This window comes from Malania oleifera, chromosome 8 (genome assembly GCF_029873635.1).
Source record: "Malania oleifera isolate guangnan ecotype guangnan chromosome 8, ASM2987363v1, whole genome shotgun sequence".
Taxonomy (NCBI): domain Eukaryota; kingdom Viridiplantae; phylum Streptophyta; class Magnoliopsida; order Santalales; family Ximeniaceae; genus Malania; species Malania oleifera.
In genome coordinates, this window is record NC_080424.1 from 104,717,245 (window position 1) to 104,789,333 (window position 72,089).

Below are 72,089 nucleotides of genomic sequence, written 5' to 3' on the forward strand. Positions count from 1 at the left end.
TCCTATCAAGGTTAGAGGCAAAAGCATGATATCCTATAGACAAGCTTTTATAAGACATGTATTTAGACCAGGGATATTGAGTACATGACCTGATTTGTTTTCTAACCGTAATAGGTAAATTGATGTCATCAAGTACAAGATTATCACAAGAAAGCTCATGACTATCTATTACCAAATCAAGATTGGGCGTGGACTTATGGTTGTTCGGAGTCATCACCAATTCCAACGCTCTTGGTGCCTCAGGTATGAGATTTTCTCTGTTCTTTGTGTTTGACTTTATTGATTGAACAAGTATGTTTGTGTTGTTTTGCTTTCCTATATCTCCTCCTGAGGTTAAGTGCTCTTTTGTGTTTAACAGGTCAGGAAGTGATGCAATGGGAGGCTCAGTAGATGGGTCAGGGAATGAAGCAATGAGAGACTCAATAGATGACACAAAGTCAGTAGTAAAGAAGTCAAAGAACCGATCTTCACTCCATTTCTCCCCTTGAAGAGAGGTCTTTGGGAAATAAGGAGTGGTTTCAAAGAATGTGACATCAAGGCTAACAAACATCCTTTTTGAGATAGGGTCATAGCATTTGTAGCCTTTCTGGGTTGGGGAGTAACCAATGAAGACACATTTAATAGCATAAGGATCCAATTTATCCCGATGGTGAGCATGAACATGAACAAATGTAGTACAACCAAATATTTTCAGCGGAAGACTGGAGGGGAGTCGAGAGGTAGGAAAATGTTCCTGGAATTTCTAGAGAGGAGTGGCAAAGGAAAGTACTTGACTCGACATTCGATTGATGAGATGTGTAGCTGTTAAGATGGCATCTCCCCAAAAATGGTTTTTCATGTTTGTTGTGAACATCAAAGCTCGAGCTACTTCAAGTATATGTCTGTTTTTTCGTTCAACAACCCCATTTTGTTGAGGGGTATCCACACAAGAACTCTGATGAACAATCCCATTTTCTTGAAGATAAGTTCCCAAAATGTCATTAAAATATTCTGTACCATTATTAGTACGTAAAATTTGAATGTGAGTCTGGAATTGTGTTTGAATCATGGAATGAAAACTAACAAAAATGGAACAGACTTCAGTTTTATCTTTCAACAAGTAAACCCAACAAAGACGAGTATGGTCATCAATAAAAGTAACATACCATTTCGTATGGGTGCGATTGAGGGATCTTGAGGGTCCTCACAGATCTCTGTGAATCATAGTAAATGGATGGGATGGTTTGTATATAGATGTTGGGAAACAAGCACGTCAGTGTTTTGCAAGCTCACACACTTCACATTGAAACTCAGAAGACATTTTATTTGAATAAATAGACGGAAACAAACGTTTTAAATATTGAAAATTTGGGTGACCCATCCTAGAATGCCATAACAAAAGTTCACTATCTCTAAAAATAGATGCAGAATCACAAATTGCAGTATTACATTGTTCGCTCAAGCTTGCCTCCTCAAAGTAGTAGAGTCCCTCATATGCCTTAGTAGTGTCAATCGTCTTCCCCGATGATAGGTCCTGAAAAACACAATGAGATGAAACAAATTTAGTAGAGCAATTTGAGTCTTTTGTTAACTGGCTGATGGATAACAAGTTGCAAGATAACTTGGGAACATATAGGACAGATTTTAAAGTTACAGAGTCAGATATGCGAATACTTCCTTTACCGGTAACTGGTGAGAGAGAACCATATGCAATTTTGACTCTTAGATTTCTTGCATATGGTGAATAGGATGAAAAAAATTGATAAGAACCAGTCATATGATTAGATGCACCCAAGTCAATTATCCATGGTGATTTGTAACAGGATATAATATTTAAGGCTAATAAATAATTACCTCGGTGAGCCAGAGAACCAGTAGAAGACTAACCCGATGTTTGAATTGAGGTAATCATTTATATAGCTGATCCAACTGCTTAGGGCTGAATGCACTACTTGGAGTGGGATTATTGGTTTTTTCACCTTGTGATTTTTTAGTTGAACAGTCAATGGTAGCCTGATACCCTTGATTTTTTTGATATTGTGTCGACTTCCAATCTACAAGCTTTCCATGAATCTCCTAGCAGGTATCTTTTGAATGATTGGCTTTCGACAGTGCTTGCACCTTAATTTACCTTTTTCTGATCTTTACCCGGATCCCTCAGGGCTTTTTTAAGTTAGGGCGGAGACGTCAGGCCCATTCGGATTTAGGGCTAGTATTTCAGACCCAAAACCATCCACCTGTGGCCTCAGCATCACGCGTCGTCGGCTCTCCTCCCTCCTTACTTTGGCGAACACCTCTAGGATTGATGGCAGAGGTCGTCGGCCAAGAATTCTTCCCCTTACGTCATCCAGATCTCGGTTGAGGCAGGCCAAGAACTCGAAGACTCGTTCATTTTCGAGTCGTTTTTTGTATCGTGCACTGTCGCCAGAGCACTCCCATTCTTCTTCGATGCTCAGATCGAGCTCCTGCCAAATATGAGTCATCTCCATGAAATACTCAGTAACGCCTCTCTCACCTTGCCTCATCTGCCACAATTGGGTCTTGATCTTGAAGATCTGCGAGTAACTCTCGACGTTGGAATATGTCTCATGAACGGCATCCTAGACGTCCTTCGCCATTGGCAAGAACAAGTAAATTTTCCCAATTAACGGCTGCATTGAGTTGACGAGCCAAGCGGTGACCATGGAGTTTTCGGACCTCCATTTTTGGCTACAACATCGGTAGAGTCTGGTTTCCTCCGTTCGCCGGTAAGACAACCTAGCCTCCCTTTTCCTTAAATTACCAATTTTATGGATTGAGCTCACTCATGGAAATTTTTTCCTTTTAATTTCTCCACCGAGAGTGGAAAGGCTGTGGTGTCTAGCCCATTCGAACCCCCAACGGATGTGGTCTCTGAGTCGCCGTCGATATTTTTAAAAGAGGGTCGGACCCTCTGCTATTGACGGTGCCACTGGCCATAGTTAGCTAAGGTTGAGAAACCCTAGCTCTGATACCATGTGAGCGAAATTCAATTCAATATTTCTTGTTATTATGTACATCCCAATCTTACTTTATATAATACAATCAACTAGTCTAAATAAGGAAATAATCCCCCTACAGAATAAAATATAATCTTCTACATTTACCTACTTTCCTAATTTACTTATTATTCACAAAGATACTTGGTATTTTAACAGAATCCTTTTTCGCAAATTCACATAATCGATGATGTTTTCCTCAACTAACTTAGTGTTGTTAAATCCTTCTTCGTTATCTTATTCCAAGTTAAGTTTAGGTTGATCCCTACGCCTTCTAGTACCATTAACAATAACCAACTCACTCCTCATTGTGCCCTAGTTGGCCTATGTTTCAAATGCCCAAACTATCTAAGTCGCCCCTTCCTTATCTTCTATCAGTGCTACACCTAATTTAGTGTGAATATATTCATTCCTTAATTTATCCTTTAATGTGTAATGCTATGCACTCATCCATGTTAGCATTTGCATTTTGGAGTCTTTTGACTTTTTGGATATGTTGTTTCTTAGTTGCCTAACATTTTGATCTATATAGCGTGGCTGGTCTTATAGCCGTCTTATATAACTTTCCTTTTTATTTTAATGGTATTCTATGATCACACAATATACTCAAAGCATTCCTCCATTTTACCCATGAGAAGTAAGGTGTACTCCCGAGAGGAGGGGTGAATTGGGTTTTAAAATTTTTGTTTAAAATTTTTTTTAATTAAGTATAACCCTTTTTATTTTAGTTTGATTTCAGTCACACAATCCCTTTTCAATTTAACTTGATTATGTTCACAGATTATAACCAATCGATACAATTTTTACCAACCACCTTGCCAACCAACAATCCAACATAAAGATGATATTATGAATTCAACTTACTTCAACAGATAATAATTTATATCAAATTTTCTTTGCGGAATATATTAAAGACAATATAAGTTTCAGAAAGATTATCTTAAATGCCATGCAATTTTTCTTCAATGAAATAATTTATTTCACAAGGTATCTTTCAATAATGATATCTAGCAATTTAAATTTAATCTGAACTTTCAATTCAACTTAAATAATCAATATAGTTCCTTAAATAAAAAAATAATCAATATTCCAGCAATTCCCAAATATCCAACAAGTTATCAACAATTTAAATAAACATATATGCAATTTTTATACTTGCAAGAATGTAAGGAGATTTAGGGAAGAAGAGAGGAACACTAGATTTTTTACAAGGTTCGGCCAGCGGCTTACGTCCTTGCCCCAAGCAACACGTTGTGAGGATTCCTTTCCAACTTCTTTATCAGGCGAAGTTACAACTTCTCTCCGTTCGAGGTGGAAATCCCTCTCTAATGAGAACACCCTCTCGCTAGGCAATGATCCAACAATCCTGAATCGTCAATTCAAAACAAGAACAAAGAAACAACTTTTGTTCATACAACAAATAATCTCAGTTAGAGTTGATTAGTACAATTGAAATCAATATACTTCAATCAATAAACAATATAGAAAGATGAAGCTCAATAGAATATCACCAAGGTTTTGATTTGGATTTGAAAATCTCAGTAGAATAGATCAGAAAACCGTGGGTTGTATTAGCAAAAGAACATCAATACTTTAGAAAATATTTTAGCAGGAGAACTCTGAATTTGTGATTCGTATGTGCTTGATTGTTGTATGTAATTTGTGAAAATAACAAATATTTATAGAGTAAATAAGCATATTACCGTTTTCCACAAGTTACTTGTCATATTTCCGAGGTATTTTCCAAGTTTGGGAGTCAAGAAATCAGTTTTGGAAACTTTGCAAATGCTATTTAAAAGTTAAAACATGTACCTCAGTCGACTGTGACACAAGGGTCAGTCGCCTGTGACTTTAAATTTCAACGTATTTTGAAACACAGTGTTAGAGTCAGTCAATTGGACATTAAGGGGTCAATCGCCTGTCTCGGTTTTGTTTGTTTAAAAATCATCAGTACAAATTGTCAGTCGCCTGATGCAACTTCCTCAGTCACCTGTCCTGCTTTCACCATATATGCTCTTCAAAATTTGATGTCAAAACTTTAACTTTGATCTTGGAAAACGTAAGTGAAACTTTATGAAAACATTTTCCATAATTTAAAATAAGGTCTCTAAGTCAATGAAATTTCTTAAGAGCCTCATACGTCCATATTGAAATGGTGAAGTACTTACATGAGACTTATATGAAATTAAACTATCTAAACTCCAAGTCTTCATGCTTTGACTTCCATTCTTTGTATCTATCTTGAGCTCTTTCTTCAACATATTTCAACTTTATCATTCCTCATGGCTTTTAGTTCAAGCTTTATTGAATTTCTTCCATAACTCGATCTTGATCACTTGAAAGCATTTGAACCCTGAACTATACTTAAAAAAATATGTTAAGTATCCTTGATTTGTTATTATCAAGCCCTGAGATTAAGCCTTGTTAGGCCAACAACCTAGTTTGCTTTAACTCTATGTACTGCATCCTCTTCAATTTCTCCTTCCATTTGCATAGTAGATGCTAGATATCAAAATCTATTAGATTTGTTGAAGGATTATCAAGTTTAATCATATCATCAACATTTCTCCTTACATGGCTGAAATTGCATTTCATATATTATCTTCTTTCTATTTATCCTAAATACCTCTAGACTCTAAAGTAGTTCTCCAAAATTCTAACTTTGATTCTACCACACTTACTTTCATCAATCAAAATAATATTGTCTGCAAACAGCATATACCAGGGATATCTTTTTGGATATTCATAGCGAGTTCATCAATTGTTAAAGCAAACAAATAAGGGCTCTAAGTAAAAGGTAAGTACATTCACGAAATTGGACAAAGTGCTAACAACCATGTAGAAAATCATGTAAATAAAGTGCATTTGTCATTTCAAGATATTGGACAAAAGATGGTACAACTGCAGCTGGAACCAACAGCATTTTCCTGCTTATAGACCTCATATAACTTTTCTTTATGGATTGCAAGCAGCGAACTAGTACAACACTAATGTTGTTAAAGTTTGGGTTAGGAACATTTTGGGTGATGTTCCTCTTGTTTTTTTGCCATTTTCTCTTTACGATAGTACACTGAACTTGTAGGACTACATAAAGTGGTATTCTTTTCTCAGTTCACATGACATACCATTTAAAAGAGTACAGAATGAGTCGATAATCTGCAACTTTACCCAAGCCCTACACTTTATTATCATAGTTATCTGCAACTTTTAGTGCTAAGTGCTGACAACAAATGGACTACGAACTCTATACTTTCCACTAGTCCATAAAATTGACCCAAATGCTTGTCCATCAAATAGGGAAGATTCTAAGTATGAGAAAGTCACTTGGTAACTCAGTTTCTTTGTTTTCTTTGAAAATTGTAGTTTATTGGGTACCACCTCGACTTTCAATCCAGTAGGTGCTTCCACGCTTACTGTGTAAATTGTTCCATCATCAGCCCCAACATTTGTAACGGTTCGACTCACTGTCTTCCTTTGTTTTGCGCCAAATTTGGAGATTGCTATTGATGGGTAGTTGATGCTAGAGATTAAATCAGTAGTTGTGTTATTGGGACATGCAAATCCGTTGGGTAGGTTTGGCGAGATCAGTTTAATTGTGGATAAATCATAACCATAATAGCACAGAAACAACAAGTAATCAATGGTATATGTCTCGTAAACTAAGCCTGGTTGTAATGACCTCAATGGGTTTACCTCCCCAGCACCATAATCATAAGGAGTGGCTTCTGAACCCGAATCAGTCATAATTTGCGCCCTTAAATTGTTTGTTTGTGTTGCTGCAAATTTAGAATGTAAAAAGGAGATATTTAATCCTACATGAGGTAGTTCATATCAATTGATTTGATGCTTGACATTAAAACCCAACCTGTAGTCATGATGGCTGATCTGATTGCCGAGGGACTCCATGTGGGGTTCTCAGATTTGATTCTTGCAGCAATCCCTGAAACATGTGGACAAGACATAGATGTTCCTGAGATTATGTTAAATAGCGGAGGCCTTTGTCCTTTCGGAGCTAGTGACATATCGCTCCCAGTCCATGCTGCTAGAATGTTCACCCCTGGTGCTGCAATGTCAGGCTACGAAAGGACACATGCAGAGTCATATTAGACTGGTTATTGAAATAATTATTGAGAGAGAGAGAGAGAGAGAGAGAGAGAGAGAGAGAGAGAGTGAGTGCCTTGAGAAGGTTTGTTATGGTGGCTGGAGGGCCTCTGGATGAGAAGTAGGCGACGATAGGGGCCGGCTTATTTTTTGTGACAGTTTCAGTGGGTAGAATTGTAGCGGTTGGATTCCTTCGAAAAATTTGAAGCTTATCAACAATGAGATATTGCCTAGAATTTCTTGTGTTGTGTGTTTTTTGCGCACAATGTGTAGTGTCATGAATTACCTGGTTGAATTGATATAGGAGAGGATCTGAGCTGCATCATTTGAGCTGATTATAGCCGTTGGAAAAGAAATGGAATTAAAAGCTACGTCTCTTATCTGATCATCCACCAAGACCAGTCCAATCCCTCCTAAGCTCATGACTTGTTGCACCTTATCTTCCACAGGGTAAAAGTATTCAGCAGCACTTTCACAGAGAACAATATTCCCCTTTATCTTATCCCCGTCTAGTGAATTTTCCTCGCATTTTCTAAATCAGTAGATATTTATTTCTTAGAAAAGATAGATAAATGCCATCATCAAAACAAATTAGATGTATTTGAGAAGTGGAATTTCGATATACATGTATACCTTGCCTCATCTTTGCTGCCAGGTTTCCTTGCAGCTGATTTGGCATGCACCAATGGGTATATTGGGGATTTTTCGGTAGTTGCAAAATGTATGCCCTCTCCCTGTGGTTATGCAGTCAAACGTCATATAGGATTAGGGGATTTTTGGAGTTTTTAAAATGGGATTGTATACCTCCACTTAAAAAAAGGTTCTTTTGGGTTGGTTCTACAAAAGATAAGAGGCCTTTCTTTAATTCCTTTTCTTTTTTGGGGGGCGGGTGGGATGGGGGGAAGCCCCCATGGGAATATAACAATGACGTTAATGAAATCAGAAGAGAACAAGCACCTTAATGACCTTGTTTCTCCTAGCACAACATTAGACTGAAAACTCCGGTCAATTGTGGTTGCAGCAACAGTTAGAATCCATGGAGCTCCGTTTGTTACTGTTTTTGGTCCAGGCCCATCATTCCCTGCTGAGCAAACCACAAGAATCCCTTTCTCAACCGCATGGAATGCTCCAATGGCAATTGGATCATCTGATAAATTAGGCTCCCAAGGCGCTGATGAACCAAGTGACAGTGATAACACATCAACACCATCTGAAATTGCATCATCGAATGCTGCTAGGATATTGGACCCACGACACAATCCACTGGGTGAACATACCCTATAAATAGCTATCCTGGATTTGGATGACCCCCCCGTGGCAGTCCCTATTGCTAGGCCATAATATGATGCATTAGGAATCATTGCCCCGGCAGCAGTCGAGGCAACATGTGTGCCGTGCCCATGGAAATCTCTAGGTGTTTGATACTTCTTTTGTTTGTTGTCTGGATCACTATAATATCTCGCCCCGATTAGCTTTCTGGATCACAAATCAAAATTAAAGTTTCAAAATTAACAAAAAAAGAGAATGGTACTTGAAGTGAGACTGAGAATAAGAATAAGATGGAGTCAATTTACTTATTACAGTCGGAAGAACTAAAGCGAGCCCCTTTCATGCAAACCCCTTTCCATCGCGATGGAATTGGACTCATATCCTTATCGCTGAAACTCTCGGACTCTGGCCAAATACCTATATTCCATAAGCATGTGTGACTGAATGAATGAAATTTGCATCCAATAAAATTTTTATGTTTTTGGCAATTGACTCCATACAAATAATAAAATCTAGGATCACCTGTATCCAAGATGCCAATAATAGTATCTGATCCATGGAATTGCAAACCAGAGTTGGAATTGTAGTTAGCACTAGTTTCTAAATTATTTTGATTGAGGAAATCCCAAGATCGGGTTGTGTGGAGTGGCAGGAGTGGGTCAGGAAACACTGATAGAACTCCTGGTTGTTGAGCAATTGAGTGTGCCTCATCTTTTGTTAGACGAGCTGCAATGCCGGAAAAACCATTTTTATAATTGTGTACCACCGCATTTTGTTTCCTGTTAAATCATAAAATCCATTTCAAATTAATGATTGGCCAATTACTATGCTACTTTTGGTTGAAAACATTAGATCAGCGCCCTAAAATCGATAATATACTCGAGATATTTAAGGCTCCAGTAATGTGGCATTCATTCAAATGATATTGTGCGCGCGCGTGCACGCGCACACACACACACACACACGCACCTTACTGACAGATAATTGAGAAGATGAAGATGGTCAGCTCTAGAGGAACCATTTGCTGTAGTAGCAGCACCCATGTACACAATGTAAATCCCATTCTTACTCTCCTCTATATCACCTTTTCTACTTTCCCCCAGAAATGAAGGAAAGAAAAGTGATGAGAGAAATAGGAAGAAAAACGTCAATGTGAAGCCTTTCATGTCTCATTTACTGTATCCACTCTTCTCTGTGTCTCCAATTTGGGGCTTAAACTCTCTCCAGTTAAGGGTTTATAGGGCGATGGTAAACTTGTTTGGTGGGCTGCTGCCTAAACACCACTCAAGCACCTCAGCCTCCACCCAATGGATGGAAGTGAAGATCTTGTCAACCCATTAAGGGATTTATATAACTATTTCACGTTATTTGGGTGGATTAGGCAACACTTTTTATATGGTTTTGAGCTAGCCCTTAATGTCATTTAGATGTTCCCATTCATACATGCTCTCTAGAAGGGAAAGGAAGGCATGTTTCAGTGTATATGCATGTTTCGTACCCACTGCAGTCGCTGGGCTCTGGCGTCTAAATCGAATGCAATGAAATTAGTGCATTCGGAATTAAACTTATTGTTTGATTTTATATGTTTCTAAATTAAATTTTCATTCCATTACATTCCTATTTCATTTCATTACGTGAATGGAACATGATGTGAGATCTTTGATTTGCATGGCAGGGAGCCATTTGTAGAGAAACTTATTTTGGCATTGACGGTGAAAGTTGCTTATTATTTTATTTGTGTTGAGCCCCCAAATGGCTGGCTGATTAGATTCATATATGATATGAATGATTTGTGGTTCAATGAGCGTCCCAATTGATGATTATAAAAACAGTCGCACACAGAGATCAACTAGCCTGCCACTTATTGTATAGTGAGAATGGCGAGTGACGCAGATTCCACAACACCAGAACCAGGGAGCTGAATTTATCATCTTCAAGTTTATTCATTAAAATTTTAATTTAATTCGAGATTGACTCGAGTTTAAATGGAGTGTTCAGTATATTTGATCAAGCTTATTCCTTGAGATATTATTTAAGTTCGAGCCAAATTTGAATTTGGCTATTGAGTTTTAATTAGCTTTAACTAAAAAAAATTGATTTTCAAAAATTTATTAGACAAATGTATCTAAGCCTTTCTTTCTTTTTTTTTTTGGTTGTAATTACCTAGCAAATTAAAATCATCTGGAAAAAAAAATATTGTGTGTGTGGATAGATAGGAGAGAAAAGCTTAAAAAATGTATTTTTTTTTTTGGATTACGCACTGGGTTTCCAAGTGTCCGTTTTACGGTCCACGTGACTAATCTCGCGCTCCTTGAAGCCGACCCCACAACTCCAAAGGGAGGTAAATTTCAGGAATTCAGGGGCGGAAATAAACCCAGGAGGGTTTGAACACCTGATTTCGTGAAAGACACTCCCACAGCCTGCACTACCACCTGAACCACATCCTGGAGTTAAAGAAAAAAAGTATTTTTCTTACTTTGCGTTTGTGAGCATGAATTTTGGATCTTAAATTTAGATTTGGGTGGATTAATTTGGACAAATTTTTGTATAATTTTGTAATGTATCTTTTCTAAAATCAATACAAATTCAAGTCGAGGGTTTTTCAAACACGTGATTGATTTTCTTACATTTGTTTTTTGGTTTTTTTTTTTTATTTTTTTTCTTTTGTGAGAAGTTTTTGATCATGAGAAAGAAGGTTGATACACATATTGTTTTAGGTAAATTTGAATATTTATTTTTTAATGTTCACCTTAATTCAACTATAGATATTCTGAAATTTAAGGAAATTTCTTGATGTTGAAACTCGTATATAAATGCGATGCGATCTATATTCGTGGAAAATTTGTCATGTTTAATTGAAGGTGAAATCATATATTTTGTTAAGCTCAAAGTTGGGGAGTTATTAAATATATTGTATCAAAATTAATAAGATATGGATCTAAGGCAACTCATTTGTATCTCCTATAAATTTTTTGTTCCACTTGAGGCAAATGGTAAAATCCTAGGATGGTACATCTTCAATCCAGAGAACCATTCTAGACTGGTCGGAAGACTGCAAGGCGTTCCCGAGTTGCTTGTAAATTTAAAGTAGCAATACGTAGTTTGAGACTCATTATAAAAGAAAGGTGGTTCAAAATTGGTTGGGCATCAATGAACAATAGAAATATGTTTTGATCATCCTAAACTTAGCCAAGACAGATAGCCTCTTTCTTTTCCTTCTCCATACATTATTATAGAACCTTTTGAGTGAGGATCAAGCGATGATAAAGGTTGTGCGAGGTTTTAGAACCTTTGGTCATTAAGGATTGGTGGTCTTTAACAAAATGTTATCATGGTGTTTAGGCTGAGAATTTGTTATTAACTTGATCTACTGATGAAATCGTTAGTCACTAAGGTTTTGTATGGAACCGAGAAAATTTAAGGAAAAGGAAAGGAAAATATCAAGAAATTCATATTTTATGTTTGATTATTAAGGAAAATGAGAAAGAAAATAAAAATATACCAATTCTATGAATACAAAATTTTGATTTTACGCATCATTAATATTTAGTTTTTTCTAATTTTTATTCATATTAAAATAAATTTTTATTTTTTTAGTATTTAATAGAGAAGAAAAATATGATGAAAAATGAATTTTCTCCTTATTTTCTTTTCTTTCATTTTTTTCAAGCAAAATTCTTGATTCAAATGGATTACACGACAGTGGTCTTTAACAAAATTTTCTTGAGTAGATCATGTTTCGGTTGAGTGATCTTCGTTATGTTGAATTAGTGATGAAATACTTGATATAACTTCTTAATCAGTTGGTTGTTGGGGTGGATCTATGCGCAAGAATCACACATGAGCAAAATAGACAACCCAAAATAAACATACACATATATATATATATATATATATATATATATATATACATGGATTATGGCGGGGGGGGGTGAAAGTCAAGCAGAGGTGGCTGCAATTTCAGCATGGTAGGCATGGTTGGTGGGTGCCATTCTCCAACATCAACGAATGCGGCTGGGTTGGTGCAGCTGCCAACTCCATTATGAGCCACACCCTAACAATCTCAACCTTGGTGAGTATCAACTCCCAAGTCCACAACTCCACCTTGATGTGAACTCTATCAAGGCAAATCTTCAAAACTTGGTTCAAATGTCTGAACCATGCAAAGAGCACCGCCTTCTTCATCGGCAAACTGAACTCATCTGTCTGTTCCTGACGACGTGCATCTGTCATCATTTGAGATCAAACCATCAACTAATGTGGTTCCCATCAACTGATAGAGCCTATGAGACTCCTTCCCAATAAATATCATTGAGTCACGTCGAGTCACCTCCATAGTTCCACCCGCAAGAGAGATTTGACAACCCTTAGAATCCAACCGACTAAGGGAGATCAAATTTCTTCGCATATTTGGAAGGAAGTTTACGCCATCCAAAATACGGACCGCTCCAATAGGCGTCTTCAGCTTCACATATCCAATCCCTCTGACATGGTATGAAGACCCATCACAGAGTGATACCATACTGCGGACTTTTTTGAAAGAATGGAAAAATTCTTTCTTAAAACAAACATGAATTGAACTCTTAGAGTCCAAAACCCATGCATCATCTTTTGGACTGGTAGGAGCATTTATGTTCTTTCTCATCAATTTCCGACACTCCCTCTTCATATGGCCGTACTTCTTGCAGTATAAACACTACACATCATTTCGATTGATTTGCCGATGTAAGCTGCTTGCCGTTACAAGGACCTTATTATTATCATGCCATGTGACATGCTCCGATACCTTGACACCATCTCGTGTCTTCTTTTCTTCTTCATACCATTTCGATCTTCACAGTTCCTTTTGAAGTGACCCTTTTTATCACACCAATAGCATACAACCTCGCTCGTATCTCGTCCTTTTGGTTTTGAATGCCATTGTTTATCTCCAAGCTTTCGATCTTTGCTTCTTCCTTGTCTCTCACTATTAGCCACCAAAGCATGCTCATGAGAAGTCACAACTGGCTTTTTTTAGCGTCTTAGAATCTTGAAGTGATGCCATCACATCATCCAACATCAAGGTATCATTCCCCACAAGCAATGTAATTACCAAACCATCAAATGAAGCTGGTAAAGATGGCAAAAGTAGAAGCGCCTTACCCTCTTCATCAATTTTCATGCCGAGGCTAAATAATTGGGTTAAAATCTTGTTGAAATCATTTGTGTGATAAAAAAGACTACTTCTCTCGTTCATTCGGAGTTGATAAAGTTTCTTCTTCAGAATCAACTTATTAGTAAGGGACTTCGACATATACCTCTGCTCCAATTTCTTCCAGAGCTCCACCGGTGAAGTCTCGTCTAACACAAAATATTTGACTTCATTTTCCAAACATAATTAGATTGTGCTAACCATTTTCATCTCCAATTCGATCCAATCATCATCTTTGATATCATCGGGCTTCTTCCTGATTAGTGGCTTGATCAAGCCTTATTGAACCAAAATATCCTTTACTGTGCGTTCCGTCCATCAAACTTCTCCACTTCAAATTTTGAAGTGCTAACACTTGCCATTCTGCTCTGAATCTCACAAAACGGAGACCGCCAATTGCTCTGGAACAGCTGAAAACCTTAGAAATTGTTCAATTCGTTCGAAAAATCGACCCAAAATGGCTTCGAAAAGTCTGGTCAAACTTCTGGTCAAAATGGTCAAACTCCAGTCAACTCTCCGTTAAACTTGACGGAATATTCCCTCTGTTAACGGAATATACTTGACGCCATTAACTATCATTGACATTATTACTTGACACCATCTGTTGGCGTGGCCGTGTGGGGCCCACGTGCTGACGTGGCACTAGGTCTCTGGTTGCTGACGTGTCCCAGATCCCGACTGATGTGGCTTGTTGACGCGGATGTCGACGTCACACTGACGTTAACTGTCTCCTTCCTTCAGCCTTGCCATTCACTCACCATCGCGTGGGCACGCATGAGGACACTTACCGATTACCAGTGGCTGGTGAAGGCGCGTAAGGGCATGTGGCAGCATCGTCTCTCCGTCGGTGGCGTGTGTGGCGTCCTCTGAGCTCCGTTTGAGCTCTAGTTACCATCGTTGGCTTCATCTCAACAAGGTGAACACGATGGTGGCCTCAAAACTGAGTTTTGAGCTACTCGGTAGAGGCTCTGAATCGGCTATTTTGCTCAAATTTGGCGATTTTGCTCCAACCTTACTCTGATACCAATTGTTGAGGTGGATTTATGAGCAACAACCACACATGAGCAAAATAGACAACCAAAAAATGGAACACCGGATTTTACGTGGTTCAGTCCACTCTGACCTACATCCACGGAGCACACACCAATTCACTATAATTAGGAAAATTACAAGGAGGAGGAGGAGGCTACTGCCCTCAACTCTAACTCTCTCTCTCTCTCTCTCTCTCTCACACACACACACACACACAACACACTTTCTCCTCACACACTACGCACGTAGCTTCTGCACACCTCACAACTCTGCACTTCCCTCTGTTCTGCACACACCACACCACACAACGCACAGATTACATACACATACATCACATATATATATATATATATATATATATATATATATATATATATATATATATATATATATATGTATATACATGGATGGGGGGTGAAAGTCAAGCAAAGGTGGCTGTAATTTCAGTATGGTAGGCATGGTTGGTGGCCGCCGTTCTCCAACATCAACGAATGCGGTTGGATTGGTGTGGCTGCTAACTCCATTATGAGCCACACCCTAACATTGGTGGCGAAGTTAGTGATCAAATCAATATAGACATACTTGTCTTTGTGAAATTGCAATGCTTTTAATTTAATAAATTTCATGTAGCACTTAGATTATAACTCAATCTTTTTGTTGCACCCCAACTTATTTACTCTTGGGGGAGGTGGCACTCCACTCCATACACACAAGTACGCACCCATGTATTTATTTATTTATTTATTTTTTTCCATTATTTTTATGTTGGTTGGTGAAGACCTTCAATATGGTTGCTTCTTTGCAAAATGCAATATCATTATTATCCTACTCACTTGTTGAAAAATCAGGTATGATACAACTTGAATGGTTTATTTATATATTTATTTCTTAAGAGTCTGTTTGGTATGATTGTTATTTTTTTAATTTTCTGTTTCTATTTTTATTGTAACGACCTACTTAATTTTACCATTTTTTTTTTCTTTCTATAACAATATAATAATCCTGACATATCATAATCCACTTGGACCCAAGGTACCAGGAGTACACCTAAAATACAGTACGGAAGCCTATGCAGTAGGGAACGTAAAATCGTATACATACCAAACTATCAATCAACACAATACTAGAGTTTACTACAACCGTCATATAATTATACACATCCCAAAATATCCCAAAAAGGGTCCTAGGGTCACCTCCCAAATCCATCCGACCATGGCAAAAAGACTTACCCTTCAGGTAAGGTAGGACTATCGAACTCTAGCACTGCAGAACTTTATCCGCTCTTCTATCTGGAGCTCCTGAAATTATTATATAATTTGGGGTGAGACACCTCTCAATAAGGGAAATAAACTAATATCAATGTGTGACAATATGAGTATTTTCATGTTATGCATATAACAGTTTATATACATACTTGATAAATCTATCTGTATCATATTTGGAAAACATATATATAATCATAACATGGTATAACATACTGAATTTCCATACATATAAATTATCTCATATAACTGTACATAGAAAACATCCTGGATGGTTAGTTGGATGGTGTCATGTCTTACCCCCACATGACTGAATTGTGCGGTCTGAAGGCGGGACTTGACAATGGCTGACCGACCACTGCCGAATCAAAAGCAAAAGTGTGTAAATACGATGAGTCTACCTCTACTGGTCCGTACACCAGGGGCGCCAAGACTACAATAAACCACATCGACTGCCATTCTCCCACTGTCCCGTACGGCAAGTGGTAGCACTAACATATCATGATCGTGATCATATAGCTATGGTACCGTGCTCGTGAAAACCTAAATCAAGCAAATCAGGTTCTGATAACATATAACATATTTCCAAATAGTGATACATGACTATTCATAATAATAACTGTCAAGTTAATATCATCATATAATTTTCATAACATAACATGAAAATCTTCGACCCTTATGCCGGCATTTTGTATTTTATCATTCACGGCCCGTATGCCGTATTACATTTCAAATAAAATTCTCGGTTCGTACGCCTACATATCATAACAAAATCCTCGGCCCATACACCGACATATTATATAAAAACCTCTGCATCATTTTAACATTCTTCTGAAATAGTGAACCATATTTGTTGTGAACATAATATTCCATGGTAAGTTTTACTCATGCCACATGAATAAGATATTATTCACATTTAAATCATATCATTATTTACAGCAGTATTTTTCAAACATAATACTACAATATACTTAATTTCCTGAAATTAAATGCTATAAAATTATACATATATTTCTATGAAAAGCAACTGACTTAGTTTATCCCCTTACTTGATTCCTGAAAAGTTCCTAAAATAAATCAGTCCTGCACCCGCAGGGTTCCTCGTTCAACATCCTGAAAATAACATCTCTCAGAACAAAACTTCAATATTTTCTTGACTACCACAATTTCTATAACTGCAGAAAAGTCAAACATTGAATACAAAGTCTTACCCTAAACTTGGGATGGAGTTCAAGTTAGCCCCACCAATGATCCACTCCAGCAGACTTGAAAAGAACCTCCCCAGGAGTGTTATGGCGGTTTCGGATTATCGATGCGGTGAAGAACGGACCCAGAAACTTAGAGAGAAGGGAGGAGAACCGAAGAGGAGAGAGAAAGTTTGAGTTCCTTGAATGTTTTGCGCTGAAATCCAAGTTTAGAACTTTTTATACACTGGACTTCCTCGATGAGGCCACGAAGGTAGTTCGTCGACGAACACCTATTACTCGTCGACGAAATTCAGAACTGGATATAACCTCTTGGTATCTTCTCGTCGACGAGACACGTCCCCGTCGACGATCCCCTCAAGCATGTTCGTCGACGAACATCATGTATTCGTCGATGAGACCTTTGTTTAAAATATTCAAATACAATTTCCTTTTCCCCCTTCTTTCATTGTTTAAATATCATAATTCTCCGGATCACTACATTTATATAGTGAAAAAATAAATTATAAAAATATGTTTGATTATGTTGGCAATTTTTTTTTTTTTTTTTGTTATTGATTTTTAACTATTTACAAAAAAAAAATTGAAAATCAGATTTTATGATTTTGAGTTATTTTGGCAATCTATTGTCAAAAATTTTAATATCCGAATTAAATCATTCATTTTATATACTTTAAAATAAAAATAAAATGATAATATAAATTTAAATGTAATTAAAATAAAAATATACATAAATTTCAAAAAATAATAATAAAGCCAATTACAATACAATTTTACTATTTCTCAATTGTCATGTCTAATACAAATTTTATTGTAAAGTAGGTTTTCAAAGTATGACAATTAAATAAAATAATTATAATCATTTTTATTTTTATTATAGTATTTTTAAATGTGTACTATTTTGAAATTTTATTATTTTAATCATATTCTTATAATTATTTGATTTAAAGACAAAATGAGCATTTTTTAACTAAATTTTTAATTTGTTTTAATTTTATAAATATTAACCAAACAGGTTGTTGATTTTGGTTTTTTAGCTTCTATTTCTAATTTTAAATGAGCATTTTTAACTAAGTTTCAATTTATTTTAATTTTATAAATATTAATCAAATAGGTTGTTGATTTTTGATTTTTAGTTTATATTTCTAGTTTTTAGTTTTTGTTTATGTAATTTTTGACATTAACCCCAAATGGCTCCTAAAATTTTTGTTCTGATTTTTTAGATCCCTCTTTTTACAGTTTCTATAAGGGATTGAAAACATGGATCACAAGTACTAACCGTGCATCATCTTAAAACTTCCAAGTATTATTAGGCTTTGTAAACTCTTTTGACACATGTTTAGTTATGTTGTGCTAGAACTAACTTGGGTTTCTTTGGAAAGTAAGGAAACCTGACCCATTCAATTTTTTGTTTGTTAGGGGTCAGAACAATTAGATTTAGGCCAAAATGTTCTCCAATGCCTTTCTCTCCTGTATAGCTTCTTTTATCAAAGCCACCACTAATGCATATCTCTATGAAGATCAACGTAAACACTTGCATGTGCTTACTTATAAGTCCCGAGTACATTTTGTTTTTTTTTAAGATTGATTGACTTTGACTGTTACAAGATTTATATTAAAGAGGTTTATGTTTTTTAGCTACAATGAACAGTTTGGAGGAAGTTCACATGTCTTTTCTGTGCTAGTGTGCTCTTAGATACTAGAAATCACCCAAAATGGCATATTTTAGATATCCATACAAGATAGTTCTTTTATTAGGAAATGAAAAAGTACAATTTACCAGACTTTTTCAGATCTTAACCACTCCTATTGCTAACAACAAATGGACTTCGGACTATATACTTGCCATTAGTCCATGTAATTGACCCAAATGCATCTCCTTTGAATGCAGCAGATTTTGATAGTGAGAAAGTCACTTGGTAACTCAACTTATTTGTATTCTTCATAAATTGTAGTTTATTCGGCACTACTTTGACATTCATTCCGCTTGGTGCATCAATACTTGCTGTATAAATTGTTTCATCACTAGCCCCAACGTTCGTAACGGTTCTAGTCACTACCTTGCTTCCTTTTCCATCAAACTTGGAGATGGTTATTGATGGGTAGTTGATATTGGAGATTAAGTCACTAGTTGAATTCTTGGGACAAGCAAATCCATCAGGTAGGGTCGGCGAGATTAGTTTAATCTTTGATAAATCATATCCATAATAACAAAGAAACAGCAAGTAATCAATTTTGTCTGTCTCGTAGACTAGCCCTGGCTGTAGTGATCCCAATGGGCTTATCTCTCCTGCACCATAATCGAAAGGAGTGGCTTCCAAACCAGAATCAATTGTTATTCGGGCCTTCAAATTATTTGTCTGAGTTGCTGCAAATTAAAGGGAATATTATTCAATGTTGAAGAATTGAGAAACACGAATTGCAATGTTGCTCACATACATTGGCTTGATAGCTAAAATTAGATTCTAACCTGTTGTCATAATAGCCGATCTAATTGCAGCGGGGCTCCATGTGGGATTTTGGGATTTGAGTGTGGCAGCGACGCCTGAAACATGTGGACAAGACATCGAAGTTCCTGAGATAATATTAAATAGTGGAGGCTCCTTTCCTTCTGGAGTTTGTGATGTGTCATTGCCAATCCATGCTGCCAAAATGTTCACCCCTGGTGCAGCAATATCAGGCTACAAGAGAAAAAAAATACACATGTAGAGTCATCTTAAGCTGTCCAGTAATTAGTTATAAGTTTGTTTTTCTATGACTTAATTATCCAAACTTTGAGCAAGAGGGATTGCCTTGAGAAGGTTTAATATAGCCGATGAAGGACCTCTTGATGAGAAGTAAGCAATGGTAGGTGCCGGCTTGTATTTTATCACTGTTTTGGTAGGCAGAATAGTAGCCACTGGGTTTCTTGAAAAAATATATATATATAAAGTTCATCAGTAATGAATGCCTTAAATTTTTTTTTTTTTGTGTGTGCGCACAGGTAGAAAAAGATAACTAGTCACATTTATTACTTTGTTGAAGTGATATAAGATAGGATATTAGGAGCGTCCTTTGAAGTGATTACAGACACCGGAAAAGATTTATAGTTAAAAGCAACTACTCCACTTTGATCATCCACCAAAACTAATCCAATTCCTCCTTGGCTCTGCACTTCTTGTATCTTCTGTCTCGAGGAGTAACTTTTGTCATCATTATCACAGAGAACAATTTTCCCCTTTGTCATGTTTTTATCTAGTGAACCTGGATTGCAATTTCTAAACAAATAGATTTGTCTTAGAAAAGCTCGCTGAATGTCACAACGAAAACTAATGGAATGTCTTGAAGAGATGTAAAATTTCTCATACCTTGCTTCATCTTCACTGCTATATTTGGCCGATTTGCCATATAGGAACGGGTACACTGGAGAATTTCCTAGATTGGAAAATTGTATGCCTTCACCCTGCAGTTCGAGTTTTTATAAGAAAACAACAATTGATAAAAACCCGGTCATGTGAAATGCCCATAAACAAATAAAAGAATTATTCACATGAATGTAGTGACATGTCTTGATCATGTACCAAGCTCAAAAATTGGAGAAGAGTGATAAATAATTTTTGATCGGTTTTGGAACAAGGATATCTCTACTGTGTAACTTAGGTCTAGTGTAACATATTAAAAAATATATATATGCGTATATAAACACACTTGTTGCCGACATGTGATGAGTGACATAGGTATTGAAGTCTTCCTATTGATTTTTTGTAGTGTTTTCTTCCTCTCAAATAGTATAGTCTTAATTCCCCTTTCTGTTTTCTATTTTCTTTTAAATTTTAGCTTCTACAATGATTATTTTTTTATGAATGAACCAAGTTACTGATTATGCATATGGTCAAGCATGTGTTACATTTTGTTTAAAATAGACCTTATAGGTATTGAGAGGTAATTGCTTGGAGTTTCTAAGGTGGGATGGTATTATGGAAACTTTCAAAGGGCAATATGTGAAGGTACTGGCCAATTACTACAAGGACTTTCCCTATGTTTGAAGAAGTTTTGGATTTGGATTTGTATTCGGTTTGAATAAAATGTAATATAAAATTGTATTGAAATTTATCCAAATCTATTCAAATTCAAATTTAAAGTGTGAAATTCATGCTCCCAAACACAACGTTTGATGAATTTTCTAACTACATATGAAATGAAAAATTGGTTGACAGATGGATTCTACTATATGAAAAAGTTATTCTATAGTATTTTACATTTCAATTGTTTGCCTAGGCACTTTGACTGAATTAAAGAATATAGTTTCGATGTGGTCCCCTTTTTGTCTTTGAACTTCTTTTTTTTTTTTTTTTAAAGGCTTTGGAAACCCATGTTAGCATACAAATAACAATTAGGGTAAAAAATATTGACCTTTTTAAAAGTTTGAAAAAAAGACATTGACTCTTTAAAATCTTTAAAAAAAAAAATCTTAGGACTATCTTGAAATTTGAGAAAAAGACGGAGAACTCTTTTGTGATATGTTCAAAGAACTAGCTTAGGGAGGGATAGTGTTTCAAAAATCCAATTTTAGAAGATGTTTGTGGGATTCTTAAAACCTAATATGTGCTGGCCCCAACACCTATGCATGTAATATGCAAATACAAAAACAAAAAATGAAATAGAATATGTATGTGTGTGTGTAAAACAAAATACCTTAAAGACTTTGTTTCCTCCTACGACAATATCAGACTCAAAATCTCGGTCAATGGTGGTAGCAGCAACAGTCAAAATCCATGGAGCTTCATTTGTGACAGTTTCAGCGTCAGGCCCATCATTCCCTGCCGAGCAAACGACGGTAATTCCTTTCTCAACTGCATGAAATGCTCCAATGGCAATTGGATCAGTCGATAGATCAGGTTTAAAAAATGATGAAGCACCAAGCGACAGTGATAGCACATCGACACCATCTGCGATTGCGTCATCATATCCTGCCATGATAGAAGACCCAGGGCACCCAATTGGCAAACACACCCTATACATAGCAATCCTTGACTTGGATGATCCACCCACAGCAGTTCCCATTGCCAAGCCATAATACGATGCATTAGGAATCAAACTCCCTGCAGCGGTTGAGGCCACATGTGTACCATGCCCCAAGAAATCCCTAGGCGTTTGATACTCCGATGTGTCGTCACCATAATATCTTGCTCCAATTAGCTTTCTAAATCATAAACCATGTTAAAATTTTAAAATTGACAAAAGGAGAAGATTGAGAGGTCTTTGTTTTGTGAATTCTATTTTGGCTCATGTAGGTAAAACCCGTAAAACACAATGTTGTAGTTAAACACATATTGAATAGGTAGCTAATCAGAGATATAGTGATTTACTTGTTACAATTAGAGGAGTTAAAACGCTTCCCTTCCTCACAAGTTCCTTTCCATCTTGATGGAATTGGATCCATATCGTTGTCACTAAAGCTTTCTGATTCCGGCCAAATACCTATATTTGTTCCATGATTTTTATCAATAATAAAAAAATTAGAATATCACACGCCCGCGCGCGCGCACAAACACATGAAAACAAAATAAAAAAATCATAATTCAACATGCAATGCAAAATCTTTATATTTTTGGTTATTGATATGCTTGCGCACACATAAATACTATGATCAATCAATCACCTGTATCCAATATGCCAATAATAGTGTCTGAACTAGAGGATTGTGAATTAGATGAGTAGGAACTAGAGCTAGCATCAATTATTTGATCGGTTTGATGTTTGAGAAAGTCCCATGAACGAGTTGTGTGAAGTTGCAATAGTGGATCAGGAAACACCGATACAACTCCTGGTTGTTGAGCAATTGACTGTGCTTCTGTCTTTGACAACCGAGCTGCGAAGCCTGAGAAACCATTTTTATAGTTGTGCACGATTGCATCTCTTTTCCTATATTTATCACAAATTCCAATTCAAATTATTAACCCAACCCAAAAAATTATAACTCTAATTAAATTACCCCGCTCTTATTTAGAGCCTTAGGTTTTAAATTATATAAATTTTACAACATAAAAACATAATTATCAAAAGACAGATAAGGGTAAAGACATTTTGTCTCCCTAATAAACTCAAGACTTTCTTTGTTACGGGTCAAGATTTGAAACTTTACTTCCACATTTATAACTTGAAATATGATATTAAAGTTGAGGAAAGACAGAGATGGGTCCAATGTACGGTCCCCACACCATTCTATCAAAAAATAATAATAAATATAAATTATAAGACTACTATCCAAATCTTATGGACCCATTTTCCAATATATGTGTGTGTGTGTGTGTGTATGCATGTAACAAGGCCAGCTATAACCTTCTTAACACAGAGTTGAGAAGATGAAGATGGTCAGCCCTTGGGGAACCATTTCGTGTAGTAGCAGCTCCCATGTACACAATGTAAACACCATCATTCTGTGCTTGATGATCAGCTGCTTTGGCTCCCCGCAGGCATAGAACAAGGAAGATGGCAAAGAGAAACACAGGGAGAAATGAGAAGCCTTTCATTGTTTTTATTATTAACATATATATAATTTGGACTGCGTCCACCCTAGGCCAGCCAGCAAGGTAGCTGCTCTAAGCACACGTGGTGGCTCCTTAGTTTTATTTTTTTTTTCTTAGGTCCCCATAAGCCAGGCGAGGGTTTATATAGGCACGCACGGAGATTGTACAAGATGATACATAACATAACATTTCATAGGGGAATATAGGGGGTAATTGTTATGGTGGGTTTCGTGCGCGTGCGCACTTGACACCACTCTAAGCTCCTCTGGTCCACCAAAGTGCGCCATTGCTTATCTTGCTACCCACTCTTGAGCCCACGGTTGTGCTGCACCTTGTAGCGGTGGTGCACTGGTGGTGGTGGTGTAGAAAGTATGCACATCTTTATATATCGATGAGTTAGCTAGCTTCTCATCGATATACATATATGCACATATTCAGGAAAAGTTGGTAACAGAACAGCACATTCCATTCATGATGGGCGAAAGGAGAATTGCGCATGCCATTTGGATGAGAAGCATATTTCAGTGGAAATTTCCTATACGTTATATACATATGGGTAGAAAATAAAGAGTAATGTCTTGATATATAAGATGGCTATTATGCTTCGTCAAAAGACAGTATCATTTTTTTAAGGAACATGTATTTCAACGATTATAGTGTGTGCGACAATATTAGACTTTCCTTTAGTTTTCATTGGAACCAAAAAGAGAATGCCTCCTTTTGCCTGGGAGAAACAAGAATAGCGAATTCCATGAGGGCTGAGGAATAAGTTAGAAGAGAAACATAGACTCATCAAATTAATTTTAGTCTGATCTTGGATTTGAATTTATATTAGATTTGGATGAAATGTAATATAAAATTTGTATTGAAATTTCTTCAAATTCATTCAAATCTAAATTTAAAGTTTAAAATTCATGCTCCCAAACATAATGTTATTGATTTCCTAATATTTTATCGTACTGCATCTCATCTCTTTGAAGAGAATATCCTTGTTAGTGAAAAAAAAAAGGGGGGGAGGGGGGGGGGGGGGGCGGAAATCATTAAAGGTGTGCACTAAATGTGAGTTACCATAACACTGAAGGATGATTCATCATCCCTTATCACATAAACTTTTTCACATCTTTCAAGATTAAAAGTTAAAACCTTCGACATAAAATTTTCAACATTTAAATTACAACAAAATATCTATTTGTAAGAACATTTACACTATGGAAGTTTGAAGGAAATAGAAGGAATATTAAGAGAAAGTAAATGCAGGCAGAGTAATAGATGAGAAAGGTCTTAGGTCAATCCGGATTCGACCCATTAATAAAATGGGTTAAGCGGGTTTGGATCAGATCACCTGACGGGTGACTCGATTATCTTACTGCATATATAAAAAAAATTTAAATAAAACCTAAATCTACCCTAACCCACTCTCAGCCCCTCTCTGGCTAAGCCCTTAGGACCCTCACGCACTGACGCACAATACGACACAACACGACAACTGTAGTGACCCAAATAATTATCATAATTTAATAATAGGAGAATGAGAGAAGAAGAATTTAAAATTGGAAAATTTAAAAGGGTCTCACCGACGAACATAAGGGATTCGTCGATGAGCACACATGAGGGGCTCGTCGACGGGGACATGTCTCATCGACGAGAAGATACCGAGAGGATATATTGTAATGACTCGAATAATAATGGTATTTAAATAATAAAAAGAGAGGGAAATGAAAACAGAAACAGGGTACAAGAGGGTCTCGTCGACGAAGACAAGTTTCGTTGACGAGAAGATACCGAGAGAGGATTTTGGCGAAGCCTGAAATTTTTCGACGAGGGTGCAGGTTCGTTGACGAACTTTATACAAGACTCGTTGACGAGGTGACGTGTCTCGTCGACGAATCCGACCTTATAAATTGCAAAACCCGGATTTAAACGCACAATTTAAGAAATATCTCTCTCTTTCTCCCTCCCTTCTCTCTTCGATTTTGGCTCCGTCGCTCGCCGGATCGACGATCTGAAGCCACCACGACACTCCTAGGGAAGTTCTCCCCAAATCTGCCGGAGCGGATCGTTAATGGAAGTAAGTTGAAATTCATCCCCGAGTTGAGGTAAGACTTTTTATACCAAATTTGGTCTTATTGTAGTTATAGGAAATGATATACACGTGAAAATACTGAAGTTTAGTATTGAGAGTTTTCATTTTCAGGGTATTAATTAGGAAATCCTACAAGTGTGAGTCCAGGAATACATAGGGGCTTTTTAGTTGCCAGGTAAGAGAATAAACTAAAGCAGTTATTTTTCCACACGTATTATTATTAGTATCAGCAAAGTAATTTTCAGGGAGCATGCATGATATTTGAATATTATTGAGAAAATGTATGTTATTGAGAAAATACTGCTATTATACGGGAAATGTGATTTTAGAATGAAATGTACGGAATTATTCAACTTTGTGTGGCATGAATGTTATTTTTCATGAAAAGTAATGATATGACAAATTTTATGAATAAAACATGTTTTCAGGAGTTATGAAAAGATACAATATATTATGATGATTTTAATAAGTACATGATAACTGATTTATTTTTAGAATGATATTTATGAAATGATTTCGACGCGAGGCCGTATTTATGAAATGTTCGGAGCGAGGCTGTAACACCCCAACCCCGAGTGGCCTGGGATATTAACTTTTAACTATTGATTTACAGCGGAAGCAAATAAACTCAATTTTTATTAAACCAGAGCGCTAATTATCCATATTACAATCATTTATTTCAAAAGAAGAAAAATTACACAAACATAAATATCTGAAACCATACTAATATTTCTAATCAATCTTTATTTTTCTAATCCCCACCCGCATGCTTGCTAAGCCTGATTTCCGACATGTCCTTTAGAGTTATTTGAAATAAAATATTATTGGGGTGAGACGACGCTCAGTAAGTAAATAAGATTATTATTAGTGTGTGGCTAAAATGAGCTTTTAAAGAATTTCGTAAAACAATATTTAATACTATAACTTCAAGACTGCTTTTAGAATAAATATAAATTTAAAAATTTCTGCATAAAACTTTTGTCATCAATTTCAACAGTAAATTTTTATAATCATATACTATAACTACTAAATTAAACTTTTAACTTTAAAACTGTAAAAATATTTAATGATAAACATACATATACTTTTCCTTATACGTTTTCCTTAGATCGTCATTTAAGCACCAGAATGATCCTTTTCACGTAAACTTGCACTTTTCCTTCAAATCATCAGTAACTTTGTACACGTAATTAAATATGTATAAACATATATTATAAAAAAAACCACCCTTAGGCCTGTTTGCCGTAAATCATGTTTACCCCCATGACTGAGTTGTGCGGTCCGACAACTGGACTTAGCTGGCTGGCCAACCAAATTAAATCAACGTACGTAACTTTAAGTGAGATTTTCCTTATTAAGTCCTAGTCTGAAATCACTAAGAAATGAGATCGGAAAATTGAGATCGGAAAGAGTGGGTGATTGAGAACTTATTCAAAAATTCTCTCTCCACCACAAATTCTTTCACTCACTAATCCTTCTCTTCCTTGGAAAATTGTTGTGAAAAATGAAGGTTGAGAGTTCCCTATTTATAGGAAAATTTTGGAGATGAAATGAAATTTATAACAGTGTGGGAAGATGGGTGAAATTATAATTTTTTTAAAAAATTAAAGAATGGGCAAGGGATGGGCAAGGTATGGGTTGAGTATGGAATGGGGATGGAGGCCATGTGGGAGTGCTTGCCACCATTCCCATTAAATAAATTTTTAATTAATCACTTACCTAATTAATTAGTCAATTAGTTAATTAATTATTTTATTATTTTATTATTTTATTATTTTATTATTTTTCTTAATCATTATTATCATTATTAGTATCATTGTTTTTAATTTTAAACTATTTTTAGTATTCATTTATTTTATTATTTATTTTTGAATAAGAATTAAATTTGAATTTTGAAAACTCATGTGGGCCCCACACAACTTCGAGACCCGAATGGATCCTACGTAATTCGAATAACTCTTATACGATTTTATGCACACATAGTCTTGTGGGCGCCGCATAAGATACCTATATTATTATTATTTTATCATATATTTCTACAAATTATATCAGTCAAAACATTATTTTATGTACTTATTTACGTATATAAACAGTGTCTTGTGGCTCCGGGACTCATGTGGACCCCACATAGTCTTGTGGGCCCCACATATGATACCTATATTATTATCATCTTATTATGTATTTTTACAAATTATGTCTGTCAAAACACTATTTTATGTACATATACCTATTTACGTGTACAAACAGTGTCTATCCTGTTCATCCTATGAAATTCCATTTTGATCAGGCCGACCTCGAGGGAGCGACTAAGTTGCAATGGTCTCTGAGCACTCGCTAAGATAAGGTCTTTCTTAGGCATCAAACATGGAATCAATGATCTTACATAAAAACACTTCTGTATTGATATTAACTTAATGATCATTTTTATTATTTTATTATTATTGCACTTTAATTATATATATATTTTTGGGTCATCACAGAGGCCGTATTTATGAATGATTTCGGTGCGAGGTCGTATTTATGAAATTATGAAAAATGTTATAATATCATGTATTATATGTTATCAGAATCCAGATGTTAGTTTAGTTCAGTTTCAGGAGCTCAGTACCGTAGCTATATAGATCAGATATTTATGTTCAGACTTGTGTTAATCACCCAACGAGGGGGTGGGAGACAGATAGTCGATGTGACTTTCAATGTAGAGTTGTAGACATCCACCTGGCAATCTGGACCAGGGTGTGGTGGGTCCATAATACTTACAGACATATTTGACTTGGCAGTGGTCGGCCAGCCATTGTCGAGTCCCGCCTTCGGGCTACACAACCCGTCATGGGGGGTAATACAAGACATTAACTAGCTATTCATTTTGGGTATGTTTTCAGTATTATCAGGTATAATAAACGTTTTATGAACGATATGATTTACTAGAAAATATGAAAGTATATGATTATTCAGTATGATATGATGAATATTTATAGATATATGAAATATATTGTATATGTATAACTGCATTAAATGTTCATGTTGCCACACAACTGTATTTAGTTTATTTTCTCTTACTAAAAAGTGTCTCACCCTCGAACTTAATTAATTTTTCAGGAGACTCTGAGAGACCGGAGGGTCGTGGCCACCATTGAGTTTGTTAAGTTACCCTACTAGAAGGGTAAAATTTTGCACTAGGATCAGGATTATTTTTGGTTGTGAGATTCTAGTTATATTTGGAATGTTATGGGAGATTGTAAATATATATATATATATATATATATATATATATATATATATATGTATATGTTATCTTGGTGTGAGTAGACTCTAGTATTATGTTTTATGGTTGGATGGTTGTAATTTTATACTTACTGCTGCTTAGATTTCCGTTGTGTTTGACAGGTGTCCCCGATACCCACGGGTTCGGGTTGACCATTTTATTCATTATGTTTCATTTTATATTAAGATAAGCAGGTCGTTACATATATTGCAGTTCTAAATTTCGTCGACAACGAGTAAGCATTCATCGACGAATTTCCTTTTTGACCTCGTCGACAAAGTGACGTGGCTTGTCGACAAAGGTCAGCGTATAAATAGCCTAAACCTTATTTTTTCCACCTGAAAACCACTCACAAAATCCTCTCTCTCTCTCTCTCTCTCTCTCTCTCTCTCTCTCTCTCTCTCTCTCTCTCTCTCCTGTTCATCTCTCCCACCTTCTCTCTAAGTTTTTGGGTTGGATTCTTGCCGAGTCGACGATCTGAGGCCACCACAACACTCCTGGGGAAGTTCTCTACAAGTCTGCTAAAGTGGATCGTTGGTGGGGCTACCTTGGATTTCAACCCAAATTCAAGGTAAGACCTTTTTGTTGGGCTTTTGTGGAGCCTAGTTGTGTTAAATTTAGATGATGACCCGACCTTTATTTAATGAGAGATTTCTATCATAAGGCTTAGTCCATTCGGAACGGAACCTTATGCACAACATATAAAAGGATTACTTTTTGGTGATTAGGGTTTGTGATCAAACTTCGCGAGAGAGTGAGAGGGAGAGTATTGTACCGCTACACTCTCTATAATATTTCTCACTGATAATAGTGAAATCCCTACAACTCCGTGGACGTAAGCAAAATTTTCGAACCACGTAAATACTGTCTTGTGCGTGTGATTCATTTTTCTTTGGCGTGTATTCTTTCTCTATTTTGTTTCTCATAGGTTTCGGAATTTGTTTTTTCATTCCCAACACTTTTATCCAATATTTGGTTTTATCATAGTTATAAGAAATGTAGTACATAGAGAAATACTGAAGTTTTGTTCTGGGGGATGTTGTTTTCAGGGTATTGAGCGGGGAATCCTGCGGGTATAGGACCAGTCATACTAGAGGCTTTCTAGCAGTCAAGTAAGGGAAATATGCTATGCTAGGGATTTTAGTATGTATGTCAGAAGATTATGTTTATGTATATATATCAGCTTATTGGTCAGTATTTCTATAATATTATTGTTATTAGTATTACAGTAGAATTACAGAAATTGAGCATGAATTTTGATTACTCAAATGTGTGGCATGAGTTTACTACAGAATAGTATGATGATTAAACAACTTTACAAACATCTAGATATACATATATTAGCAGAAAGTATGATTTTTAGTAATTTTCAGAATGATATGATTTCTAACACCATAACACTCAGACAGATAATACAGATATTTCAGACATATAATACAGATATTTTAGACAGATATTACAAATATTTTATACAGTTATTATTGATATTTTTGTTAGATATTTCAGATATTTCAGTTCAGATTTATAGTTTTATGGTTATTTAGAAATCATGTTAAAATAGTAAGATAAATATATATTTATACATATTAGTAGTACACAATATCAGATCCCTAAGGAAATTTTCAGACAGATACAGACAGCAGAGCACAGTACCGTTGTTATTTCAGATAGAGTGTAACCAAATAACTCAGATAGTATATGAATTCCGTCTAACCACACTAGAAGAGATTGCAGTCTCTCCAGCGAGCTAGGTTGAGGTGGCCAGTTAGACGAGATAGATTTGGAGATTGCTCGGAGAGATTGCAGTGGGCTAAATTGGTGGTTGATGGCAGATATAAATTGACTTACCTAGTAGGCCAACCAGAGTAAGTTCTACCTACGGGTCGCACAACCATGTCATAAGGGGCTAAATCATGACATATAGATCCCAGGGTATCATTTGAGAAGTTCCTATGTATAGATATATCACACAGAAGCAGTTATATTATAATATTAGAAGTATGTATGAATAGAAAACTCATATACACAGTTGTATTTTAAATTATATTACGAGAGTTTTGTACAGTATACCAGCATATTTATTTTACAGTATCGGTATTATATCTGTATATTAAATGTGTAACTCAACTGCCACACACTAGTAATAGCATATTTCCTCTTACTAGAGGTTTTCTCATCCTAGAGACTTACTATTTTTCAAGAAATCCAGTTAGGCGAGTGGATCAGGCTCGCGGGTAGAGGGCTGCTTACGCCTCCCTTATTAGAAGGGGTAGGTGTTTCTTTGATGTTAGTGGTTTGGGGTAGATTCGAGGTTTTGATGATGTCACTGGGCATTTTGTGATATATATGTATTTTGGGATTTATAATTTTTTATGGTATTGTATGTAGATGTTCAGTAGTATTATAGACAGAGTGGTTATATGTTATATATATAATGATGAATGATATAAGTAGCAGGTCGTTACAGCTGCAGTCGCCCCTCCCCCTCCTCCTACTATGGTGCTACCTAGATGGCACTCAGCTCGGCAGGCTCCCTCACCCCCTTCGGCCCTCACCTTGTTGGCTGCTACAGTGCTACCCTACCCAACATCCTAGACGGCAGACCTTCGCCTCTATGAAACAATGCAGCATTGACCGAGGGCCTTGACATCGCCGATCTTGTTGAAACAACATTAAATGTTAGTTGGCTTATTTTACTGGCAGTGTGTGAATTTTATTACTAAACTGTGTGGCATGAGATTCTGTGCAAATATATGTTAAATGTATGAGATGCAGGTTAAGTAAGTAATGCATTGTGAATAAAACATGATATGGACTATGTTGTTTGTGTGTATTAATGCAACAATGTAAACAGCTGAAAAATGCTGGGTAAACAGTTGAAAAATGCTGGGTAAACAGCTGAAAAATACTGGGTAAAACAGTTAAAAAATGCTGGGTAAAACAGTTAAAAGATGCTGGGTAAATGTGTAACAACTGACAAATACTAAGTAAAACAGTTGAAAGACGTTAGGTAAATATATGACAGCTGAAAGATGTTGGGTAAAACAACTGAAAGATGTTGGGTATGTAATGAAATGAAATGAAAATGGAAATGAATAAAATAAAAATGAAATGTGAAATGAAAACAATGTAAAATGGGAAAGAGTCACTTAAAGTGAAATGAAATGAAATGTTAAAGTTATGAACATGAACATATGTGAATGGTTGAGTAATGACAGAAAGAACAATGTATTATGATACTAAAAGTATCTATGCTTGTAGAACATGTTACGATTGGGTGGGGCGTACTCTTCGCCTGAGGGCTTGCTGAGAAAGGCGAGTGTGCTAGTAACTTCAGATGTAGCAGTAGCTGCATAACGTACTAGGGTAGAGGGAACCTACTTGTATGATCGAGTAGATTTTCCTATCCTTAGGGCCTTTGCCGGTAAGCTATTGTTGAACGGTGTGAGTACGAGATTAATCTATCACTTGATGGCTTACCAAGTAAGGTGAGTGCCCTAGTATGCTTTAATTGTGACCTTTGGGTTACCTAAGTATCAAAGTAGAGGGGTGCTACTTGTATGGGCGGGTAATCACCCCTATCCTTAGGTAATCTCGTGGGTTAAATCTCTGCATGTGATTGATTAGGTTCAGAGAATGATTTCAGAAATGATGTTAACGATTTTCAAATGTTAAATATTATATTGTTATATAAACTCATGTTAACCACACACTGTTTTAATATATTGTTTCTTCCCTTACTGAGATGTATCTCACCTGAATATGAATGTTTCTTTTTCAGGACATCCTCGAGGTTGGGCTTAGGAGCTCGAGGGTATTTTAGCATTTTTGAGGACTATAAAAGAAATGGTATATGTGGTTATTATTTTGGGGATGTATATGTTTATGTTTATGTTTTTATGTTTTAAGGATGATGAGTAAGTAATGGTTGTGAAAATACTGAGATGTTTTGGAGTTGTGTATTTATGGAAATGCAGGTGATGGATGATTTATTGATAGATTATAGTTAGCATTAGTAAACTCAGGTATTATGGAATTTTTGTATTATAAAACTATGTTTATAGAGAGTATGATTATATTTTCCGCTGTGTATATTATGAATTATAGATTATCAGGATTTTATTAGGTATAATGTGCCGGACCCGGGTTTAAGGGTTGGGGGCGTTACACTCTCTTTCCTCTACGGTTCCTCTCACCTCTCTCTTTGATTTTGGCTCCGTCATTCACCAGATTGACGATCTGAGGCCACCACGACGCTCCTGGGGAAATTCTCTCCAAATCTGTCCGAGCGGATCGTTGGTGGAAGCGAGTTGAAATTCGTCCATGAGTTGAGGTAAGACTTTTTATGCCAAATTTGGTCCTTTCATAATTATAGGAAATGATATTCACGTGAAAATACTGAAGTTTAGTTCTGAGAATTGTTGAATTCAGGGTGTTGAATGGGGAACCCTGCGGGTGCAGGACGAGTGGAATTTTTAGGGGATTTTCTTCAGTACCAGGGTAGGGAATAAACTAAAACAGTTATTTTTCACGCGTATTATTATTATTTATCAGCGAATTAATTTTCAGAAAAACATGTGTTATATTTGAATATTATTGAGAAAATGCATATTTGGGAAAATACTGTTGTTATACAGAAAATGTGATTTTAGAATGAAATGTACGAATATACTCAGTTTTGTGTGGCATGAATATTATTTTTCATAAAAAAAGTATTATGATATGACAATTGTACGAGTAAAGCATGTTTTCAGGAGTTATGAAATAATGCAGTATATTATGATTTTGAAAATACATGATAATTGATTTATTTACTCAGAATGTTATGTATGAGATATTCGGCGCAAGGTCATGATTGATAGCCGGCGCAAGACCATATTTATAAAATGTTCAATACGAGGCCATATTTATGAAATGTTCGACACGAGGTCGTATTTATGAAATGTTCGACACGAGACCATATTTATGAAATGTTCGACACGAGGCCGTATTTATGAAATTACAGAAAATGCTATCAATTCATTTATGTTAAACGTTGTATTATCATGTATTATATGTTATCAGAACCCGAAAGTTAGTTTAGTTCAATTTCATAAGCACGGTATCGTAGCTATATAGATAAGATATTTATGTTCAGATTGGTGCTAACTACCCCACAAGGGGGTGGGAGATGGATAGTCAATGTGACTTTCAGTGTAGAGTTGTAGACGTCCACCTAGAAGTCCGGACCAGGGTGTGGCGGGTCCATCGTTCTTATATACATTTTTGACTCGGCAATGGTCGGTCAGCCATTGTCGGGTCTCGCCTTTGGGCTGTACAACCCGTCATGGGGGGTAATATATAACATCAACTAGTTATTCATCCTGGGTATGTTTTCAGTATTATTAGTTATACGAGACAGTTATGATTAGTATGATTTATTAAAAATATGAAGGTATACGTTTATGCAGTTATTAAATGATTAATGTTTTCTGTATGAAAAATGTACTTTATATCTATATTATCATTAAATATTCATGTTGTCACACAACTGTATTTAGTTTATTTTCTCTTATTGAGAAGTGACTCACCCCCCAACATTAAATAATTTTCAGGAAACCCGGAAAGATTGACGGATCGAGGCCTCCGTTGAGTTAGTGTGTTACTACCTTATCAGGAGGGTAAGTTTTGTCTAGGAACAGTAGATTTGAGTTGTGGGTTCCTAGATATGCATATATGTTTTGTATTTTGGGTGATGTATATAAACACCATATTTATGGATTATAGTTAACTCTGGTAATATATCTTTTGTGGTTATGATGATGATGTTTTACATTTATTGCTGCCTAGGTTTCACTGTGAATGACAGGTGTCCCCATTACCCACGGGTTTATATTGACTTATTTATTCAATTCGTATGATTATATGATAAATTAAGCAGGATGTTACAGTACATGTATTGTTAGCAATTTCGAGGATGAAATTTTAAAAAGGAGGGAAGAATGTAGAGGCCCGGAAAATATAATAATAAAAGAAATGAGGGAAAGAGGAAGAAGGTTTGGGAACAGCCCAAACCTTCGACGGTTTCATGAGGAAGCAAGAAAACAATCGACAATTTTCTTTTTACCGTGCCAGGGTAATGGGGTAAATGGTTAAAATGGTTTGGTTAAAGACCAAACTGTCGACGGTTTTTGTGACACCCAGAAAAACCGTCGACAGTTTTGTCTGGCAGTGCTGAAATTATAAAGTCCCGCGGGTTATTTCCTCTCCCTCTCTCTCTCTCTCTCTCCCTCTCTCTCTCCCTCTCTCTCTCTAAACCCACGAACATCCTCCCATTTACTGTGATTTAAGCCTGAATCGATTATCAAAAACCACCACGAGGTTTGTGGGAAGAGTCTTTACAAGTTTACTATAGCATATTGTTAGTTTGTGGTTCCGGGACACCACTCCAAAACTAAGATGAGAGGTTAAATATTAGTTTAATTGTTAAATTGGAGTATTTGGGGCCTAGTAAATATTAAATGATAAAATTCTAGAGATTGAGCTTATTAATTTGGGAAAAATATAATTTCAGGGTTTTAAACTTTGAACGTTGTAGGGCGTAGATTTAGAGTTTTAGTAGGCTTAATAGGAAACAGGTAAAGGAATAGATTAATTCAGATATTTTTAGAAATTTATTTATGAATTAATGTAGTTTTTGGGAATAGTGGTGTTGAATAGAGAAAACAGATTTTATAACATGTTATAGTATAATACAGAGTAGAACTCACTCGTGTGGCATGAGTATAAGTTTAATGTAAATATAGTATGTTAGAATATGTTATTAATTCTTGGAATAAGTATGATTTTACAATAGTTTTGGAAAGATGATAATCAGTACAGAAGCTAAGATATTTCCAGTATATTATGACAATACAGCCGGCGTAGATGCCGTGAGAATTCAACTGGCGCAGATGCCGCATAATGATAGCCGACGCAGATGTCGTATTGTGACGCCTCGATTTCGTACAAATTTTTTTTATAAACAATAATAAATATTCACTCGTCATCAACAATATTAAAAAATCGGCCACATCAACAACCCTGTTACCACTCATATGACCTGACCAAATTAGGTACCGGGTAAAAAGTTATTTGATTTATACAACCTAACAACGGAAGATAGTATATAATTAACAACCAGAATACACTACCCAGAGTATCAACATACATATATATATATATATACATTATCATCACATACCCAAAACAACACAACCCTAGGGGAATTACACCTCCCCTAAGTCCAAGAACTCACCCTATGTGTCAGAGTCTCAACTCCTTATGGTCCTAGAGCTCTATCACCTGACCTATCCCTGTTCCCTAAAAAAAATTTGAATAATTTGGGTGAGACACATCTCAATAAAAAGGAATAAATTATTTGCAATGTGTGGCAATATGAGTTCAATTATAATACACTTTACTTTTCAAATCATCATTTCATATGAGAAAATATACTGATATACACATTCGCATAATCATATAGATATATAACACAAGCTTTTATAAGCTTTAAAACCATTTCTTAAGTTCATTCATTTCCATAACATATTTATTCGTGAAGTTCCTAAGAATAAGGAAGATTACCCGCCCATATGAGTAGCTTTCTTCTGTCCTAACATGTTATGTAGTAAGGTATGACCACATCTGATACCTATCAAGGCACTCGCCTTACTTAGTAAGCCTTCAGGAGGAGAGTATCACTTCACTTCAATTATTTATATTATTAACTCACATGGATCCATTTCTTAATTTTATTATTCTATATTTCTCATTTTTCGTTATTTCTTTCATTTCTCATTTTAGCCCGTTTTTATCATTCTTTTACTTTCCATTTCCATTTCACTATCCAGCTCATGAGTATCCTTAGTATCTAGTGCCAACATCGCATCTGTAACTCATGGCTACCCTGAGAATATTTCTTTTCACGCCATGCTTCTCTCCATGGTCAAGGTTGTGCGGCCCGAAGGCTGGATCTAACCGCGGTTGGCCGACCTAGTTATATCAAAATATCATATCACATATCTCGGGTTTGTAGTATGACTGGCCAGCCTATAGCCCTGATCTGGACTCAGGGGGCACAACAACTCTACTAAACAGCTCAGTTGACTGTCACACCACACGTTCCATGAGTTCGTGTGGTTGTACTAACACCACTAGCAATGGTACCGTGGTCAATATCATAACTCATCATTAGGGTTTCCATAACCATCCATGAGGGTTATCATTACCACATACCCGCAATCATTATGCAGTATTGACATTTTATCAATCATATTTCAATGATCTCATTGCAGCAGTCGCACTTTGCAATGTTCACATTTTCCCAGTATTCACAGTCAGTATACTCGATTCAATAATCACATTTCAATTCCATATTGCAGTATTCATATTTCCCATTTTCACATTTCAGTATGTACGTTTCAAAATTTACGTTCTCATTTTCACGTTTCAATATTTTCATATCAATATACACCATTAAACTCATATCAGTATATCTCAATTCATCTCATAATAGTATATATCATGTTTCATGTATTTCAACATTTCTCAAAATACCCATATCAGTAATTCACACAATCTCATTTTCATAGAAATCATTTCTATTCACATATAAATACCATATTTCATTATTTTCCACTAACATATCAATAATTCTCATTTCATTATTTTCTCATAAATTACTCATCATTATATTTCACATTTTTCAATATGCGTCATATGCCACACAGTTTTCATCTAATATTCATAAGATATTAATTTCACAAGGAAAAATACCATAACTTTATTTTCCACATATTCACTCAATCAATAATATAAAAATACTGCTATAATTAATTCCCCTTACCTGACTTACCTCGTCTCGTTAAAACCCAGATCCTACGCTCTTGGTGCCTGAAACTCAAATCCTGCAATTCAAGTTTTTCCCAAATTAATTAACTCATTTCTCAAAATAATACTCATATAACCTTCCCTAGGCTCCATATACATCAAATTAACATTTAAACTAATATTTAACACCCTTGGTTTTCTAAACTATGGCTGCAAGATCCTGAAATTACACCCGCGGCGCTCACCCGGGTCCTGAATTCCAAAAACCCTACTTCAACCTCAAAATGCCCGATATTCTAGCATTTATAAATCAACACTAATTAAATAATAATTAGCCCCTTAATAACCCCTTTATCCCAATTTTGGGATTATGCCTACGATGACCCCTCGAGAAATCCGTTTCGCTAGACTCGTAGAGAATTATCCCTAGATTCTCGTGGTGGTGTCCGATCGTCAATTGAGCTTAAAATTTATAAGAAATTGAGGTAAAAGTGAAAATTTAGCGTACCCTAGGAAAAACGCCTAAGCCACTCCTACAACCAATCTGCTCATGTAGAAATGACGGCGACGGAAAATGAAGTCCAACGGTATTTCCTGATTTTCGATCGGGCGAGTATCCGTCAAGAAAATGAGGAGAGAGGGAGAGAGAATGAGGAGAGAGACGAGAGACTTTGGGGGGGGCTCTGCGCAGCTTCCTCTCTGAATGTTCAAATCCTGAAGCTTCAAAAGTGATATTATATATATGTAATAATAATAATAATAATAATAATAATAATAATAATAATAATAATAATAATAATAATATTTAATTAATAATAATAATTTATTTAATTAATAAAAAGTAAAATTAAAATTAATTATTTTTTAAAATTAATTAATTAATTAATTATATATATTTTTATTTTTTTATTTTTTTATTTTTTATTTTATTTTTAATTATTATTATTATTATTATTATTATTATTATTATTATTATTATTTGAAATTACCCCACTAATCTTGTATAATCATTTTTTTGGGGTTATTACACGTATAATAATAGTCGACGCAAATGTCGTGATATGACAGCCAGCGCAGATGTCGTGAAATGTTATTTATGAATAGAAATATATATTGTGAAATGTATTATATAGTAACAGAACCCAGATGGATACGTATGTTATGAACACAGCACCGTTGCTAGTTAGCCAGATCGGAGAGTAGGATACCCACTGTGTGTTGACCCGTTAGAGGTTGACAGAGAGTAGGATGGGCTGACCAAATTGGTGTATAGTCGACAGTGCGACCACACTATTCAAGAAGTGTGGGTCGGAGACCGATTAGCCCCAAAGTGTAGGCGGTGAGTAGGATACCCTATGTGTATTGACCCGCTAGAGGTTGACGAAGAGTAGGATAGGTAGACTAGGTTGGGTGGGCAATCGTGCGTAGTTATGTCCTGTTTGACTTAACCTGGTAGGTCAGCCAACGTTAAGTTCAGCCTATGGGTCGCACAACCCGAGTTATTTGGGATTAATTCATGATATGCAGTTATACATTTAGGGTAGATTTCAGTAATATACAGATTTAACAGATGATTTAAATGATACAAAAATTCATTATGATATAGTAAGATTATGTTTAAAGTACAAATTTTTATGTGTTATCTGTTACAACTTAAGATATATTACAGTTATATTATTTGCAGTATATGTTTATAATATGATAAAACTCACTTTGTCACACACTGATATTAGCGTATTTCCCTTATTGAGAGGTGTCTCACCTCAGCATTACAAATATTTTAAGAAAACCTGACAAACGAGTGGAGCAAGCTCCGTGATAGAGGAGTTCATTGGTACTACCCTAGTTGCAGGGTAAATAGTCGAGTTAGGAGCATGATGAATTTTTGGGGCATATATATATATATATGTAGAAACAGTGAAACTCTGGTATTGTATATGAGTTAAGTATATTATAATTTTCACTGCTTAGATGACATGTATGTATTAACAGGTAAATTCTCGATACTTATGGGTCTGGGTTGACTTTAATTACGTACTATGGTATTAGAGTATTAATTGTATGTGGAAAATATATATATATATATATATAGCGAAAAATTTGAGGTCGTTACAAATACCCCAAGAATCATCGCTCATATTTTCTCGGGATGATTTCTGCGCAAAAAAAATTTTCCCGCAATAGTTTGAGCGGGAAAACCGGTTTTTAGTGATGAAATCATTAGTGACGATTCTTAAAAACCGTCACTAATACCCACTTTTAGTGACGAAATTGAATTTGTCACTAATACGTTCATCACTAAAAACAATTTTTTTTGCAGTGATGTCATCCTGCCATGTGACAGCTTTTGAGTGGCTTAGGGCGAGTGACAAGAATTGTTGATGTGGCAGCAATCAAATCATCCAAAGAAACACGGATCGGATAGTCCAAATTGTGCCACATCACCCCTTAAAAGCTTGGACCAAATCTCGCCACGTGTCACTTTGTGGTGACACATGGCCCACTAACCCCCATATAAAACCAAAATTTTCTCTCCTTTCTCATCTCTCCTGAATATTTTCTCTTTTCTTCTGTGAATCTCTCTCTCTGCTCTCCCCATCTTCTATTCCCTCCTTCTCCTTTGTTCTTTCTTCTCTACTCTTTTCTTTTCTCTCTCTTTCTTCTCATGAGTTCTCTCTCATTCTTTCTCTTTCATTCTTCTTCCTTTCGAACATTTCCTCTCTCTGATCTCTCTTTTCTTTCCTTCTGTTCTTTTCTTTTCTCTTTTTTTGTTTTTTTTTTGCTTTCTAATTTTTGCTTTGTTTTCTGTTTTGCAGGTTAAAGTTCAAAAGGATCAAAGATCCTTGAATCGTTCAAATCCCATAAGTGAGTTCCCATTTCCCATTTTTTTTCTTGATTGAAACAAACAAATCTCTTTGATCTATAGCTTGGTTTGCATTGGGGTATTGTTATAAGGTGAGTCAACTCACCAAACTCGGTGAGTTTGAGTTTACTTGGGTGAGTGAACTCACCGAATAAGGATTTGGGTTGACTCGGGGGTGAGTCAACCCACTGAGTGGGTCTGTTTGAGTGTTTTAAAATTAATGGGTTTTAAACTTTTAGGCCCTATGCCCTTTTTTTTTTTTTTTTTAAATGAGCTTAAGGATTTTTTTTAAAAAAAATTGGGCCCCAACTTTTATATATATATTTTTAAAAATTGAAAATGGGCCAAAGGTCCATCATTTAAAAAATGTAGGTTTTAAAAAAAAGGTTTGGGCCCAGGGCCCTTGTCTTAAAACGAGTTTAATTTTAAAAATGGGCCCAAGGCCTAGTAAAAAAAAATGTGGATAAAAGTTTTAGGGCCCTGGCCTGTTAGTTTTTTTTTTTTTTTTTTCGTGAAAGGAAGTTGATTAAATGGGCCTAGAGCCCTTTTATTTTGAAAACAAGCTGGGTTAAAAGACCTAGGTCCACCTGGACTTGGGACCACCTAAACTTGAATTATTTTTTTGTTTCCTTACACAATTTACTTTATAATTTTTCTATTAGTGGTCCTAGATCTCACCTCTTTAATAAGAAGTACTATTTGTTGTGCTTGTGGTAACATGTAATAAGATTGAAGTTCACCACAACCACTGCCCATGGTTCATCTCAGGATTTCCAAAGGTAATTAGACCGACCTTTAAATTAAGCATAAAAATAAAACTTCCAAAGGTAATTGAACCTTTAGAGGTCTCTCTCTCTCTCTCTCTCTCTCTCTCTCTCTCTCTCTCTCTCTCTCTCTCTCTCTCTCTCTCTCTCTCTCCCACACACACACACACAAAAGTAATGTGGAAGCATGCATCCCTTGCTTGTAATTAGGTTTTGGATTATGCAAGCTTGCTTGATGTCATTGAATCAGGGTTTTCTTTCTCGTAAAAAAATTTAATTTAAGACACACATAAATATTGTTTAGTAACTTGGTTGCCATTTAATGACAAAGCATAAGTTTGAAATTGACTTGTAACAATTATATACGAGAAGACTTTTATGTTTGGAGTTTCGACAAATCTTAAAATAGAGTTAGGGGGAATTGGGATATGAGACAGTCTATCTCCTATTAGGTAGTCCAAATCTAGTGACTCTTTAATAGACGACACAAAAAATGGTGCTTATAATTTGAAATGGAAGGCCAAAAGCAGTAAATTGGCTCATTATAGAACTTCCAAATTTTGACGACCTAAAAATATACTTACTAGTTATTATATTGTAAAATTACGAACTTGGTTTTTGTCTCTTAGGAGAGATTCTTTAGAGATTGGAAGTTGGATATTTCATGTTTTAACATTAGGAAGGATGAAAGAAGTATAAAATTGGAGATGGATAATCTCTCATTGTATAGCACAAGCTCGAAAATTTTCCAAAGAGCCAAAATAATGAAACTAAGCGTAAACTAAAATGTTTAAATTTGTCATGATTTGTTTAGGGAAAAATGACAAAGCATAAGAAAAAGAGTCTTTTTCTAACAAATTTAGAGTCTCTAATTATGGACTTGGTGCAAGTATCTAGGCACAAGGTTGTGCCCTCGAGGATGTCCTCCATTTCGCTCGAGCTCACCCATCTTTTTATTTTGGACTACTTAACACTAGTATGGAAGAGGAGAGGAGCCTAACACGACTACTGTTTGCTCTATAATGGGATGATTAAAATTAGGTCAAATGTTCTTTATTTATTACCATTCTCTCCAATATAGCTATCTTTTTCGGTCTCCTAATTTTCAAGTTTCTTATGAAAACCACCACTGGTATCCTTTCTTTATAAAGATTGACCATACAAAAAATAATAAAGTAGAGCTAATGCATCTATTCTCACATTTCTACATATTGGATGAGGTTCAAAAGTATACTACAACATTAACTTAATATTATTATTTCTCAAGTACATTTGCCTCTTTTGAGCTTCATACACATTTCCCTTTACATATGGCACCATATCAACTACGACAAAATTAACATTATTGAAGTTTTGGCATTTAGTTATTATGGATGGTTGTGTGAACTTATATCCTTTTGCCTCATTGTGCACTAAATTAGTAGGATTGTTTTATCAATCCATATGGCATAGTGCTTTTATTAGGAGATGAGACAAATAGGATATAACGAACGTTATACAAAGCTTACTCATCTGCATCAATTGCTAATAACAAATGGACTTCGGACTTTATACTTCCTATTAGTCCACGTAATTGACCCAAATGCTTTGCTGTTGAATGCAAAAGGGTTTGAGGATGAGAAAATTACTTGAAAACTCAACTTCTTTATATTCTTTTTAAATTGCAATTTCTCGGGTACCACCTTGACTTTCAATCCGCTAGGTGCCTCAATCCTAGCAGTATAGATTGTTTCTTCCTTAGTCCCAACATTTGTCACAGTTCTATTTACAATCTTGCTATTTTTCCCGTCAAATTTGGAGATGGCTATTGATGGGTAGTTGATATTGGAGATTAAATCAACAGCTGAATTATTGGGACAAGTGAATCCATTAGGTAGCGATGGCAAGATCAATTTAATTTTGGACAAATCATATCCCTGGTAACAAAGAAAGTGCAAGTAATCAATAGAATCCGTCTCGTAAACTAGCCCTGGCTGTAAAGATCTTGACGGGCTTAGCTCCCCTGCACCATAATCATAAGGAGTGGCTTGAGAACCTGAATCAGTTGTTATTTGAGCCCCCAAGTTGTTCATTTGATTCGCTGCAAATTGAAAAGAAAAAAAAAAAATGAAGGAATTGAAAAACATAAGTTGCAATGTTCTTCATCTCAATTGGTTGGGTAGCTAAAATTAGATCCTGACCAGTTGTCATAATGGCAGATCTAATTGCCGAAGGACCCCATGTAGGGTTGTGAGATTTGATTGTTGCAGCGATTCCTGTAACATGTGGACAAGACATTGAAGTTCCTGAGATTATATTAAATTGTGGGTGCTCCTTCCCATCTGGAGTGTGTGATGCATCATTGCCAATCCATGCTGCCAAAATGTTCACCCCCGGTGCTGCAATATCAGGCTGCAAGGTACAAAGACAAACACACACACATGTGCACAAGTAAAAAGAGTCATATTGAGTTGTGCATTAACTGATTTTCCTTTTGTCTCTAGAGAGAGGAGGAGAGAGAGAGTCGTTGCCTTGAGTAGGTTTTGTATGTTAAATGAAGGGCCTCTTGATGAGAAGTATGCAACAGTTGGTGCAGGCCTGTATTTTGTCACTGTAACAGTAGGTAGAATTGTGGCCACTGGATTTCTACAAAAAAAATTCAAAGCTTGTCAAAAATAGAATTGTAGTTACGATTCTTCAATGAAGAGAACAAGTCTTATTGATTACCTAGTTAAATTGAGATAAGATCGGATCTCTGAAGCATCCTTTGAAGTAATTACTGTCATTGCAATAGAATCGTAAGCTAGAGCAACGACTGTTCTTTGGTCATCCACCAAAACTAATCCAATTCCTCCTTGCTTCTTAACTTCTTGCAATTTCATTGCCAAGGAGTAATATTCGCCATCATTATCACAAAGAACAATTTTGCCTTGCACCATGTTCCTATCTAGCGAATTTTCTTTGCAATTTCTAAACAAATGGAGTTGTCTTAGAAAAGTTAGGGAAGTGTCATCATGAAGATTAATGGCGTGTCTTGAAAAAAAAAAAATTTGCATACCTTGCGTCACCTTCGTTACTAGAAACTTTCTGGGCCGATTTAGCATAAATCAATGGATACACGGGAGAATTTTTCATAGTAGAAAAATGTATGCCTTCTCCCTATGATTATGGTTACAAACAAATGAATACTTACAATCCAAGAAAATAACTAATCATATGAATGCAATATTAATGTTGAAAATTCTTGTTCAAAACTTAAAAGGTCGTGAGCAGAAGTTGTTGAACAATTTTGGGACAAAAGAACAAGCTACCTCTAGGTCCTCCATTATGTAACCTAAGGCCGACCTTCTAATGGACCGAACAAAAATACTAGTAGAAGGTAAGGGTTAGCATATGTATAAGAAAACTTATATCGAGTTTTAATTATAGTTTCCTTGTTTCAAATAATAGAGTTTAATTTTATTTTTTTATTTTTTTTTTATTTTCTTTAATTTTTAGCATGTGATATAATTATAGTTTTGTGAATGAAAAAAAAGTTACAAATTATGCTGGATATTTGGCAACTTTGTTATACCATGGAGTTTATTTGATTAGTTGGGAAAATTTTGTGCCTTTAATTAATAGGAGCAATTATAAAGGAACATGCATGTGATCAGGTTTAGGCCTCACAAATTCTCACTATTTGAAAAGTTATTTAGTAATATCTTGTAAGTTGTTGGTGACGTAAATGAACAGATATAATTCTATAACCACAGATATAATAAGTGACCCTTACATGTAAAATTTAGAAAACTTGTATGATGTCATATTAGTACTTTCATATAATTGAGAGATTATAAGAGAACAGAAGTAAAAGGATAAAGAATAGAACAAGTACCTTGAAGACTTTGTTTCCACCTAACACAACACTGGACTCGAACTTTCTGTCAATACTAGACGCAGCAACAGTTAGGATCCATGGAGCATCATTTGTGACTGTTTCAGCATAGGGTCCTCTATTCCCTGCTGAGCAAACCACAGTAATCCCGTTCTCTACTGCATGAAATGCTCCGATCGCCACTGGATTTGATACATCAGGTGGTGGAAATGACCCCGGACCAAGTGACACAGACAATATATCAACGCCATCTGCGATTGCATCATCAAATGCTGCCAATATAGCATTGGCAGGACACCCTTGGAGCGAACATACTTTATACATCGCAATCCTTGAATTGAATGACCCACCCTTGGCAGTCCCTGATGCCAACCCATAATATGATGCATTAGGAATCACTGCCCCTGCAGCAGTTGATGCCACATGTGTGCCATGGCCGAAGAAATCTCTAGGTGTATTGTCAACATAATATTTTGCTCCAATTAGCTTTCTAAATCACAAACCCAAGTTAAAATTTTAAAGTTAGAAAAAAATTTTGAATTAAAGTGAAAACAAGAATGAGATGGTGGGGAGTGTTCTACAAATGCGAATTTAGTTCAACATATACAAAATCTGGTTTTCAAGTAGGCAAATGTAATATTGAATAGCCAGCAAAACACGAGGGCTATTGATTTACTTGTTACAGTTGGAGGAATTGAAGTGAACTCCTTCGACGCAGGCTCCGTTCCACCGTAATGGAATTTGACCCATATTCTTGTCGTCAAAACTTTTTGATTCTGGCCAAATGCCTATACAGAGATTTTAAAGAAAAAAGAAAATTAAAAATTGCAATGCAAAAAAGCAGCGTACAAAAGCAAGTGAGTATTTGTCTGCGCACACACAAAGCAACCCGATGAATCATATGGTGGCTCAGTATGCAATACAAGTTTTAAACTGCCGGTGATTCACATGTATGCATATATGCATAATAAAGCTTATCAGCACCTGTATCCAAGAAGCCAATAATGGTGTCCGATCCATAAGATTTTGAATCAAATGATGAGGAGGGGCCAAAATTAGCATCGCTTTGTAAATTAGATTGATGTTTGAGGAAATCCCATGTATGAGTTGTGTGAAGCTGTAAGAGCACGTCAGGAAATACGGATACAACTCCTGGTTGCTGAGCAATTGATTCTGCCTCTGCCTTTGACAGCCAAGCTGCGAAGCCCGAGAAGCCCTTTTTATAGTTGCGTATCACTGCGTTTCTTTTCCTATATATTACAAATTTCAATACATTCAAGTTATGAGCATAATCTTAAAAATCCGAACTGATCAGAGAGTAGGCATGCAATTAATGTTGCTACAGTAATCACTCAAACGTTGTAAAGAACAGTTACATAAATTAACAAACAAATAACGATGATGATGGTGATGGTGATGTACCTTCTTAAGACAGAGTTGAGAAGGTGATGGTGATCGGCCCTTGGGGAACCATTTGGGGAAGTAGCAGCGCCCATGTACACAATGTAAATCCTATCACTCTGTTCTTCATGATCGGCTGCTTTGGTTTGTTGCAGAACCAATGCGAGGGAGAGAGCAGAGAGAAGTAGGAAGAAGAAGAAGAAGAAGGGAAATGAGAAGGCTTTCATGCTTCTAGTACGTAGGTGGTGGTTCTGAGTTTTCACACTCTGCTTGGCTCTCACCCATTAGGCTTTATATAGAAATTATATGGAGATAATATAAAGAATTAAGATATATGGTATTTGGGGGATGTAGGTTACCATGCAGGGGGTTGCTCTAATTAAATTGGTGGATTCATGCGTATGCACACTCATGGTGACTAGCTATTTAGCTCCTCATCACCTGCCATAGGTAATGGTGGTTGTGGTGATGGTAGTGGTGGTGCTGGGTGGTGGTGGTGGTGATAGTGGTGATGGTGGGGGAGTATGATATGACTATTTACGAATAATGTATTAGGACCAAAGTTACTTAATTGTCCTAAAATTGGCAAATAGAAACAAATCTCCCTTCACATTTTGAAAATTTTAAATTTTGATTGAAGTTTGACAAAAAGACCTAAATTTCGCTTGCAATTCTAAAAATCTTATAAGTATTTTCTAGGTTTGACAAAAAAAACTTTAATAGACATCTTTAAGTTCTGGTAATAAGATACGATATGACTATCCCAGAGATCAAGCATCTCTATGTCAAAGTTCAAGTGAAAGAAATTATACAGGGATCTCTTTCTCGCGTGTTCATGTGTGTGTTTCCTAAATTATACACATTTTGAAAATGGGTCCCTCTCTTTACATGTTTGATATTAATGATGTAGGAAGAATTTAGCACATATTTAATATTAAAAAAAATACAAACACACGAATACGTAGAGGGGAAGGTTCTAGTATAATTTCTCTCAAAAGAATTTATGAAATTTTTAAAATTTTTAAAAAATTCATATATATTTTATTTAATCAAATCTTATAAAAATAAATTAACACGCTATTCATATTGGAATATTGAAGAGCATCAAACATTTTATATATATATATATATATATATATATATTCTATTTTGTACACGTGTATTTTTCTATAATAAAAACTACACTTATAAACATAGATTAATTGATCATCATAGTTCTCACTTACTATTTTATTACTTGATTTAAAATTTTTTATTTACAAGATTTGAAAAAGGCAATTTATTTCAGAAGAGGCCGTTCGAATTATAATAACACATATATGGTCAACTTCATGCCCACATACCATTAGGAAACAGGATAAATAAATCCAAGCCTATCCGTTACTAATGTGGATAAAGCCATTTCCATGACAAGCTACATTTTTTTTATTTTTTAAAAAAATTTATTTAATTATTTATTGTTTCAATTCACATCTAAAAGTAATTACAAATTAGTAAAATTTAAAGATAATTTTACTTATGTATCGATTTTTCTCTTTAGTTAATTATAAGTTTATTTATTTTTTCTCACTATTTATTGGTGATGATAGCATGACACTGCCTTCTATCAAAGTTATCACACTAAAAAACAGTCATTATTATCATTGTAAGCCACCGTTAAAAAATACTCACGACTCATGTTGGAACTTACAAAGGCAATTGGGCCTTCAAACACCTCATGAAAATTGATTCTAATTATGTAATCTTATGGTTATTGAGTTTTCATTAGTGGCTATGGGCCTAACTATTATTTAGTATGTGCGTGGGAATCATGTATATAAGGACCGCGTATGTTAATTAGGATCCATCTTATAACTTTTAAAAGATAAGTGGGCCTTCACATGCCCGACGAACACTTTCTTGATCATTTTTATCGACTAAAATTATTTTTTCCAACGCCATTGCAATTTACGATTAACAATTTGTTAGTCTAAAGAACATTATCTCATCACTATGCTCTTCTAAAATTTTCTCCAACAATATTGATATCTAATTGGACAAAATCCAAGACTTGTTAGTATGAATCGAGAAATAATTTTTATATCATTTTTATCAGCTAAAATTATTTTCTCCAATGCCATAAAAATTTGCGATTAACAATTCTCCAGTCTAAAGAACATTAGCTCATCACTATGCTTTTCTAAAAACCTTTTTATCCAATAACATTAATATCTAATTGGGCAAAATCCAAGACCTGTTAGTACGAATTGAGAAATAATTTTTTTAACTATTTTTAAGATTATTTATTTATTTTCTTCTCAATCTCTCTCTCTCCCTCCCAAGGCTAATGATTTAAAAAAATAAATCAATAAATAAAATAAAGAATTATTTAGTTTACTTCATCATACAAATGCGTTCGCTACTAGGGTAACTCTAGGGAAAAAAATATGATTTTATTCCGTTGCCGGGAATTGAACCCGGGTCTCCTGGGTGAAAGCCAGATATCCTAACCACTGGACGACAACGGATATGTTGCAACGTCATACCTGCTTATTTAATTACTTTTAGTTTTATTTGCAGGTCTAAAGCCTAACTTATCAATTTGTTCATTAATTAGTTTTTTTTATAGAGTTCTATTAATTATTCACCTTATAATTTTTTCTAACTTTCATTTTTTTAAATACGTTACTTTTTTTAGCCACCTAATATTTTGAATATAGTATAACTAGTCATTCAATCATTCTTTAGAAATTTTTTTAAAATTTTAAGGATATTTTATAATCATACAATACACTACACCTAAAATACTTATCTATTTTACTTAATCCATTTTAGCTCTATTTATTATATATTTTTTCAATTTCTCTTTTATTTTGTATAATAAATCTAAAATATCAAATTTTAGTAGCACTATTAATTTTAAAATCAACTTTAATTTTTAATTCAATGCCTTATCATGACTGCATTTAAGATTTGGTAAAAAGTTAATCTAATGGGCTTACATGATATTTGACAAGCAAATAAGGACCTCCATTCAAGGTTTCAAAAACTTCACAGATCTTTCTTAACACTTGATTTTATATGCATTTATACCTACTCTTTGATTTATCAGTTTACAAACTATTAGAGGCTCATATATTTTTGATAAACCTTATGAGTTACGAGAAGTCCATGAGGTTTTTGAAACTTTAAAGAGGGTATTCGTATTTTTCCCAAACCTCGAGAGGATGTTGACATTTTGAATTTGATCCATGTTTTGATGCTGATAAAACATTTGTATCTTATATATGTATTTAGTTTGTGAAAAAGTTCATATTTCGGTACACACATAAGGATTAAAAGAAATGGATGCCAAGACGGATCTTAATGCACATACACCTAGCGTACTCCATGAAGTGAAGAATAAAATATCAAGAAGAAGACATTTAATTTTATTGTATTACATTTAGTTTATATTTTGGTCTGTAATAATGCATGACATGCATGATATGGATAATAAGTTCAGGATAGTTGTAGACTAACTCTAGCGACCAGCGCTTTTCACAAAAACTCTTTTCTTAAATAACTAATTGGTTAGAGTCAAAGATTAGGATTAAAATGAAGGTTGACTGACGTTGGATTTTTTGGCTTAATTCAAAAGCCTCGACCGCAGGGAACCGGACAAGGACCATAGCTGACCTTAGGACACAAAATCTTTCATGGAAAAATCCCTCACTTAAAAACCATACTCATACATTTAAGGGGAAATTTTGTTAAAGGTCAAAATCAGGGGCAAAATAGAAATTTCACTTGCCTCGGTCGATCGACCATCACAAGGTCATTTGAGCTTGGTCGACCGAACTGAAAAGTTAACCAAAGTCAAAGATTCGATCGACCGATCGAAATTGAACTAAACTTCCTCGGTCGACCAAATTATAAAAATTCACTTTTTCACCAACTTAGTCGACCGAACTCATAGTTCAAAATAGCCTTGGTCGACCAAACCTCAAAGATGGTCAATCGAACTTAAGCCATGGTCGACTGAACCTACGAAGGGTTCAAAGCCTTAGACTGTCGACCAAATCCATAGTTCAAATTTGCCCTGATCGACCGAACTTAGTAATGTGGTCGACCAAACCTCTCGGGTCAGCCAGTTTTTTAAATGTCTAAACACACTTAAAAATTAATTAATCTTTTCTAAAAATTCTCAGCGTCTCCCCAACAGTTATATTTTTGTTCAACTCTATATATACCCTTCATTACTCATAATTTAGCAAGTTGATTAGCCCAAAAACTCTCTTAAATTTTATACTCAAGATGTCATGCCCCAAACCCAAAAATGGAACCCGGGGGTGAAAACGTAATCTAACCTGTCCTTGTATCCGTAGAACATCCAAAGATACAGTACAAAGGATAAGGGTTCGACCCCGTAGGGTTCCTAGGCATCCTAAACACATCCAACATAACAGAATATAAGCAGCGAAAAAGGTCATTCTATATATATACAGTACCATACCAGAGTCTATACAATAGTAGAACACGGCTCTATAAAAAACGTACAAACGGGTGCCCAAATACATCTCAAAATGGCAACCCACCAAAACAGTCCTAGCACTTACCCAAGCACTAACCACAGTACACCGGCCACTACGCTCCTTACACCAGGACGCTAGTTCTGGTTACTCGAAGGACTTATAAAAATATACGTACAACAGGGGTGAGACACCTCTCAGTAAGGAAGAACACAGGTTATATCAGTGTGTGGCATTTGAGTGTTATCACAATACAACATACATGTAGTTAAATGCAGTCCAGTACTAATTTACACAATGCATACACGCACACATACACATACACATGATCAGTTGTTTGCCCTCTTTGGAAGGGTAAGTTTTTTATAGGGACAGTTAGGTTTTGTGGGGATTGTCCCTAGATTTCATTTTTGAGATGTATATACTGTGAGATAGTAATTGTAGTGACTCTGGTATGTGTTATGCACATTATGATGAGATGTATATGATTTTATACTTTCTGCTGCGTAGGCTTCTGCTGTGTGTTTTGTTATATCCCTGGTGCCCACCGGCCCAGGTGGATTGTGACCTGCTGAGTTGGAATGTATGATGTGATGATAATTTATTTATATAAAAAATATATATATGTGAAAAAGGAGTAGGTCGTTACAGTTGGTATCAGAGCCTAGGTTGCTAGGTTCTGTAGACTTTAGAGTGCAGTAGGAACAATACCAGAGTTTAGGAAATGATTTGAGGTTTTGTTCTACAGTCTAGAGGCAGGACTTCCGTGGTAGTTTCTGTGTTTTTCTTGGGGTGACGATTTCAGGAAAACCATAGTAAGCTATTGTCGGGTTGTGTTCCAAGAATGTAGGACTGGGGATTAACAATGAGTTAGAAATGTTGAGATGAGTGGTGAGGATAGGTGGGTAAATTATGAGGATAGGATTACTGAATTGCAACTGCTATTTTCCAGGATGGATCTAGAAGGACATAGTGCCCATGCAAGTGGCAGTGATGGAGCAGGACCATATGGTGCAGCTAGGACCGACTCTGATGCGGTATTACGTAGCGTGGCTCAACAAGTTATGGCTGCGATTGCTAGGAGCTCGAGGGAGCAGAGTGGTTCATCTACAGGCCATGGGTGCACTATAGAGAAATTTACGAAGATGAATCCTCCGGCGTTCTCAGGTGGAGTTGATCTTGTAGCCGCTGAGAACTGGATGCAGGAGATTGAGAAAATCTTGGCTGTGCTGCAAAGTACTAAGGAACAGAGGGTCCTTTTTGCCACCTATAAATTGACAGGAGAGGCTGAGAGGTGGTGGACTGCGATGAGACTATTAGAGCAGCAGAGGGTGACTCCAATAACTATGACATGGGACCGGTTTAAAGATCTGTTCTTTGACAGATATTTTCTAGCTACTGTGAGGGAGGCTAAGGTAGAAGAGTTCCTAAGTCTGAAGCAGGGACAGCTATCCGTCCAGCAATATGCAGCACGTTTTATCGAGCTCTCTCGATTCGCCCCATACATTATTCCTGATGAGGCGAAGAAGGCGAGGCAGTTTGAGAGAGGCTTGAGGCGGAGTATATTTAGGCAGGTGGTGGTGCTGCGGATCCAGGACTTCGTTGAGTTGGTCGACAGGGCGGCCTTGGCAGAGATTGGTGAGCGTCTTGATGCGGATGAGCCGGGACAAAGGAAGAGATCTGCATCTACAAGCTACCAGCAGGGTCACAGGCCGGGTCAGTGGAGGAGAGGTAATCATGGTAGAGGGCGGAGACAGGAGATGGGAGGACACCAGGTGCAGACAGGGCAGGGTTCTCCAGTTTGTCAGACTTGTGGTAGGAGACACTGGGGAGAGTGTCGAGCTGGTGGTGTAGTGTGCTACCGCTGCGGTAGATCGGGACATATAGTGCGAGATTGTCCTACCCCGCCAGATGCAGCTCTGGTGTGCTATTGCTATGGTAGATCGGGGCACATGGTACGAGACTGTCCTACTCCACCAGATGCAGTTCCAGCTCCTAGACCATACCGGGGAGGTTATCAGGCACCACAGGGGGGCCAGCAGAGGAATACGGCTCCAGCTAGGGTGTTTACTCTGACGCCGGGTGAGGCTGAGGCGTCAGGTGACGTAGTGACAGGTATGGTCATTATGCTTTCTTTTAAAGTTATTGCATTATTTGATTCAGGAGCTACACACTCGTTTATGTCCTTGGGTGTATTAAATTATGTGAGGCTGAAACACAATCATTAGATGTTGAACTGTTGGTATCTACACCGACTGGGTCGGTAGTGAGGTGTGATAGGGTACTCCGCGACTGCCCAGTAGAGATTCAGGTTGATAGTGTTAGACATGCATAGGTTTGACGTTATATTTGGCATGGATTGCCTAGCAGCTAATTTTACCAGCATAGATTTTCGTGCACGAGAGGTGATATTTAGATTCCTGGGGGAAGCAGAATTCAAGTTTGTAGGGTCGCATGTACAATCCCCGCCTCATCTAGTTTCAACTATTCAGGCCAGGAGACTACTACTGAGTGGTTGTCAGGGGTTTGTGGCGATTGTGAAAGAGATGTCAGAGAATGAGTCGAAACTTGCTAGCACGCTTGTAGTGAAGGAGTTTGTGGATGTTTTTCCAGATGAGTTACCAGACTTGCCACCCGACCGTGAGGTGGATTTCCCTATTGATCTACCTCCTGGTACAGCGCCGATTTCTAAAGTATCTTATCGAATGGCACCAGTGGAGTTAGCAGAATTGAAGAATCAGTTGCAAGATCTGCTAGATAAGGGCTTCATACGGCCTAGTGTATCTCCGTGGGGAGCTCCAGTTTTATTTATGAAAAAGAAAGACGGGACTATGAGGATGTGTATAGACTATAGGGAGATAAATAAAGTGACAATCAAGAATAGGTATCCTCTACCCCGTATCGATGATTTGTTTGACCAGCTCCAGGGTACACGGGTGTATTCGAAGATTGACCTCAGATCTAGCTACCATCAGGTGAAGGTGAAAGCAGAAGACGTCTCAAAGACGGCCTTCAGGACTAGGTATGGGCATTACGAGTTTCTAGTGATGCCGTTTGGTTTAACGAATGCTCCTGCGGTATTTATGGACTTGATGAATAGAGTCTTCCACCAATACCTAGACCAGTTTGTTGTTGTTTTTATTGATGATGTAGTGGTCTATTCTAGGAACTATGAGGAGCATGAGACGCACTTGAGGCAGGTTTTGCAGACACTTTGGGAAAAGAAGTTGTACGCCAAGTTCAGTAAATGTGAATTTGGGCTGGAGAAGGTCGTGTTCTTGGGGCATGTTGTATCTGGAGACGGTATTTCTGTGGATCCTAGCAAGATTGAGGCTGTAGTGAATTGGGCTAGACCGAGAAATGTCCACGAGATCATGAGTTTCTTGGGGCTAGCAGGCTATTACCGTCGTTTTGTTGAGGGATTCTCAGCTTTGTCAGGGCCTTTAACACGACTGACGAGGAAGAATGTTAGATTTGAGTGGGATGATAGCTGTGAGCAAAGTTTTCAGAAGCTGAAGCAGAGACTAGTCACAGCACCAGTGTTGATCATTCCGTCTGGGGGTGAGGGGTATACCATTTACAGTGATGCGTCCTTAAAAGGACTTGGCTGTGTATTGATGCAGCATGGCAGGGTAGTGGTGTATGTATCCAAGCAGTTGAAAGAATATGAGAAGAACTACCCTACCCATGATCTTGAGTTGGCTGCAGTGGTACACGCACTGAAGATTTGGAGGCATTACCTGTACGGTGAGCAGTGTGAGATCTTCTCTGACCATAAAAGTTTGAAGTATTTCTTTACGCAGAAAGAACTGAATATGAGGCAGAGAAGGTGGTTAGAGCTGATTAAGGATTTTGATTGTACCATCAGTTATCACCCAGGGAAAGTAAACGTGGTAGCTGATGCGTTGAGCAGGAAATCCAGGGAGCCAGTGTTGGCGGCTATGGGGATCCAGCATCCGATCAAAATGGATCTGGAGAGACTCGGCATAGAGTTGGTGGAGAGTGATCTCCCAGTATGTATTGCCAACCTAGTGGTACAGCCTACCCTGCAGGAGAGAATTAAAGCTGCCCAGAAGGAAGATCCAGAGCTAGTGGAGGTGATAGACAGAGTACAGAGTGGGCAGGGGGAGGAGTTCAGTATCGCAGATGACGGAGCTTTGCGGTTCCGTTCCAGATTATGTGTTCCTGCTGATACTGAGATCAGGAAGACTATTCTAGAGGAGGCTCACAGATCTTTGTATACAGTTCATCCCGATAGTACGAAGATGTACAGAGATCTGCGAGAGTCATACTGGTGGAGTGGTATGAAGAGAGAGATTGCCGAGTATGTAGGGCAGTGTTTGACGTGCCAGTAGGTAAAGGCTGAGCACCAGAGACCGGCAGGGCAGTTGCAGCCGTTATTCATCCCGGAGTGGAAGTGGGATCACATATCGATGGACTTCGTGTCAGGACTGCCGACGGCGTTACATGGTCATAATGCCATCTTGGTGATTGTTGATCGATTGACGAAGACTGCCCTCTTTATTCCCATCAAGATCAGCTACTCCCTCAGCCGTTTAGCGGAGATTTACATTTAGGAGATAGTACGTTCTCATGGGGTGCCTGTATCTATTGTGTCGGATCGAGACCCACAATTCACATCACGATTTTGGAGGAGTTTGCATGAGGCTCTGGGGTCTCAGTTATCGTTTAGTACGGCATTCCATCCTCAGTCAGACGGGCAGACTGAGAGGACGATACAGATATTAGAGGACATGCTCAGAGCGTGTGTACTAGACTTTGGGGGTAGTTGGACTCAGTTCATGCCATTAGTAGAATTTGCGTATAATAACAGTTATCAGTCTAGCATTGGCATGGCACCATTTGAGGCTCTGTACGGTAGGAGATGCCGTTCTCCTTTGTTCTGGGATGAAGTGGGTGAGCGGCGAGTAGTGGGGCCAGAGCTGGTTCAACAGGCATGTGATAAAGTTCGTCTTATCAGGGACAGAATCATTGCAGCTCAGAGTCGACAGAAGAGTTATGCCGACCATCGCCGCAGGAATTTAGAGTTTGACGTAGGTGATCACGTATTTTTGAAGATAGCTCCGATGAAAGGGGTTATGTGATTTGGGAGGAAGGGTAAACTTAGTCCTAGGTTTATCGGTCCATTTGAGATTCTAGATAAAGTGGGACCGGTAGCCTACAGGTTAGCTTTGCCACCTGTATTGTCCAGGATTCACAACGTATTTCATGTTGCTATGTTGAGGAAATACGTCCCAGACCCTTCTCATGTCATCAATTATGATGAGTTGGAGCTTAGTGATTCACTGAGATATGAGGAGGTAACAGTACAGATTCTGGATAGGAAAGTGCAAGAGCTATGTAACAGGACGATTCCTCAAGTAAAAGTCTTGTGGAGGAATCATGCAGTAGAAGAGGCTTCTTGGGAGTCCGAGGAGCAGATGAAGCAGAGGTATCCGCATTTATTTCAAGAAGTCTGAGTGAATAAATGTAAATAGTTAAGTAGTTTTCTATTGCAGGTACATGTAATGGTTGAATAGTGTAGTACTTTAGTTTTGGGAGAATGGTTTTCTTTTGTATATGTAATCTTCCAAGACTCGAAATGTAACCACGGTATTCCTCCGCCATAAGTGAGGGTAGGTAATAAAATGAGTAGACCCTTTTCCTGATTAAAGGATGGCGAGTTACGAAAACAGTAAATTTCGAGGACAAAATTCTTTTAAGGGGGGAGGAATGTAGTAACCGGGAAAAAAATAAAATTAAAAAATATATATATAATAATAAAATAATAAAATAAAATTAATTAATTAAATTAACAAGTAAAATGAATAGTATGATAAGGAAAATATATATATATATATATATATATTGAAGCATGTATATATATATATGTGTGTGTGTGTGTGTGTGTGTGTGTATATATATATATATATATATATATATATATATATATATATATATAAGTAAGTTATTATGATATGCATTTAATATAAAGGTTAAAGGTATATATATAGAAAGTGGAAAGCTTCTTCAAGAAGCTTACTTGGATTTTTTTTGGAAGTGCTCTCTCTCTCTCTCTCTCTCTTCTCTCTCTCTCCTACGACTCTCTCTCTCTCTTCAATTTCGGGTTATTTTTATGCCGGATCGACAAACCGAAGCCACCACGACGCTCCTGGCGAAGTTCTCTACAAGTCTGCCGGAGCGGATTGTCAGGGAAACGAAGTTGGATTTCATCCCAAATCCAAGGTAAGACTTTATATTCAATATTTGGATTTTTGACAGTTGAAGAAAGTGATATACGCATAAAAATACTAAACTTTAATATTGGAAATTTTCAGTTCCAGGGTGTTGATTGGGAACGTTGGGAATCATTCCTAAGTTGAGGTAAGACTTTTTAAGTCGAATTTGACTTAGTGGTAGTTATAGAAAATGTTGTACGTACGAAAATACTAAACTTTAATTCTGTGAGTTTTCATTTTCAGGGTGTTGAGTTGAGAACCTTGTGGGTACGGGGAAGATTTTCTTAGGGGTTTTTCAGGAATCAGGTAAGGGAATAAACTAAGCTAGTTTCGTTTTGACAAAATGTATGTATATATATGTAGCATTTGGTTTCAGGAAAAAATAAATATATTTATATATATGATTTATATTTGGAAAATACTGTTTAAATGATGATATGTTGAATACGTAGAAAATTTGTTTAGTGTGGCATGAGTATAAAAATGTTGTGAAATACTATTTTTTTTGGGAATGGGGACGATATGGATTTCTATGATGGAAAACCGGCGTACGGGCTAAGATATTTTTATATGTATATGTGATTTGCCGGCGTATGGGCCGTGCTATGTGGATGAGATTTGCTGGCGTACGGACCGTGCTATGTGATTTGCCAGCGTACGGGCTGTGCTATGTGATTTGCCGGCGTACGGGCCGTGCTATGTTAAAATGTGTAATACCGGCGTACGGGCCGATGATTTTCATGATACACATATATATATATATATATATATATATGTGAAATGATATGATTGATGTGAAAATAAATGATATGAGATATTTATGTATCACGGTTTTAGTATATGTATATGATATCAGAACCTGATTGGCTTCGTCTAGGCTAGCACTTGCACGGTACCGTTGCTATGTGTCCATGGTCCTCGTGATCATGATATCTGTGTTAACGCCACTGTACAGAGTGGTGTGAGATTGGATGGTCGATGTGGTTATTTTCAAGAAGTATGCTGTTATCGCCCCTGGTGTACGGACCAGTCTGGGTAGACCCATCGGACCTACAGACTACTGTTTGACTTGGCAGTGGTCGGCCAACCATTGTCAGGTCCCGCCTTCGGGCCACACAACCCAGTCATGTAGGGGTAATACATGACAACAGCCAGCTAACCTACCAGGATTGTTTTATGTTATTATTAGTGTATGAGATGAGATATGTTTATGAAAATGCAGTATATTCTGCTATGTGTTGATATGCATATGTTTTCCCATATTTGATAAACAGTATTGAATATGTTATGTATGGTATATGTAGAACACAGAATACTCATGTTGCCACACACTGGTATTAGTTTATTTCCCTTACTGAGAGGTGTCTCACCCCTAAATCTTATACATTTTTCAAGAGCCCCTTATAGGAGAGTGGGAAAAGCCCCGCTGATCTAGATCAGTTGTTTACCCTCTTTGGAAGGGTAAGTTTTTGGTAGGGACAGTTAGGTTTTGTGGGGATTGTCCCTAGATTTCATTTTTGAGATGTATATACTGTGAGATAGTAATTGTAGTGACTCTGGTATGTGTTATGCACATTATGATGAGATGTATATGATTTTATACTTTCTGCTGCGTAGGCTTCTGCTGTGTGTTTTGTTATATCCCTGGTGCCCACGGGCCTAGGTGGATTGTGACCTGCTGAGTTGGAATGTATGATGTGATGATAATTTATTTATATAAAATATATATATATATATATATATATATATGTGTGTGAAAAGGAGTAGGTCGTTACATCCTACAACTGCCATAAGGTCAAAAACTGAATAAAAGACCTTACCCTGATTCTGGGGAGAAATTCAACTCGATCCCACCAACGATCCGCCCCAGCAAACTTAAAGAGAACTTCGCCAGGAGTGTCGTGGTGGCCTCAAATCATCGATCCGGCAACTAACGGGGCCAAAATCGAAGAAAGTTGGAAGGAGAACCGTAGGAGAGAGAAAGAGGGAAACGCGGCGCTGAATTTTTGCGTTTAACTGAGGTTTTGCACTATTTATACTATGGGATTCGTCGACGAGCCACGTCACCTCATCAACGAGTTCTGCAGAAAGTTCGTCAACAAACCTACCCCTTCCGGTTGACGAATTTCAGACTTCCCAATAATCCTCTCTCGGTATCTTCTCGTCGACGAGACGGAACCTCATTGACGAGATCCTGAAGAACCCTCGTCGATGAAACCCCTGTGTTCGTCGACGAGTGCTTGGAAAATTTCTTGGGTTATTATATCCAAAATGCAATGTTATCGACGAATGCTCTACTACCTCCTTCTATTCCTGTTTCCATTTCCCTCCCTCTTTATTATTTAAATAACATTATTCTTTGGATTATTACATAGTGAGATGATTTTCCCAAAAAAATAATGAAAAGAAAGATTATTATACATTTGGTATGTAACACATTAGTAGTGAGATCATTCCATCTTACTGCATTTTTCCAAAAAGTGTGTGCACATATTCCCTTATTCCAAATGGTATGTAGTATTATATAAATGTAATATTTCCAAGCTCTTGATCCACAAATTATGAAACAAGAACTAAAGAAACGTCCTAAAGAAGAAATATATTCATATTGTAATAGTATGTGACAAGATAAAATTAATTACAAAAAAAATAAATAAACAAAAATGTTTAGGAGGAGGCATACGGAAACATAGATAGTGTTGCAGCAAAAAATCGAACAACCTTCACGATCCCTAATTACGACCACTTGAAAAGAGATAAATAAATAAGACTTAGAGGACCCGAGGTGTACTCTGGGAGATCTCTCCGATGCTTAAGCCAGAGATTGGTTTGGGAGGTTTTTTATACAACAGTAAAGTAGAGTTTAGAATGAGATACCTTAACCTCTTCTCTGAATCCCGATTTATAGTGATTGAGTTTTACCCAAGGGTGATGTGCCATTTATTGGCAAATTATGACACAAGCATGAATTGCTCTGGCTGAGCAGTTGACTTAGGGTGTAACTGCCTTCATCAATGCTGGGCTCTAGTCTCCTCTGGACTTATGGTAAGTGATATATTTAGGGTATATCAGTTGTTCCCCCTTCAGTTTCGAATCTTTGAAGCTGGAATCCAAAGTTTGAAATTTTTTGTTGTTGTTTTTTTTTTTTTTTGTCGACCAGCTCTTCTTGAGGCATTTTGGGCTGCTTGTGGCTTAATGTGTCATGCACTTCTTTTTTGTCATTTCTGGCCTAATGAGTCGTGCTCATATTTTGGGTCGTTTCTGGGCCTCACGAGTGTTGCTCGTCAGTTAGGATGATTCTTCTTTGTTTAATGAGTTGTGCTCATTTTTTAGGCAGTCTTTTGGCCTCACGAGCGTTGCTCGTCAGTTGTACCGATTCTTCTTTGCCTAATGAGCTGTGCTCATTTTTGGGTAGTCTTCTGGCCTCACAAGCGTTGCTCATCAGTTGGGTTGATTCGTCTTTACCTAATGAGCTATGCTCATTTTTTGGGCAATCTTCTGGCCTCACGAGTGTTACTCATCAATTGGGCCAATTTTTCTTTACTTAATGAGTTGTGCTCATTTTTTGGACAGTCTTTTGGCCTCACAAGCATTGCTCATCAGTTGGGTCGAATCTTCTTTGCCTAATGAGTTGTGCTCATTTTTTGGGCAGTCTTCTTCTCTCACGAGCGTTGCTCATCAATTGGACCGATTCTTCTTTACTTAATGAGTTGTGCTCATCTTTTGGACTATATCTTCAGTAACATTTCGGTAATTTATGATATCGGGATGGTTGTTTAATTCGACAAGTTCTTGCAGTTTTGATTTCATTGGGGTTAAAGATGTGAGTTCTGGTATTTTTAATATCTGTTAGGATTCGAATTCAATTTGGGATGAATTTGTTTCAAAGGGTTTAGACATGTATACACCAAGTGTTCGATCATTTGCGGCAAAGGGAACTGTAGGTAAGCATGCAGTGTTATAGATTTCGCAGACTATTTTTGTGTCATTTGTGTAATATGCGGGATCTATAAACTCAGATTATTCGATTGTATCCCATTTGATCCATGAGTCCCACGTTGGATTTTTTGGACATGAGGTTGTAAGTGCAGTGGCAGATTGAAGTTTGAGATTGAAATTTGTGAGATGTCTACCATTGACGAAGGGGATTTTGTTACTGTTTGTTTTTATTATGGTGTGGATTGTTCTGTTGATTAGGCTTCAGGTGCTCGACAAAATGTCACTAAGGAGCTCGATTTTTCTGTTTGGGTTTTTTCCAATTGCAGTTGTTACAATTGTGCAATTTTAGTGTGCGTTGCAATTTTAACTCAAATTTTCAATTACAATTTCAAATTCACTATTCAGAGCACTGTTCAGCACACATGAATGTGCAAGAGTCATTATTGTCGACCCCATGATGCATTCGGCCAACCTTTTGGAATTTCAAAGTTTGACTTTATTTATTTGACTAACAGTGCAGCTGTCATGACCCCACTATGCATTTGGTGCATAGGTCATTGTTCAATCAATTAAATAACTTGAACATCCTAATTATTATTATTAGCCATTAAGGCGGAGTTCTTCAAGCGTTGAAATTATGGCATTTATGTTTTTTTTTTTTAGAATTATTATTGTATGATGGAGAAAAAATCATACCTTGAGAATAGGTACGTTGGCTGCATAAATCTTACACATAGAAACATCAATTGTAGTCGGATTCGCACTAGATCTAAAATTTCCCAATATCGTAAGCTGGGTCCCGATTATTCGTCTGTCAATTTTCTTACTTGGCTTCTTCAACGTCAGCAAAGCACCATTGACGTGCTTGAACGTAATAAACTCGTACCCTTTACTTTTCTCGGTGACCTTGCCAAGGATCGCGACGGCTTCTTCGAGGTCACTGTAGGTGGAGAAGAGATTGCGGAGGCTCTTGATGGTAGTGTCTCATACAAGGCCGCGAATGAAGAGTTTGCGTTGGGTAGGGTCCCGATCGGCGATGGATCGGACGGCGTCGAGTACGTCTAGGTGTCGGATGGAGCGACATTTCGGACAATCTCAATCGAGCCAATGCATCGACCTTCAGTTATTTGATGTAGTCATGATTAAGGATTGAAAGAGAAAACCTCTCAAGAAGTTCCCACAGACGGTCCAAAACAAAGCGTATTTTCCCGCTACTTTCCTGTCAACCAAACAAGTACCCAAAACTCCTTGCATTCCTCATATCTTCCCTATAAGAAGAAGGTGAAGTTCATATGGATGAAGACACTTGATAGAAACAAACTTGGCTGACAAGAAAATCAACTCAAAATTTTCTCTCCTTGAACGCCAAACCTGAAAATCATGCCCACCATAACTCACCAAACACGCACACCGGTCACCAAAAACCAAACCAACTATAGTCTATACAGATCCAAAACAATAATCTATGAAGCTCTCAATCATCACTCTGGCAGACAACTTATGTGCATCTTTTTATTATTTTACGTTTCCCTACTTAACTCTCAAAACAATGTCGAGCCTCATTCATGGAAGTGTTATCATCTCCCACCCCAAACATGTCCACAACACGAACTTTATTATGAGGAAGATGATGATTAGATCTATCTTGAAGGGGTGTCTCGATCTGTACCTTCTCCACTGGACAACTATGATTGGCCACCCAACTCCTCAGATGAATAACTACCGGCGAGAACTGCCCTAGCATGAGGGTCTGCCCTAACATTGTAGAAGGATACGAGGATGTGTAGGGGTGTGCGTGTGTGCATGGCTAGGTCGTGTGTGCGTTTACGAGAGAGAGAGAGAGAGAGAGAGAGAGAGAGAGAGAGAGAGAGAGAGAGAGAGAGAGATTCAAAAATTCAACTACTTGAATCATTGTCGGAAGACCAGCTTAACATATGCCAAGAGAAAATAGGAGCTACCTTCTCGGCCTCTCAAAAGGTTGAGATGAATACTTGATGAGGCAGATCAATAGGAAGCCATCTAAGGTTCAAATCAGATTCCCTAAAATGGCGGAAATGATGAGACAAAAATTAAATGATTCTCATGGTTTGGGCGAATCAAATTGATGTAGTGTTGGGAAATGATCGACGAGCAACAATCGCACAAGCAAAATTACGCAACATAAATGTGAGACTAGATTTACGTGGTTCGGTCCACTGTGACTTACGTCCACGGGAGAGCTCAAATCCACTATAATTACCGGAAGATTTACACAAGGAGAAGGAGGAGGCTACTGCCCTCAACTCCTCTCTCACTCTCACAAGGATTCACTCTACCTCACACACAGCTCTGCACTCTGCACCTCACAACACAGCACACTTCCTCAATTCACCATGCATGTTCCACACACACATACAGTACATATATATACACATGGGAGGGGGAAGGAGTCAAATATGGAAGCTGTAATTTCAACGTGGTAGGCAGATTGTTGGTGGTCGTCCATCTCCAGCTTCAACATTTTCAACTGGGTGCGACTGCCGATACACATACGAGCCACACATCTTTTAACATGTAGGATACAAATCCAGACATCAGATGGATCAAATTGAACTTATTTGGAAGTAGATTTTGAAGCTCATTAACAGATGATGAAGGGTTTATTCCCAAGTTCATTAGGATTGTGGTTAATTATTAGTATGGGCTTTGTTTATATAGGAATTTATTTCTAAATGTGAGTCATCGCTCATTTAATTATTAACAGGTTTGCATACAATTTTCGCCACATGCTCCGCAACTTCAATAATAGTAGTTGATACGACGTCTTGCTTTAGTTTCTCTTCCCTTCACACTTGCTTTTAAGCATGGTTTTAAATCGCGATAGCAGGTAGCATAACGTAATGGTAACGGGTGTAACGGGAAGCGGGAGTAGCAGATATTAGATAACGGGAAGCGAATGTAACAGTCATGAATTTTTTTGAAGCACACACAATCTTATGCATATTAGCATACTTGCATGTTTTAAGCTTTTAGTAGAATGAATTTGTATATTTTGAACCTTTTAGTTTGAGTAACTAAGTTATTACGCACACATATTTATACTTATTATTGTTTTTATCTGTGATAAATTCCCATGTGTGCTAAATCAATTAATAAAACAAAATACATTACACACTCTATTAATCTATCACACATATAAGACATACGAATAATACAAATATAAAATAACTAGAAAATAAAAAAATTGAAGTTGAAAAATATAGAACATAAATATCACATTACTAATATTATCAAAATAAAATATTTTCCTAACAAGTTTATATTTTCAAATTATTAATTAATGCATCTCTTGTGAGTATTTAAAGAAATAGTAAATTTTATATATTGAGAATGATTTATGAAATAGATCGGGAGAAAAAGTCAGAAGAAAAAGTAAAAAATAAATTAAATTCTTTTATGTAACAATCCCGCAGCGGTTACGTAATAGTTGTAGCGGCCTTTACGTAACAGTCGCGGTCCATAACAACCGCTACAGCCGTAATTTTTCCTCCTACCAATTTCACAATGTGTAACGGTTTTGATAACCCAAAAAATCATTATGACATTCCGAAAAAGTTGCGGCCAATATTGAAAACTATACTTTTGAGCCACAAGGGGCCGTACCTCCTTCGAACATTTTGCGCAGACACCACAAAACTGACATCTCCCCTCATGCTCTTCCTAATATGAATGATCGTGCTCCACAAGGGAACCACCATTGAACCACCGGTCAACCACCCAAAAAGTTTCATCATCAAGCTGACAAAAAGCATCATGCCCCATGAAAAATTTGTGCCGCCACTATCACTTTTAGAAATCTATCCTGCTGATGAGTTTGATTGCTCCCCATGTTTGGTCTTCGTCCGTGGTGGCCACAATGGAAGGAGAATAAAGTGTTCGGTCTTCGTCCGTGGTGGCCATAATGGAATGAGTATAAGTCATTTTTCAAAAGTATTTCTAATACAAAATTGATTCATTTTTTAAATATATAACTTCAATTCAACATTATTTTTATTTCATTTCAATCTTAATTCTACAAATCATTGTGTTACAAAAGTATATGGTATGAATGAAACATCAAAACAATTTGACATATTAAATATACCGACGGCAATCAAAGTGAGTGGATGAGAGCTGTAACATGTTTAGTCATGACTCATAAATTAAACGAGACAAGACGTTTTGGCATTGAAAAATTATACATCTACTTGTACATAATTATTCATATTTTTTATTTATTAGTTTGTTAAATCAAACTTCTAGTAGTTGGGCGGTGTCTAGAAGTTGAAGGTCACGAGGCTTGGAATGACGGAAGGAGGTCTTTATTGAGAAGACGTCTTTCTTGTTGTCGATATGACGAGATTGTGAGAGAAGTCAAGCTGACGAAGGCTCAAGAGTGAAGAGCTGAATATTTTGTCACGCATGGCATGCTTTGAGGCAAACCTTCACAGCTTCTACGAAGTGGGCTGTGCTCTTTGTTCTAATTGATGGGTTGTACGGAATGGGCCACCCAAAAAGAAAAAAATAAAAGCCTTTTAATTTTGGGCATTAAAATATTTGCCCAGTTGACCTTCATTAGCTGGGCTTCTATATTTTAAAATATTATATTAAATCAAAAATAAAATAAAATAAAATAAAACTGTACAAATTCTATTTCGGTGTCCAATTCAATTTCTGTTTGAAAATCTTAAAACTGATCTTTATTGGCTTGGTCATTAGTTTCACCCAGACCGAACAAAACATAACCAATTACACCCCCACTTAGCCTTGTTGATATTTCGCTCATTGATTAATTGAGCTTAAAATGAGCCTAAACCAGTCGAATCTAATTCTATTAAAATTTTCATTATATAATAATGAACTTTAAAATTAAAACTAAGATTGCTTATTGATGTAAACAAGCAAAAAGTTTAGTTCATTTAAAATGTAAGATATAAAATATAATATGTGTGTATATGTGTGTGTGATTTGTGATGATCAAAGAATACACTTTTAACTTGGATTTGGGAGTTTTGATCTCTTGGATTTGTGTACGTTTGGATAAAACGTAGCACAAAATTTTATCCAGTCTCATGCAAATCCACACAAATTGGACTTAAGACGTGAAATTCATACTTTCAAATACTACCTAAAAGAAATGTTATTGTAAAATAATGTCAATAAAAAAAATCTAAATAAGCTCTAAATCAAATATGTAAGTTAATGAGCCTCCTAACAAGCAAATCGGCAAATCAATTTTCGATCCTGTGAACTTCATGAACTTGCTTTTCATGGTTAACAAGTAAGCCTATTATATTATTTGATTTTTAATTTTTAAACAATCCGAATTCCGTGCTACCTAAATGAACTACCTTGCAAGCTTGGTGAGTTGAGCATCATCTAGCTTTAGCTTGATTTATTTAGTTTTTCGAACTTTAAATCTAACTCGAGTTTCGCTCATTTATCTTCGACCTCAAATGAATCAGGCTCAAGCCAGCTAGTATCAAGACAAGCACCGAATAGCTCATGAATAGCTTGTCTCATTTGCATCCAAATTAAGCACCAAGAAGCATTTAGCTGGTAAAAAATATGGAGAAGTCAATACATGTGATGAGATTAGGTAGATTTTGTCATTTGACTATCTATGAAGATAACAAAGGAAAGAGAACTTGAGGATTGCTTTGAATAAGTTAGAGCTAAAACCTACGATTTATCTAGTACGAATGCATTTATGGAATCTTTTATGGTCGGTTTTGCTTGAAAAAAGGAAAGAAAAGAAAAATAAAAAGAAAATTCATTTTTTACTATATTTTTCTTTTTATATAAAATACCAATTAAAATAAAAAATTATTCTAATATGATTAAAATTAAGAAAAATCAAATGTTAAGGATGTGTAAAATTAAAATTTGGTTTTTTTTTCTTTCTCCTTTTTTTTTTTTTTGATAACTTGACATGGAAAAAAAAATGAAATCTTTTTTATTTTCCTTTTCTTTCCCTTATTTTTTTCATACTCCAAATGAGTCATTAGTGTATGTTTGGATTAAGGATTTTACTTAAGAAAATGAAATGAAAGGAAAATAAGGAAAAAACTTACTTCCTTATTTGAAACTGAAAAAATATTAAGAAAATAAGAAGAAAATATCAAAACACCCCATTTTCATGTTTGATTATTAAGAAAAACAAATAAATTTTATATATATATATCAAATTTAGACGAAATTGGGTCGCCAAATTAGTCCACCAGGTGGTTGATATTTCAAATTTGATTAGATTGATGTGATGATTAGGCTTGGGTCGGTCAGAATTTACTGAGCATTTGGTACACCATTGTGTCAAAATTAAAGCCTTATATTTATTGTATTTATATTTCTACCCCTAGCTTCTAGAAGTCTTAAAAAAAAAAAAAAATTAAGAGTTGAAACTTTTTATTATTATATTTATGAGCGCGGATTTAAAACTTAAATTTGAATTTATGCAGGTTTAAATAATAACATTTAATATTACTTTATACTATTCTTTGTACTGATTTATATAAATTCAAATTTTAATATCGAAATTCATTCTTTTAAATATAATATATCACTATGTTTGAAACTAGGAGCATGATTTCGACCTTTAAATTTAAACTTGAATGGATTTAAATATAATTTTATATTATATTTTATCCAAATATATACCAATCTAAATTCTAGATACATCCTAGAGACGTTTTGGTTCAAAATATCAAAAATATTTTCATGGACAATATTTACTTTGTACGACTATTTTTTATTTGATTGCGTTGTAAAATAATTTTTTATTGATTTAGTATTTTTTTTATTTTTTTTACTTTTCTTGTGCTAATTAAATATGAAAATTTGAATTTTTTTTCCTTTTTCTAAAATTTTCTAACCCTATTTTTGGAAAGGTCTTAGATTTGGATTTGTATTTGCATTGGGTTTAAAAAAATATGTAATATAAAATTATATTGAAATTTGTCTAAATCTAATATCCGAAATTCATGCTCCCAAACGTGGCATACTTAGAAATTGAAAATTGTCGCAACTTAAAAGGAACATTAATAATTGAAGTCATTTCAAATTGGCACATTCAATTACCTATACAAGGAGGATTATTCTTGTTAGTAGGAGAGATAAATGGGTAGATCAATGTCTTGTGATTTCCTTCTAATTATAATTAGTCTTTCTTACTACGACAATGCTCTGTTCCTGTATTGGGATTCCAATTATCGGCTTTTCTAACCCTATGCTGGGTCCAGCATTAATAAGGATCATTACCGCCCAAGTCAATCGCCCGACAAGAGCAATTGACGTCCGCCCTATAATGGCCGAAAGCATCAAGCATGAATACCCTCAATGTCATGACTTTTCTGATATATTCTCTAATCTGCCTCAGGGTACTTCTATTACTCACCCTGAGTTTGCCATTCATGATGGGTTCCTCTTCAAGGGAATGAGATTGTGCATCCCATCCACGTCTTTACGTGATCAGTTGATTGAAGAGTTTATCTGCAGATATTATTCAAAGACATGTAATGGATATTTTGAAAGGCTAATGGAAGGTAAATATCATATTGGCTATCTAGGAGTTATTTTGGAAGTACTTGAAATGAGCTTACTGAAATTATTCGGAATGATGAACACAACACACTCAAACCTTGCTCGATATCTCAAATGGTGATTCTCGACTTTTCTTGAGGTTGTGATTGATTTGCTTGACTGTTGAAGTACTAATCTCACAAAATAGCTACTGGAATGGTAATATGTAAAATGGATAATGATAATCTCGTGGCCTGTCACCACTCAATCTCCAAAGGAGAAGGGATGTGGTCTCTCACCACTCACTCACAAAGAGGGAACAAGCTTAAAGCTTAAGCACAAGGCAATAAATCTTGATTCAATTCAAAATACTTGATCCCTAATAACTTGCATGCCCAGATATATATAGAGATGTTGGAACAACCCTCCAACCGTAAGTAAATAAATTATAACAAGCTTTGAATGGAAAATGATAAAATGAAACCAAAAAATCAAAAATGTAAAATTTTCAAAACAAATAGTCTCATTCTTCAGCCTTCTAAACGTTCTATACTTTGAATTAGTTCACCTACCATATACCAAATTAAAGATATGGAAGTTTTCTTTGCAACACACTTTGAACCACTCCATTTGGACTTTTCTTGGGAAAGTTATGGCATATTTGGTGAGAGGTGTGTAGCTATCCATGTGATGCAGAATTTCTGGACGAATGCCTACTGTTATTGGGCTTCCAAGCCGTGAACAATTTGAATTTCATGGTTTTACCTATACCCAAAGAAAGGTATGGGAGTCTTCTTTCCAGCCCAATTGGAATCGGGTTATTTGGGCCTCTATAGATGAAGTTATGCATTTTCTTGTACAGGTGCGCAGTTGTCTTCATCCCAGCGAATGCATCCACGTGACACCATCTTAGCGAATGTTATGTTTAGGGAATGTTGATCCCCATCACAACCCCACAAAGAAGGCAGAGGATGCGAACAACGTGGGAGTCAATGAGCAACAATCAAATGAGCTAGAGGAGAGAATAAAAAGGATAGACCAAAAGTCACTTTTAGAGAGAGAGAGAGAGAGAGAGAGGAAATTTAAGTTATGAAAATAAAGCTTGCTTAGCATTTAAGTAAAGCCAATTTGCAAGAAAATCATCAACGATTTGGCAGTTTAAGTTCTCGATTGTTTGTAACCGTCGATGGTTTTTCCTGAGCTTAGTGAAACAGTCGATGGTTTGGGGTCTTGCCAAACCGATTTCCTCTTTTTCTTTTCTTTTATTTATTTATTTATTTATTTTTTTGAATTCAAGTTCCTACAATCTATTCCCCTTACCTTATCCCTAGAGTGGTACCTAGGATCCCCAAACAACGAATCTGCTCTAGTTAAATGACTAAGGATCAACACTAGGACACCAAAATGGTGCTTATTCTTCAATTTGGTCAAGGTTTGGAGAGAAATTTAAGAGAGAGAGAGAGAGAGAGAGAGAGAGAGAGAGAGAGAGAGAGAGAGAGAGAGAGAGAGAGAGAGAGAGAGAGAGAGATTTCCCACAAAAAATGAAATAGATTCCTATTTATAGGTGTGCTGGCCCAGACAAAACCATTGATGATTTTCCTGAAACCATCGACAGTTTGATCTTTAACTAAACCATTTTTACCGCGTTTTAACTTTAAGGGCTTTTGGTAACTTGAAATCGTCGACAATTTTCCTGAGATCGCTAAAACCGTTGATGATTTGGTCTCACCAAACCACACACACACACAAAACCGTTGACGATTTTCCTGAGACTCCTTAAACTGTCAATGGTTTGATCCTATACTAAACCAAATTTCCCTTTTTTATTATTATTATTATTTTTTTTTTCTGGGTCTCTACAAAATTAGTCAATATAATGTCTCAAAAGTTGACTATGTAAATTGAAAATCTTTCTGATTCTCAAGTTGATATGTCCAATTAGCTCAATCACTTTGGATCAACCAATTGACATTAGCTGTAACGACAAAAAAAAAAATTAATTATTAATTAATTAAACATTATTAAGAAAATTAATTAAATTAAGAAATGTGAGGGTTATGTGCGTGTGTGTGTGTGTGTGTGTGTATATGCTTAAATACATGTAAGGATAAGTTATCATATATATATATATATATATATATATATATATATATATAAGTATATAATAATGGATAAAGTCAAAGAGAGAAAAAAAAAACAAGTTAAAGCTTCTTTCAGAAGTTTCACTGAATTTCCATCCAAATTGAAAGTTACAGAGCCTTAGGCTCTGTGTCTCTCTCTCTCTTTATTGTCTCTCACTCCTCCGTCTACTTCATTCTCTCTCCTCAATTTTTCGGCAAATATTTGGTCATTCAAAAATTGAAAAATATCACTGGGCTTCATTCTCCGCCATCGACATTTCTGTCAAAGTGGATTTGTCGTAGGAGTGACGTAGGCATATTTCCTGGGGTAAGGTAAATTCTCACTCTTACCTCAATTTTTTTTTAAATCTTAAGCCAAAGTGATGATCGGACACCACCACGAGAATTTAGGAATGATTTTCTACAAGTCTAGTTGAGTGGATTTCTCGTGGGGTCGTCGTAGGCATAGCACCAAAACTAGGATAAGAGGGTTATTTAGAGATTAATTGTTATTTAATTATTTTAGATTTGGAAATGTTAGAATATTGGGCATTCTAGGGTTGAACTGTGTAAGTAGGATTTTTGGAATAGAGGGTTTGGGTGAGCACCGCAGGCATAGTTTTGGAAACCCTGCAGGCGTGGTTCAGTAAACCAGGTAAGGGAGAATAAAATTATATCAGTATTTTATTAAGGTGAACCAATTATTTACGAGCATATGAAACTTAGTATGTATCTACATGATTTTCAGAATTTCTTGAGTACTGCAAAATGATAATTTTGTTTAAGGTTTATATTTGGGATAATTCCATATGATATTAAATCTGTGTAGCATGAGAACAATTTTTCCTAATAAATTGAATATGAATTACTATGGTATTTGGACTTGCATATGGGGATGACGTGATGAATGAATTGTTATGTTTGATTCCTGTGTGGAAATGTATTGATATGTTGAATTTTTGTGTGAAAATGCATTGATGCGTCTGTGTGAATTACCTGGTGTGATTATTCATATGCATCACAAGATAACATTGGCATGAGAAGGTTGTTATATTGTCAAGATATAAATCATGATATAACGTTGGCAAGCTGAGAAGTTTGTCATATTGTCATTTATA

General features: G+C 36.3%; 3 protein-coding genes, 1 long non-coding RNA gene, 1 other non-coding gene and 1 pseudogene across 5 annotated transcripts; 1 reads left to right on the plus strand and 5 right to left on the minus strand.

Annotated features, from left to right (window-relative positions):
- Positions 1-6,209: 6,209 nt before the first annotated feature.
- Positions 6,210-9,532, minus strand: LOC131161985 (CO(2)-response secreted protease-like; annotated as a pseudogene).
- Positions 9,533-12,564: 3,032 nt separating this feature from the next.
- Positions 12,565-13,357, minus strand: LOC131162877 (uncharacterized). The gene is made up of 2 exons (XM_058119482.1): positions 13,190-13,357; positions 12,565-13,062 (listed from the first exon to the last, which is right to left on the minus strand). The coding sequence occupies exons 1-2, from the start codon at positions 13,355-13,357 to the stop codon at positions 12,565-12,567; spliced, it is 666 nt and encodes a 221-aa protein (XP_057975465.1).
- Positions 13,358-18,852: 5,495 nt separating this feature from the next.
- Positions 18,853-23,568, minus strand: LOC131162878 (CO(2)-response secreted protease-like). Its single transcript, XM_058119483.1, has 9 exons — positions 23,378-23,568; positions 22,698-22,960; positions 22,405-22,516; positions 21,731-22,238; positions 20,404-20,498; positions 20,071-20,313; positions 19,849-19,963; positions 19,527-19,737; positions 18,853-19,424 (listed from the first exon to the last, which is right to left on the minus strand). The coding sequence occupies exons 1-9, from the start codon at positions 23,566-23,568 to the stop codon at positions 18,853-18,855; spliced, it is 2,310 nt and encodes a 769-aa protein (XP_057975466.1).
- A 16,737-nt stretch (positions 23,569-40,305) lies between these two features.
- LOC131161818 (uncharacterized) lies at positions 40,306-44,095 on the plus strand. Its single transcript, XR_009138621.1, has 3 exons — positions 40,306-40,628; positions 43,589-43,788; positions 43,874-44,095. It is a non-coding gene; the product is annotated as an uncharacterized LOC131161818 (long non-coding RNA).
- LOC131161817 (CO(2)-response secreted protease-like) lies at positions 42,092-46,757 on the minus strand. The gene is made up of 9 exons (XM_058117802.1): positions 46,669-46,757; positions 46,231-46,496; positions 45,923-46,034; positions 45,247-45,736; positions 44,428-44,528; positions 44,097-44,339; positions 43,901-44,015; positions 43,571-43,781; positions 42,092-43,470 (listed from the first exon to the last, which is right to left on the minus strand). The coding sequence occupies exons 1-9, from the start codon at positions 46,740-46,742 to the stop codon at positions 42,908-42,910; spliced, it is 2,175 nt and encodes a 724-aa protein (XP_057973785.1). The 5' UTR covers positions 46,743-46,757; the 3' UTR covers positions 42,092-42,907.
- A 2,325-nt stretch (positions 46,758-49,082) lies between these two features.
- Positions 49,083-49,154, minus strand: TRNAE-UUC (transfer RNA glutamic acid (anticodon UUC)). The gene has a single exon. It is a non-coding gene; the product is annotated as a tRNA-Glu (tRNA).
- Between the last annotated feature and the right edge of the window lie 22,935 nt (positions 49,155-72,089).

Bases quoted from the DNA above. Each gene is read 5' to 3' on its own strand.
- LOC131162877 (XM_058119482.1), bottom strand. From the start codon at position 13,357: ATGAGCATGCTTTGGTGGCTAATAGTGAGAGACAAGGAAGAAGCAAAG. The intron at 13,063-13,189 runs GTATGAAGAAGA...AATGATGTGTAG, and splicing joins GAACTGTGAAGATCGAAATG to TGTTTATACTGCAAGAAGTA.
- LOC131162878 (XM_058119483.1), bottom strand. From the start codon at position 23,568: ATGAAAGGCTTCTCATTTCTCCCTGTGTTTCTCTTTGCCATCTTCCTT. The intron at 22,961-23,377 runs GTTATAGCTGGC...TGATAAATATAG, and splicing joins CTCAACTCTGTGTTAAGAAG to GAAAAGAGATGCAATCGTGC. The intron at 22,239-22,404 runs GTAAATCACTAT...TTTATGATTTAG, and splicing joins AACTCCTCTAATTGTAACAA to AAAGCTAATTGGAGCAAGAT.
- LOC131161817 (XM_058117802.1), bottom strand. From the start codon at position 46,742: ATGGGCGCTGCTACTTCCCCAAATGGTTCCCCAAGGGCCGATCACCAT. The intron at 44,016-44,096 runs GTAATCAATAAG...TTTTTTTTGTAG, and splicing joins TCTTATCTCAATTTAACTAG to AAATCCAGTGGCCACAATTC. The intron at 43,471-43,570 runs GTCAGGATCTAA...TTCAATTTGCAG, and splicing joins ATCTGCCATTATGACAACTG to CGAATCAAATGAACAACTTG.